The following is a 71,235-nucleotide window of genomic DNA, read 5'->3' as shown; positions in this document are numbered from 1 at the left end:
TAGAACTTGCGAACCAGATTGGCTCTCCACTGCGAACGTGTGCGACCAATCACTGCGAAGCTGTGCGACACCTCTGCTGCGATGCAAACCAGATCTTTCTCCATCATCGCGACTCCTTCACGCGAACGAAAACAAAACAACCTCGCTGTAAAAAAACCAGAAATAGAAGGGAACCCCCAGAAAAACCAGAAATGTGCCAGAGAAGAAGATGAGCCTGGTTTCTTTTTGTTTGGCCAAGGATTCAAAATCCTCAAGACAAATGAACAACAAATTGGAAATTTTGACTGAAAATTTCAATTTCTCGTCATTGGAATTTCTCATAAAATTTGGGTTTTTACTCCCTAATTCGAATTTAGGATTCACCAATTCATGCAAATGGGACCAAATTCTAATCATGCAATTAGAATCATGGACTCAATTATATCAATGATTATTAAACTCAACCCCTTAATCAGATGAACAATGAACTGTCTCTAATACCCAATGAACACTATGCAGAATAATGTAGTGATGTGATATGATAATCTATGGGTGACGAGAGTCATAAGTTAAAAGTGGGTCAAAAAAGTGGATTAAAGTATCACTATCCTATGTTTATTTAAGTCTATAATTCAACATACAAACTTGTGGTCTATCCTTGAGAAAAAATGGAATCAACAATCATGAAGACAATAGTGTATTGTTCAATGATGTAGAGATCCAAATGATTAGTTCATACGAAAATTTAGCAGAAGAATTTTTGAGCAATTGGTTCATAAGATTGGACCCATCATCTAAGTTTACGTGAGGGGAGAAATAAAATATGTGATGAACAATATTGTATTTAAGAATACAGAATGTTGTACTATTTTTCCTTCACTAGGTTTTTATCCCAAAGGGTAACGAGCCACATCCTTTTCTCTTATCAATGGACATCCAAGGGGGTAAGGGGGAGTGTTATGAATTAAAGGTTATTCATTATTCATTGATTTGATACAGTTACTCATATAATTGATATGATTGATACTGATATGATTCATTACTCTTTATATAAATATTAATATTGTATCAACTATTTGATTTGTATCATTTATGGATTACCATATTGTATCTATAAATATGACTCTTTCTATCATTAATAAGACACACCGAAAAGAAGTGGTTATCTATTCTCTCTCATTCCCTATTTTTACTTCTATTCTTTACTCTCTTATTAGCTTTATCTTATCAGAGTGATTAAGTTTTTTTTTTTTTTTTAAACAGAATGAATAATGGGTAGGAGTAGTGACTAAAATAATTATCCTTCAATCCACTACTTAACCACATTTCATGCGGCAAATTAAGAACCCGTGATTTAAAAACATAGTGTAAAACTTTCATTTCGTTTTCCTCCCAAATCATCTTAATTTTTCAAAATCTTAATTCTTACTCTTTCTCTCATCGGATGCACCTTCTCACTTTTTTGACGAGGTAATAACACCAAGTTAGCAATCTAAATTATATATATGGATAGTGATACTTTAACCCACTTTTTTTGACCCACTTTTAACCCATCACTCTCATCACCCTTAGATTATCATATCACATCATTACAAAAAATTTAAATAGATGATCTAAGGGTGATAAGAGTGGTAAGTTAAAAGTGGGTCAGAAAAAGTGAGTTAAAATATCATTATCCATAAACATATTCACGACTTACCTCATGTAATGCTCAAAAATATGCATGATTTTGACGATGTTGCTGTTATGGTCTCTTTTACATATCGTAATGAAATCATTTTGCTACCACATATGAATAAATATCTTGTTTGTGATCAATTTCGTGCGATTATTCATTCTATTTTAAAAAATAATAAATACCTCAAATTTTGTGCGATGTTGCTCTCCCATTATTCATTTTGTTTAAAAAACTAATAAATAGCATGCATCTGCATAATCCATTAGATCAATTTTAAATCATTTTGATAAAATAGTTTCATATTCGTAGTACCCATAAGTAAGAGAGTACATTTTTTACCCTAATCCATTGTCTTCTTGTAGGTGAAGAATTATATCTTGCTTAACATATTTACAACAAATCCAATATCACGTCAAATATAATTAGCAAAATACATTAATGCTTTTATAACACTAAGATATGGTACTTCTAGACCAAAAAGATCCTCATCATTCTCTTGAGATCTAAGAAGAGCATTTATCACATCTAACAACCTCACAACTATTAGAATGCATAATGGATGTAACTTATCCATTAAGAACATTTTATGCACCTTAATTATATAAGACTCTTGATGTATAAAAAAGCACCTTTGTTTAAATACTCAATTTGTAATCTCAAACATATTCACGCTCTTGAGAATAAATTGTTGGAAAAAATGCATCATCAATTAAGAACATTGCCACCTTTACCTTCAAGAATTATCCTATTAACAGAAATGAGATAAAAACAAGGAACACAAGAATATAACGTGGAAACCCTAAAATCGGAGAAAAACCATGACCACTAGAGAATAACACTATGTGAAAATTTGTACAACATATAGACTATCTTCCCATGCCCTTTGACCTCAAGTACACCCACACTCTCCAAAGGAAGAATTAAACCCAAACTCACAACACTCTACTACAAGAGTATAAGAAAAGTCAAATATTACCTTAAAGTGTATTTGACTGGGGCAAGAAATGTCATGAACTTATAGCTCATTATATAGTTACTAACCCCCACCCTTAGTTATCATAGGAAATGTAAGACTTTTTAAAGGAAATGTGAGACTTTTCAAGACATTTTATTTTCATAAGTCCAACGTAAATATATATATGTCAAAATGATATAATCTTTTATGTCAATTGAATTCCAAAATTTATTAATTTGTATCAAAGTTGGCGATAGTCATGGAGGAAAAAAAGTACGAAGTGAAAAGAAAGCAATGTCAGCTGTCAATAACGCCGCGTGGGTTTACTGTACGACAGTAGGATGTATAAACACCCTCGAAACGCAGACGTTACTCGACGGTAACTATGCACATTGCTTTATTCTTGTTAAAATCCTTCTATCTTAATTTGGCTTATCTTTAATTTTGCTTATCTTTAATCTTTAATCTATGATTAATATTTCATCTTGTTTATCTTTAATTTTTAATCTTGTTTAATTTTAATCTTTAATCTTGCTTATTTGTAGTCAATTTATTAATTTTTAGTCAATGGTGTGTTGTTTATTTTTATTTTTAAAGTTGCTTATTTTTAGTCAATTTGTCTATTATCTTTAAGCTTGCTTATTTTGTTTATGCAGTTGCGTGTTTCTATATGTCAAGAGCTCAAGACAAACATGTGTCGTTGGTGCATTCAATCTAAATCATATACATTTGAGGAGGTACATTAGCTCCAAGACACTCAAATGAAATCCCAATTGAATTCCATCTATTTTAACGAACCTTCCTCCGAAGGTGCCACATCATTGTTACTTCTAGTTATTCCCATACTATTTTTCTTTGTCATTTCTGACCTTGGGTTCATTACACATAACCTAGAAAGAATTTACTTTATGAAACTAATTAAAGATTTTTTTGGCAGGTAGGTGGTTGAAAAGATGGCAAGTGAGGAATTGGACTTTGTTGTTTCCATTGTTAGGCCTCCTAGTCATCCTACAGAATGAAATGAAGCAATGTGATTTTGTATCCTCAAGTCGTTGTAAGCTATATTCTAAATGACAGTTAGATTACACCTACTACTCATTCCAATTTTACTAAAAAATTTAGTCCTTATTGTTATGATTGTGTGATTGCCTAATGAAAAAAATTTTAATTGTTGATTGGGATGTCCATCATGGAAATGGACTTTAAAGACAATTTTATTAAAGAATTTTAGTCCTTATTTTTTTGATTGTGTGATTGTATGAAGAAGAAAATTTTAATTGTTGATTGGATGCCCATCTTGGAAGTGGACTTTTAAGAGAATGTTGCAACCTTTGACACTTCACCTCGACCGAATCTTCAGAAAATGATCCATGTTTGATAAGATAAAGAAAGGAAGTGTTGACTTCATATAGGCTTTGATGGAGGCAAATAATTATGATATTTTGTGGGCAAAAGATAACCATGGCAGAGGCATACTTTTGTGAAAAAACAGATTTACCAAATTTATGTTGTATTTAGAGATAAAATTTGAAATTTGTGTTTCTTCATAAAAGAGTTTGAGATTGTGTTGAGTTCCTCGATGTAGTGGAGTCCAAAGGTTGCACAAGGTGTTGAGGTTCTTGGATTGAGAACGAATTAGGATTATATGAGTGCAAAGTTAATTTCATCATCACAATGACATAGATTGTACAAATTAAATTTTGTACGAATAATAAATTTTTTGTACAATTTAAGTTTATAGGTTTAAATTTTGTTAAAGTCGAATTGTAATTCACATAATTATGAAATTTTAATTGATTTTAACTAGATTGATCGAAACATGTAAAAATTCAAATGTATAAAATTGATCAAATTGTTCAATCTTTTACGTTTAAATTAGGTTTTGTACACTTTGTTAAAGTTAAATTACAATCTCATAAACTAGGACATGAATTGCAATTCGAGTTTAACAAAATTTAAACCTACAAACTTGAATTATACAAAAATTTATTATTCGTACAACATTTAATTTTGTACAATTGTATAAATGGAAGAGTTAATAAGTAATGAATCATATCAGTATCAATCATATAAATTATATAAGTAATTGTATCAAATCAATGAACGGCCTTTAGTTCATAATACTGACCCTTGGATGTCCATTGATAAGAGAAGAGGATGTGGCTCGTTAAAACCTTACTAGGAAAACCCTTTGGGATAAAAACCTAGTGAAGGAAAAAGAGTACAACATTATGTATTCTTAAATACAATATTTTTCATCACATATTCTATTTCTCCCCTTCATGTAAACTTACATCATTAAGATGACGAGGTCCAATCTTGTGAACCAATTGCTCAAAGCTCAAAAGTTCTTCTTGGCAAAGACTTTGTAAGAAAGTATGCTATAGATTTTCGCATGAACGAATCGTTTGGATCCCTACATCATCTTTTCAATTGAACAATGCACTATTGTCTTCATATATGATTATTGATTCCATTTTTTTCTCAAGGATAGACCCCAAGTTTGTATGTTGAATTATAGACCTTAAATAAACATATTCACGACTTACTTCATGTAATGCTAAAAATTATGCATGATTTTGACGATGTTGTTGTTATGGTCTCTTTCGCATATCATGATGAAATATTTTTGTTACCACATGTGAATAAATATCTTGTTTGTGATCAATCATTGCGACATTATGAGAATATAATAAATAGCATGCATATGCATAATCCATTAGATCAATTTTGAATCATTTTGATAAAATAATTCCATATTCGTAGTACTCATAAGGTAAGAGAGTATATTTTTTACTCTAATCCATTGTCTTCTCTTAGGTGAAGAACTATATCTAGCTTAACAAATTTACAGCAAATCCAATAGCATGTCAAGTATAATTAGCAAAATACATTAATGCTTTTATAATACTAAGATATGGTACTTCTGAACCAAGAAGATCCTCATCATTTCCTTGAGATTTAAGAAGAGCATTTATCACATCTAACAACCTCACAACTATTAGAGTGCATAATAGATGTGACTTATCCATTTAGAACATTTTACACACCTTAATTATATAAGTCTCTTGATGTATAAAAAACACCTTTCTCAATTTGTAATCTCAAACATATTCACTCTCTTGAGAATAAATTGTTGGAAAAATGCATTATCAATTAAGAACATTACCTTCTTTACCTTCAAGAATCACCCTATTAACAAAGAAATAAGATAAAAACAAGGAACATAAGAATATAACGTGGAAACCCTAAAATCAGAGCAAAATCACGACCACTAGAGAATAACACTATGTGAAAATTTGTACAACACATTGACTGTCTTCCCATGCCCATTGACCTCAAGTACACCCACACTCTCCAAAGAAAGAATTAAACCCAAACTCACAACACTCTACTACAAGAGTATAAGAAAAGTCAAATACTAGCTTAAAGTGTGTTTGATTGGGGCAAGAAATGTCATGAACTTATAGCTCATTATATAGTTACTAACACCCACCCTTAGTTATCATACGAAATGTGAGACTTTTTAAAGGAAATGTGAGACTTTTCAAGACATATTATTTTCATCAGTCCAATATAAATATATATGTCAAAATGATATAATATTTTATGTCAATTTAATTCCAAAATTTCTTAATTTGTATCAAAGTTGGTCGTAGTCATGGAGGGAAAAAGTACGAAGGGAAAAGAAAGCGATGTCAGCTGTCAATAACGCCGCATGGGTTTACTCTACGACAGTAGGATGTATAAACACCCTCGAAACGCAGACGTTACTCAACGGTAACTATGCACATTGTTTTATTCTTGTTAAAATCCTTCTATCCTTAATTTGGCTTATCTTTAATTTTGCTTATCTTTAATCTTTAATTTATCATTAATCTTTCATCCTATTTATCTTTAATTTTTAATCTTGTTTATTTTTAATCTTTAATCTTGCTTATTTTTAGTCAATTTATTAACTTTTAGTTAATGATATGTTGTTTATTTTTATTTTTGAAGTTTCTTATTTTTAGTCAATTTGTCTATTATCTTTAATCTTGCTTATTTTGTTTATGCAGTTGCGTGTTTCTAGATGTCAAGAGCTCAAGACAGACATGTGTGGTTGGTGCATTCAATCTAAATCATATACATTTGAGGAAGTACATTAGTTTCAAGGCCCTCATATGAACTTCTAATTGAATTCAATCTATTTTAACGAACCTTCCTCTGAAGGTGCCATGTCATTGTTACCTCTAGTTGTTCCTATAGTATTTTCCTTTGTCATTTCCGGCCTTCGGTTCATTACACATAACCTAGAAAGAATTTACTTTATGAAAGTAATTAAAGATATTTTTGGTAGGTATGTTGTTGAAAAGGTGACTAGTGAGGAATTGGAATGAAGCAATGAGATTTTGTATCCTCAAATCGTTGTAAGCTATATCCTAAATGACAATTAGATTACATCTACTACTCATTCCAATTTTACTAAAAAATGTTAGTCCTTATTGTTCTGATTGTACGATTGCCTAATGAAAAAAAAATTAATTATTGATTGGGATGTCCATCATGGAAATGGACTTTAAAGACAATTTTATTAAAGAATTTTAGTCCTTATTTTTTTGATTGTGTGATTGTCAGAAGAAGAAAATTTTAATTGTTGATTGGATGTCCATCATGGAAATGGACTTTTAAGAGAGTGTTGCAACCTTTGACTCTTCACCTCGGCCGAATCTTCAGGCAATGATCCACGTTGGATAAAGTAAAAAAAGGAAATGTTGACTTCATAAAGGCTTTGATGGAGACAAATAATTATGATCTTTTGTGGGCAAAGATAACCATGGCAGAGGCATACTCTTGCAAAAGAAATAGATTTACCAAATTTATGTTGTATTTAGAGATAGAATCTAAAATTTTTGTTTCTTCATAAAAAAGTTTGAGTTTGTGTTGAGTTCCTCGATGTAGTGGAGTCCAAAGGTTGCACAAGGTGTTGAGGTTCCTGGATTGAGAACAAATTAAGAGTATATGTGTGCAATGTTAATTTCATCATCACGACAACATATATTGTAAAAATTAAATTTTGTACGAATAATAAATTTTTGTACAATTTAAGTTTGTAGGTTTAAATTTTGTTAAAGTCAAATTGTATTTCACATAATTATGAAGTTGTAATTTGATTTTAACAAGATTGATAGAAACATGTACAAAATTCAAATGTATAAAATTGATCAAATTGTTCAATCCTTTACGTTTAAATTAAATTTTGTACGTTTTGTTAATGTTAAATTACAATCTCATAAACTAGGACGTGAATTGCAATTCAATTTTAACAAAATTTAATTCTACAAACTTGAATTGTTCAAAAATTTATTTTATATTTAGTTCTTACAATATATGTCGTGATGATAAAATTGGCTCTGCAATCTTACAATCCTAACTTCTTTCAACACAGGAACATCAACAACTTGTGGAGCCTTTGGATTCTTGCTACTTCGAAGAACTCACACAAATTTCAAATTTGGGTAGCCATCTTGAAGGTGAAAAACATGTGGCATACTAATTCATAACAACTGTCACACATCACACATCTTCTATCATCCATCATGTATGCTCATCCATTTGAGCAATGTATTCATACATATTAATTAATTTCATTTATCATTATTATTATTAAAAATATTTTTTTTCTATCTCAAAATAAGTTAGAATATGAAAATATATCTAGTACTTCTACTTTCAAAATTTACTATATAATCACGTAAATCAAAACTAAGGTTAATTTGAATAAACAATTTTTACTCACATAATTGATATTTTCTATTTCATCTTTTAAACATTATTTACATTAAAACATACAATCATACTGTATGTATAAATTTGCTACTCAAGAAAAATAAATTCCACAAACATCAAGTTATATATGGTTTCTTCAAACAACTTGTTAATCAAGATGTTTTTACACCTAAAATAGTTATAAAAAGTTCTTAAATAGTTTTGTAAATATGTAAAAGGAAGCCAAGACATGTTAATTTGGGCTCAAAGTTATGGATGTCAAAAAGGGTTGAGCCTAACGGGCCAGCCTGCTGGCCCGACCCAAAAAAACACGGGTCGGGGTATGAAAATCAACCTGGGAACCCAACTCGACCCATCCAGCTCGTTGACCCGGTAGGCCAACCCGCGAGCCAAAACGGGCAAACCCATAGCCTGCCTAACTTAATTAATTCAAAATTCATGTGTAGCGCATATGTGCAATGGTTGGTAAATTAGGGGAAAAATTGAATTAGTGCAGGTGTGCATTGACGGTGGCTTCACTACACACACAAACATAATACAATCAACCATTAATCCTTGTTTTCTCTCTCACGAAAATAGAAAGAAAAGAACCCACCACCACGCTTCATCCTCGTCCCTCCTTGTCTTGGCTGCGATTGCGAATCATAGAGAACACAATCAACCACCAATCTTTCAGTCCTCCATTTGTGTGTCGTGTGGTGTTCTTCATCGTCTGTCTTCCACGAGGGACGATTTCAGCCACCAATCTTTCAGTCCACCAATCTTTCAGCAACAACCACCGCACTACGACTTGAGGGACAATTTCGACCACCACCAGACCACTGCCGACAAGTTCATAACTAATTTGCATTTTGGTTCCCTAATTTTTGATTTGTGACCCTAATTTATGAATTTCCCTAACACTAATTTTCATTTCCCTAACCCTAATTTTCATTTCCCCTAATTGGAGGTGAAGGTCTATCTTTGATTGATTTTGCTACGATTTCCACTCTTTGGTGTCGTTTTGTGATTGGTGGTGTTTCTTCAATTCTCCTCCAATCTAAATTTCGTAGTTGTTGACTATTTTTTGCATTAGAGGTAAGTTAACCATATATAGCCATTCCTTTTAGTTGAGATGAACAATTTATGGACTGCTTGTTGTGATTAACTAGTAAATTGCTGAAATATATTGATATGTATGTTGTTGTTTGAGATGTTACTTGCTTTGCTATTATTTGATGTGTATGTTTCTGGCTTTCCGTTTATTTCTGTTCGACCTCACCTTGTTGATGTTCTATGCTAAAAGTGTTGCTATTTTAGCACACACTTCTGTGCTGAAAGTGTCATTGTTTAACTACACAACAATGTTGGTGTTTCAATTACTAAAAGTGTTGCTATTTTATCACACACTTTTTTTACTGTTATGTTGTTTGTGTTTTTGTACTGAGTTATGTTGTTTATGTTTTTGTACGGAGTTATGCTATTTGTGTTTGTTTGTGTTAGGATTTAGTGAACCTGGGTTGGTTGGTTAGTAAGATATAATGGATGAGTCAAATAGTATTCCTCCTCCAAGTATTGATAATGAAACTGAGAATACTCATCATGAAGAAAATGTTGATGCGGTTGAAGAGGAAATGGATGAGAGTGTTAAACTTAGAGAATCCTCTTCTAATAAGAAAATTGATAAGTCAACAACTTCTGATTATTGGAAATATTTAACTAAGATCGGGGTTGGTGATGATGGAAAAGAGTGGGTAAAGTGTAATGGGTGCAATCAATAGTACATTATTGGGAGTAAAAAGTATGGCACATCTCATTTGAAACGTCACTTTGAGAGATGTAGTAAACTTAAATTTGAAGATGTGAGGCAAATGATAGTGGACGGGCAAGGAAAGTTAAAAGCTAGAAGAATAGATCCAATGATTTCCCGTGAGCTATGTGCCAATGTAATTATCCAGCACAGTTTACCTTTCAACTTTGTTGAGTATGAAGCACTTTGAACTTGAATTACTTATCGGAATCTTGATGCATGTTTAGTTTCTAGAAATACAATAAAAAGTGATGTTATAAAAATACATAAGAAAGAAAAAAACATGCTAAAGGAAGAGTTTAGGAAAATCATAAATATGATTTGTGGACTTTTATAACTGGTGAGGGTTACATTGCTTTGACAACACATTGTGTTGACACAAATTGAAAATTGTGCAGTAAAATAGTAAAATTTTGCCATTTCCCTCCACCTCACATGAGTTTTGAGCTTCCAAAGAAAATAAATGGATTTTTGCATGATTGGGGAATTGAGAAAAGAATATTTTCTTTGGCTTTGGATAATGCATCTACTAATGATGTTTTGATCAAAACTTTAAAAAATGCACTTGTTTTGCAAAATTCTTTAGTTTGTGATGGTGAGTTTTTGCATGTTCGTTGTTGTGCACACATTCTTAATTTGATTATACAAGAAGGACTGAAAGCTCTTGGTGATTCTTTAGATGATATTAGGGAAAGCATAAAGTATGTTAGGGGTTCTAAAGGTAGGATGATTAAGTTTAACAATGTATTGAAAAATTAGGGGACATTGATGCGAAGACTGCTTTGTCTATAAATGTTCCTATAAGGTGGAACTCTACTTTTGTTATGCTTCAAAGTGCCCTTAAATATCAACGGGTCTTTGCAAGTTTGCACTTGGTTAATGAGAATTATAAGTATTGAAAAATCTCTGTTATTTTGTTGCCCTTTTATGAGATAACAAATATGATTTTCGCCACAAGCTACCCTACATCAAACTTGTATTTTTTACAAGTGTGGAACATCGAAATCCTTTTAATGGAAAGTGTAAAAGATGAAGATCAAGTTATCAGAGATATGGTGGAAAAGATGATGGTTAAGTTTGATAAGTACTAGGATGAATATAGCAATGTCCTTGCATTTGGGGCAATTTTAGACCCAACGATGAAGTTGGAAACCTTGGGATATTGCTTTAAGAAGATAGACCCTCTCACTTAGGAAGCAAAGTTAGAAGAGATTAAAGAAAAAATGTACAAGTTGTTCTCTAAATATTGCTCCAAGAATGATACGTCCCCTCTCCTAAAGCGTAAGCATAACAACATTGATACAACATCATCCTCAATTGATTATATCAAGTCAAATGCTCTTCATGTAAGTCATATTACTTTTTGTAGTAAATTAATTACTATGCATATACATATTAATTAAACTATGATTTTGGTTTTTGTGTTAGGAATTAAAACAACACAAGCTTCAGGCTTCTATTAATATGGGAAAGAATCAACACATGGATGCTCTTGAATGGTGGAAGAGTAATAATTAACGATTCTCAGATTTGTCAATCATGGCCAGGGACTTGCTCAACATCCCAATCACTATGGTTGCATCAAAATCTGCTTTCAGTATTGGTTCAAGGATATCGAATAAGTACAGAAATCATTTATTGTCAAAACATGTTGAAGCTATAATTTGTACTTGCAACTAGAGGCATGGGTTTCATGAATATGGTAAATTTAATTTAAATTCTGACTTAAATACTCATTCAATAATAATTTTTCTATTATAACTTGTTTTCTTGCAATTCCATGTGTTTTTATAAGATGGTGATATTGATCACAAAGGAAAAGCTGAGGGGAGTAGTTCAAAGGGTGCATCTAATAACCTTGACTCTGAAAACGAAATTGATGAGAATTGAAGGTCAGTTTGTGTTGTGCAGTGCAGTAAATGCAATGCAGTTTGTATAGTGCTAAAATATGATTGTCTGATTTGATGAGAATTGAGTCACTATGTTTCTGATTTTGATTGTGAGTCACTTTTGAACTAAGTTTACTTTAATTGCGTAGAGTACCCTTCATTCTGAGGCCTTGAAACAAGTATTTTTTTTTCATTTTATCCCCATAATTGGAATACAAATAAATTGGACTTGTATAATTGGATATGTGTTCCTTGTTATATTATAAGTTTATGCTTTGAGCTAATATTAATCATACCATATTTCTACAGTTATCTTGTTCATGCTGCCAGTGCAATTAGGATATTAACAACTGACCTTCATGATTTGCAGACCAAACCATCATTTATATGTGTTTTTATTTGAATATTTTGAATTTGTTTGGACTTTGATGATTGTTTGATTTAATGGGATACATAAAATCATAGTGCACGAACTATTGTTTTGTATTTGTACTAATGTAGACTGTGAAGTAGTGGCAAATTTATGTTTCATGCTTACTTGTATATGATCATTGCCAAATCTGAATTGAACCTATTTGTTATGTATTTGTATTTGTCTCTATGGCACACAAATTTATTTGGCTTCGTGAATATCCTTATCATTGCCAAATCTGAATTGAAGTTGTTTGATTTGATTTAGCTAAATTTTTTGTGTTGTGATGATTTTTTTCCTATTTAACAGATCATTATTGTATTCTTCATTGAAGGAGAATTTTATTTGGTAATATAACATTCATATAATGATCAGTGAACTAAATATGGAATAAAAAATTTAGATATGATTTTGGGCCTCCATTAACACATTTGGGAAAAAACATGCAAGTTGACCCGCCAGCCCGCTAGCTTGTGGGCCGGGTTACTAATCTGAACCTGTTTCATCCTAATGGGCCAACCTGACCCGCCCATTTATATCAAGTCAATGTCGAGCTGAGTTGACCCGTTTTGATAATCGTACTTAAAGTAAATGAAAAATACTTTTTACATTCAACAAAAAGAGACAACTAACATCGATTTAAAATTTAGCTAATATATATACAACATTATCAACTTATCCACCATATATGAAACTAGCAACTAATTTCATGTATGCATACATCTACATGCTTTAAAATTTCATACATCTTTACACTATAAGTAAATCCTTCATTAATAACTAATTTTAGTGACTACAAATTTTAGTCATTAAAGTGAACAATTTAGATACCAATTTACAAAATAAAAAAATATTGGTTACTAAAATAGTCACTATTATGAATAAAAGATCATAATTGGTCACTAAATTTGTCACTAATTAATTAGAGACTAATTTAGAGATTCTTTTGTAGTAGAAACCTTGATAGCTAATGTTTAGTGACCAATTTTCTTTGGTAGCCAAAAAGTTGGTAGCTAAATTTTAGAAACCAAGTTAGAGACCAAATATAATTTCTTTTTCATAATAGTGACGATTTTAATAACCAATAATTTTTTATTTTGTAAATTGGAATCTAAATTGGTGACTGTAGTGACTAACATTTTTTTGTCACTAAAATGGGATTGTTACTAAGTGATTTTCTTACTGTGTTAGCTAGAATTTAATGAGTCCATTATCATTTTCTTACATGGTATCATGCTATTTTTATTGTCAATGTTCTATTACGTTATCCTTTCATTTCAATATCATTTTGTTCACATATTTTCACACTACTTATTTAAATCATAAATCATCTACAAGATTACCAAGATTCAATAAGCATATTTTCATTGCTAATGTTTAATGGTTTATGTACATGTAAATATGATGACTATATCTAAAGCAACAATGATTTTATTATTAATATGGTGACTATATAAGCCTATACAATGATATTTATGACTCCAATTTTTTTTTACTCTCATCTTTTATCCTTTACTCCCTGATGTGACTTAGTGTAGGTCATTAATTAATTTATCACTATCTATCTTTTTCTTTGAAAGAATCAATGGTCCACCTTAAGTCACATCAAGAGAGTAAATGATGAGAGTCAAAACATGGGAGTGAAAGTATAATTTTCCATATAAACCTTACTTAATATATACATGAAAGTTTTAGGAGTAAAAGTATATTATTTTTCATAAAATCATAAAGATAACTTATTTATATAGTATTCTTTTAAAAAAGTCACAATGTTGCTATTATATATCTCCTTACTACTATTATATGTTTTCTTTAAAAAGTCTGAAGTTGTATCATACGTTCATAATTGAAATCGTACAAGCATAATTTATCCATATTTGTAAAAAAAAAAAAAATTGTTGATTTTTATAAATTTTATTTAATATTGCACTAGTATGGTGAAAAAACAGCACTTTTAAGACCTTATCCAACATCTCTCACTTGTCCTTCTTCTTTGGCTTCTACCTCTGCTTCTACTTGAGCCTCACCTTGTCCTTTCCTTGCTAGCTAGTAGATGTGTCTTGATTTTATCTTTTTAGCTCAACTTCTAGATGTTTTCACTCAATTGTTTAGTATAGAGTTGTGAGATATTAATAGTTATAATTTAATTTTAATTTTTAAATATTTTTACAAATAGTTTATTTTATTTTAAATGGTTAAATTAAAGTGGCATTTAATAATTTCATTTGTAACTAGAGCTGTTAACGGGGTGGGTAGGGTATGCGTAATAGTTCCTTGTACTCTACCCGCTCTACAAAGATTCGCTAGGTACTCGTCCTCATATTCATACGAGTATTGCATATTTTTTTAATATTCATGGGTACCCGTGGATATTTACAAAATAAATAAATAAATATATATATATATATATATATATATATATATTTAACAACGTATTTGAACCATAAATTCAAATAAAATACAATACATCGTATTCATAAATTTCAAATTAAGTCTGAATAATCCATCTATATAGTGTTGAATGACATTTTACAAAGAAATGAAGAATTTTTAAAACCACATGATAAAAAACCATTCAAAATTAATGTTTTAATATTTTATTAATGTTTTTAATTTTTTTTAATTTAAATTAGGATATAGCAGGTACAAGTATCCACATGTGCAGATACTAAATACTCGTAACGATACTAAATACTCGTAACCGTTACATGTGGGTATCTACAATATTCATTCCCTACCCTTTACAAGTTTTATCTACGAGTACTCACGAATATGACATTTTTTGACATCCTTATTTGGAACATGCAAGTTCCAATAACCTAATGATTAAAAAAACAACAATTAGCGTAAATATTTATAATTAATTTATTATTTCTTAAAGATATAATTAAACATAATGTCTTGTTAATCTTCTCCTCTAGGTTCACAAGTTGAGTTTCAAAACCATGATAATCATTAATTTATGCCATCATTTAATATTCCTAAATCTATTTTATATAAAAAAAATATAAATTAATTTAATTTCATGCTAAAATAGGTAATACAAGTTTGACACTTTATGTGTAGCTAGTGAAATATATACTAACTATTAATAAATAAAAGGGTTGGTATTCTTAACTGTTTTTTGTGTACATGTTTATTATTTATTTTGCCCAAATTACTTTATTAATTATTCCACCCTTTACAATTTGTACATTTCTTTTATGATTATAAGTAGTTGTTGATAGGTTATAAATTTAATAATCATTATTATTTTAATAATAACTAGAAAAAATAATTTTTATTTATTATCATAAGATAAAAGGGACGGACACACATACGTGTGTGTATATATATATATATATATATATATATATATATCATATTTAATGATGTTAAATTTTTATAAAATAATTACTGATATTTTAGTTTTCAATAACGTTTTGTCATATTTAATAAGTCAATCTCACTCCGACCAAGTTGTTGGTTCCAAACCACAAAAATAAATCTATGACTACAAAATTGGACCAGTTTAAAACCATTGACTATACAACCATTGACTAGAGAGCTAGTCGTAAATGAATTGATGAAAAGTAATTTAAATATAAAAAAATATTAAATAAAGCAGATTTTGAACACAAAATTTATAGTAATAATATTATTGACCTACACATTTCACGCGTAGATTGTCTATTTAATCTTCTACAAAAATCACAAACTCTTGACTTATTAGTATTTAGGTGGAAACATGCATGAAGCTAAGGAGACATTTTTCTCTTCACGTTATTGACAAAAACGAAAATGACAAATACCTAAGAAGCAAAGTCACAAAAACCAGCTCCAAAATTATAAATAATTAAATTCGGAAAAAGTTGGTTAGCTAAAGAGTGCCAAAAGAGAGAGGGGCGAAATATATGAAAAATAGAAAAAAAGAAGATATGTTTGATAAAATATACATAATTAAATACTCCAAAATTTGGTTTGGTAGAAGTGAAAGAGATAAAAATAAACAATGTTTTGGCTTATAAATTAAGATGTGTTGAATTCATTGTGATGTGCACTAAACCAATGGCTTCAAACAGGATCTCTTTTCTTTGGGTTATTGTCTTCTTTCTTTGTGTGTTCATTTCTTGTGCTAGGGCAACATCACTAGTTCCACCTGGTGCTTCTGGCCATGCAAGTAAGTAAAATTCACTGTGTTTATTTCCATGGACAAATACATGGAGAAAGAGGTTAAAAATATAAGTTTTTCATTTAATAGCTTGATTATTTAAAATATATAATTAGTTAATGACATAGTGTCAAAACTTATGAGTCATACATATATATTTGTCTTCAATATTAAATCTTTTCAGAATTTTGAATGGACTCATACATATATCTTAGCTTCAACGACTATATATGTTTCTAATATTGTTTCTTTTACATAAAAGTTGAATTTTCTTATGATATTTATATTTATGGTGTTTTATATTCACTCTTCATATCTGAATGATTATAAAGCATTCATTTATAATTATTTTGCATATTTCTTGAAATTTATAGTCAATTGTGTTTTTCGTTCCTCAGATTGAAAAAATGTCACAAATTAAAAATAATTATAAAAAAATAGTTAGTATTTTATATTTGGTGTAAGAGACTAAATACGTATTTTGAAAAAAAAAAAACAAAAAGTGTTGCAAGTGACATCAGAGACCAAGTGAGACGGGTCACAATCGAATAAATCGTGGCGTTTGGACTTGTATTATACTTTTAAGTAAAAAGAGTTGTTCCTTGACTAATAGCTATAACTTCTGGTCCAGTGATAAGTGCTCGATCCTAACAATTAATATCAAAGTTAAGATCACGAGTTCGATTTTTAAATCTAACTCAATATTATAAAATCCATTTATAAATTAAAATTTATATTTATTTATATGTTATAAATTTATTTCTTTTAATCGACGTTATAAATAGTTAATTATGTTATTTTATAGGTTCATATAAACAAGTTCAGAACAGAAGGGTACTTGGTCGCGGCACAGACCCTGCAGCTCCGTGTTGTCACAACTATCATGTATGATGATGATGGTGTTGTTATGTTGCAGTTGGAATAATATAAGTGTCAAGAACTAAGCATAAATTAAATATATTATGCTTATATGTTGTGTTGCATTAATTGGTATGCAATGTGAAGTGAAATCATGTTTAAGGAGGTGTTCATGATCTCTAAACTAAACTTGCTTTTGTAAGTGAAAAATGAGATCTTACATATTCAAAAATTGTTTATTGTTGTTGTTTTGGAGTAACGTTTAATTTACTTGAAGTGAAAAAACAACTTGTAATGAGAATGTGTCTTACTAATTTTAGATAAAATTAAAGTTCGAGATAAAATTTGGAAATATTTAATCAAATTTTTAATAACTTTTTGTATTATATTAGCAATTTACAAATTTAATACTTTGCAATTGAATTAATTGGATGATGTAATATTTTATCTCGTCACTTGTTTATTGTTACATATTATTTTCTAATTTTATAACCCTATAATTTTATAATTATAATTTTTAATTTTATAACTATAATTTAAAATTTTATAATTTTATAATCATGTAATTTTATGATTTTATAATCTATAATTTTATAATCTATAATTCTATAATTTATAACTTACAACTTTATAATTTAACTATTACTTATCTAACAATTTTCATCTTCAATTTCAACTATAGTTTTTTTTCCAATTTATCATCAATAAATTTCCATCCTTTTTCGCCATATTTTCACTTAAATATTCTGACCACCTCTCCATTGTTAAAACACTGATAATGAACTTTTCATAAAGATCATGTGTCTTAAACAATGTCATTACGCAGCATTTACAAGGGTAACCATACGTGAACAATGTGATTTTCTTTAACATTTAAAATCTCTAAAACGTTGTCACATTCTCCACTTTTTGTGCAAAAACGTGTAAAGAAATTGAATCCAAGTTTCACACTTCGCGTGCACATTGCATAACACAAAGGTGGGGACCAAACCAAAAAGCTAGTTCTGCACAGAGTAATATCCTCTTTGGTGAGGTGCACCCAGAGAGGAATAATTTGATATGGCCAAAGATAGTGTTTAGTGAACGAGGTTTGAGTCCAACTAGAGATAATGTAGACTTTGCATCGTTCACATGAAATTTGGTATATATTCCTCCACAAAACTTGTATGAGAGGTTGATGATTGGAGCTAAAATTTGGATGAGAAGTTCGTTGGAATGTTACTAGAGAAAGCATTTTCGAAGAGGTTTAGGAAACGTAGAAGTAGAAGGCATTGAGGAGGTTGTGAGCAAGGTTGAGGATTTATTAATGATGAGTTGAAAAATGAAGAACAATTTTGTAATTGAAATTGGTGATGGAAATTGTGAAATAAGTGATGGTTATAAAATTACGAAATAACATGTGGCAATAATTAATTAAGGTGACTAGGCAAAATAACATTCATGTCACCTAGGTAACAAAAAGATTAAATGGCATTGACTAATCTAATTTTTATATGATCTTAGAATGTGTTTTGTTTCGATTCTAAGTCTTCTAAGATAATATTGTTAGGATCGGTCACTACATTTGTAAACTGTCCGCTTTGGAGTTTGAAATTCTTGTCATGATTTTGTCCTTATAAGATGCAATGAAAGTTTAAAAGAAAAATGTGTATTTAAATTGACCTTGCTTTCGACTCTTAAGTGATATGAGACGGTTGGATGTTAAGAGAGTTTTCGTCCCTTAGATGTTGCATATGCTCTAACTTTAAGTCCTTAAATAACATTGTTAATGTGTAAATCATCGTACCTAAGGTATTATTTGTTTTGAAACTTAAAACTTCTACTAAGTTTTGTTTTTAAAAGACATTCTTTTAGTGTTGGAAAGGAAAATGTATTTAAATTATTCTTAACATCGACTTTTAAGCAATGTAATAGAACTTTTGAGATATATCCAAACAAATACTGGCTAAAATTTAAACCTTAAAGTTCATTCATACGACATGTTCTGAGAAAAATGATGATTACATCTACAATGTAACGTCCCATTTAATTATTAAACGAAATTAAAGGAAACGTCACGCAAACGATAATGCAGTAGCGTAGCCTTGGGGTCCTTAACCCAACCCCTACAACCTGGGCACACCACGATTGCCAACGGAAACCAGATACAAGTCTAACAAAAGTGTAGGGTAGAAATGCATAAAGCGATACATGGGTCATAGCCCTAAAGAAAACATGAAGAAAATAACTCCAGCCCAGATGCCTAAGCAGGGGAATCACCATTGCCTTGTTGGCCACGAGAACCTCGCCAATCTGCTCCCATCAATCAAATTGATGATCATCGCAAGAAAGAACAACCACATACAATACAACCATACAACAAAATGGGTAAGTTAGAGCCAATAACATATTCTTTATACAGTCAATTATATTTTCACCATCCCATATCCATACAACAACCAAGCATGTCATGACTCTTCATTCAATACACTACGACTCGACTCGACTCATCCGGATACGTATAACCTGATCAGATTCAGCGGACGCTTGCACTTGTGGTGGATACCTCTACTCACCCCCGAGCTATGTGTTACAAGTGTTACGATGAATCAAATTTCCCTCACCACAAGGTTAGCCCTTAATGAATTTCAGGTCTCCTGCTACTTTCACCACAGGAGTCAGTCCGCTCTAAGTGAGACTAACTGGCCCCTTAGAGTGTCAGGATGCAGTCCTTACCTTGAATCCTTACCCAGTTATACAGATGGGGCACCACCATGGGCACCCACTGACAGGGGCCATGGAATTACGTCCCGACCACTGAAGCGCAACCCCGGAGGTCCCACCTAGAGACCCTAAGGAATTACACGCTGACACGGACCAATATTCATAAAGCAGCAGTAAGAGAACATCAAAATCATATTTACAATTCCATACCAATCCCTGAGATTAATTCCTCATACGCATCACATTTTGAATCCATACATCTGATCATCACCACCCCATGAGTCTAGGGCCTCATCTCATATCAATACCATGTTCCTTTAGTTCCAAAACACTCATTCATCTCACATGCCAAGTTCCCACAACACCCATCATTCATCATTTATGAATCATGTCACGCATACATAGCAATCCATTAGGCATATATCCATACATATATACATGTATCTCATCATGACAGTCATACCCATACAATTCCAATCATAAGAGTGTAAACACACAACCAAACACAAAACAGTCTCGCCCAATCCCTCGCTCAGGCTGAAGGGTCTCGCTCAGGCGAGACATTCTCGCTCAAGCGAGTCCCCTTCGCCTAGGCGAGGGCTCGAAAAAGGCATCATGAAGCAACGCGGGATCTCGCTTAGGCGAGACCCCTCTCGCCTGGGCGAGATGCTCGCTCGCTCAAAATAAGGAGCGGGTCGCCTGGGCGACCACTCGCGTAAACTGGTCTAGGCGAGCCACTGTTTGTCTCGCCTAGGCAAGACTGGCTCGCCTGAGCGAGATTAACAGGTCTCACCACTGTTTCACCTGCAGCAACCAAGGCGAGACTGGCTCGCCTGAGCGAGATTAACAGGTCTCACCACTGTTTCACCTGCAACAACCATGTTTTCCAACCAAACAACTCATGCAAGATACTCTCACGCATCAAAACGAAAGATCAAACCATAAAATCAACAACCAACTCATACACAGTTCAAAAGACTGACTCGAAACTAGAAACCCTAACTTCCCGTACCTGGAAGAGGGCTAACGGAGCTTCGACACGGGACCTCGGGGCGCAACAACTCAAGGATGGCTCGCAGAACTGGCGGGACAGCGGAACAGAACCAGGGAAACCGAGTTAACGGAGGCCTTTAATCGAAAATACAAAACAAGATAGCAAAAGGGAACTAGCACGGTTGGGAGAGACACTTACATGGAGTAGAAGTTCCTTTAGCTTACGTGACAGTGGAACAAAACCCTAGCGGAGGGGGTGACGGCTGCAGCTCAAATTCTCTGAAAATGGAGTGAAAATGTGACTTAGGACAACTGGAAAGGACTTTATCTACTGGGCCAGCCCCTTAGGCCCACTTACAAGGGCAGCCTTTTAGTGTAAGGTAGAAATAGTAAAGCGAATTTTTATGGGCCTTACATACAATATATTCATGAGTTTATACTACCAACAAAATAATTCTTCTCACGTGTACCTACGTAATAAGAAAATTATGTTATTACTGACTTTTCTTAAGTGTAAGAAAGTTGATTTTTATTTATTTCATGTATGGAAGCACGGAGGAAGAAGATGAACAATTTCCCATCATTGCTCATTTTAGAAAAATAAGCAAAAGACAAAACCAGTGTGCATCAAAGTCAGACATGATGACATGGTTGAAGGGAAAGCACACCAACCATGTTTGGCCTACAAATTAGGATATATATTATGTTGAATACATTGTGGTGTGCACAAAACTAATGGCTTCTAATAAATTCTCTTCTATTTGGGTTTTCTTTCTTTGTGTGTTTGCTTTATCATGTGCTAGGGCAACATCAATGAATATACCTGTTGCTTCTGCCTTTCATGCAAGTAAGTGAATTTTAAAAGAAAAGTTATTATTTTTAAAAGTTTAAATTTGTTATGTGGTAAATCTATATATGAATATCATTCTTCAAATCCAAATGATCACCCTTACTCAGACATTTTAGATATTAAACAACTTCTTTATTGTTGGAATAAACAGTTTATACCAAAATGAAAATAAGTCTTTGATTATGTTAAGGCGACTATTTTTTGCATCCATGATTTCCTTTTGCGCCTAAAATTATATAATTTATATCTTTTTAATTATAAAAATTGGAAACATATAAATTGTATAACTTTTAAATGTATTTTGCATTACATAATATATAATATAATTTTAAACTATATTTTGAATTACATATGTTATAAATTACATATTATATATATATATATATATATATATATATATATATATATATATATATATATTTGCATGTATATTATGTTAAGGCAATTATTTTTCTCATCAATGATTTCTTTTTACACCTTTAGAGGCTGTAGGAAAGATCTAAAATGCTTATAATTTATATATTTTTTATTATGGATTTTGGATACATGTGTGATCTAGAAATGTATTTTAAATTAGATAATGCATAATTTAATTTTAAATTTCTGGATAATATAGTTGAAAAATATATTCCAATTATATAATTCGAAATATATTTTTAAATTTTTAGATTACGTACCTTAAAGATATATTCTAAATTATCTGATATATAAGATAAGTTTGAATTTTTGTAATGCGTAATTCATAAATACATTTCAAAATGTGAAATAGATTTTTGAATTACATAATCTATATATATGCATTTCAAATTATGTAGTCAAAAATAATTTTTTGAACTTCTGAATTTATTAATTTAAATGTATTTTTGTATTTCATAATTTTAAAATACATTTCAGATTGTGTAATATAAAAATTATTATGAAATATACAATATAAAAACATATTTTAAATTTTGCAATTTAAACTAAATTTACATATTACACACTTCAAAATGTTTTCAACTCAAGAATAATTTTAGTTTTGATCCGCAGAATCTAAAATAAACTTTAAGATTACGCAGTTCAAAATATTTTCAACTCATGAATAATTTAATCTTTTGTTACGAAGAGGTTAAAAGAAAAACCCTTGTACTACTCTACAGGTTCATATGAGAAGGACGCGGGCCGAAGGTCACTAGCCCAACAACGAAAGGTGGGCCCAAATAATGCAGATCCTTGTTGTCACCATTATCGCAAATGATATATAAATATATATTAGATGTCAAAATTAATAGCCATGTTTAGCATGTCTTTTTTTAAATATATATATATATATATATATATATATATATATATATATATATATATATATATATATATATATATATATATTATCTGGTCTAAGTTTGTATTAGAGTGTAAAATCAAGTTCAATGGAGTCTTCATGACCTCCAAACTTGTTTTTGTAATCTAACTTATCTTATCGGATTCTGGTCAAAGTGGCGAACTTGCTTTTCTTTTAATTAAAGTCTAAAACAAAAATAATTTAAATATATGAACCTTTTTATTATATTATTTATAATATAAGTATATAATTATAACTTTAATCATTAATACGGATTAAGTTATAGCTTTTAATATGGATTAATATATATATATATATATATATATATATATATATATATATATATATATATATATATATATATATATATATATAAAAGTAGTTTTGATCCATAAGATAAATAATAGAAGGTATTTGCATATTACAATTTTTTTATAAAAAAATAAATAATCAATATCTTATATAAATTAATGTCAATATTATTATACATTAAAATTATTGTTAACAAAAAATGTATTTATTGAAATAGAAGTGAACAAAACAATATTTAAGTTTTATAATATAGAGTATGATTGATTCATTTTCAATTTTGCATTTATTTTCTTATCCTAGTAAGTCTTTTTATTGTTTTGGAACAAATCAACACTTGATTCACAATATCTTTTAAATTATAAGCTCAATTAGTAGACTGCATATTGTTAGTGTATTGTTAGCATAATAATTATTTATACCAAAACAATGGATTAACCAAACACTATAACACAAATGCAACAATCATAAATTAAGCAGTAGGTTAAAAGTTGAACAACTATAATACTCATAGGATTAATTTAGAAATGATATTTGTGTACTAAGATAAATTTAGCAATAATACATTAAGATAGTTAATTTCTTAAAAGCATACATAATTTATTAAAAAAAATATTACTAATCAATATGAGAAGTGCAGAAGAATTAATGAAAGTTAATCTATAGGAAAAATCGTCCTAGATATCTTGATTTCTTTTTTAAAAGTGAACTGTAGAAATCTTTTCCAGGATGTTAAAAAAAAAACAGTTTGCATAATACAACAGAAAATTTGATCATTTTCAGTTTTTTTGGTTATTCCTATCACTTCATATTCACTTTAGTGTTATTTGGATTTAACTCTACATATTATTTTGTTACTAATGGATTCAAATTGACGGCTGTTTTGTAATTGGGGGTCTATTGTAATTTGAATTTGTAAAATAGGGTCTCTCGAATTTTTTTTTTGCGAAACAGGGTCAAGTCGTCATGGACGACATTAAAGGTGAAGTCGTCCTTCCCCCAGCCGGTTTCATTTTTGTTTTTTAAAAAACGATGTCGTTATGGTAGAAACCGGTTTTTGCACATCTAAAATTAAAGTCGTGATGATGGATGTCGGTTTCACTTTTGATGATAATCCATTCCGATCTTTAATTAATATTTAATAGTAAATGATGTATGATGAGTCAGTGGCAGACTTAAAGTACAATACGTCCAACTCAATTCATCAAATAACAAGTTTTTTTAAATAGTTACTGACAACGATACAAACTCTGCACAAGCATCACTAACGTAGAATTTCACCATCTTCGATCTTAATAGAACCGGGTTTAGGATAACAAACTGACATCCCAACTAGGTAGCCCTTTTCATTTCCTGCTTCTTTTCCAGTCCCGTATTTTGGATTTGAAGTGCATAAAACCCTTCCATCCTAAGTTAAGCATAATCATAAATATAGAGATGATTCACTGAACCTTTTAATTCCTTATAAAGATATAAAAGTACCACCAAAATGTATTCCTAATGAATATATGAATTACACAAAATTTAACGTAAGTTTATCTACATGATACAACTTATATGGGAACAAAAAATATCAAATATTACCTGTCCATATAGAGTAACATTGACAACACCGGTGTGCATATGAGCAGTGCCATATATAAGATAACCACCTTTTGTCATTGGGATGTTTGCTTTCTTAACATGAGGGAAGTCATTGTCATGATTTCTCGGGATCTTGTACTCTGCCTATAACAAATTGAGAAACTTATTTTACTCACATATCGACGAAAAAAGTAATTAATAGCCTAATACTTTTGTTTGGAAAAGAAATGAATTTCAAAAGTTTGCTTATGATTTGTAAAGTCTTGTGTGTATTGAACAAATGATCTACCTGACAATCATGAATTGTTGTAGAACCATTTGATCTTACACGATCAGTTGAATCAAGTATATAGAACTTAAGAGGCACTTGGTGTTCATCCCAATCAATCCACTTTATTTTGTATCTTAGGGCAAGTTTTCTCGTTGGGCCACGAAAACCATCTCTTAATTTGCATTGTACGTTATCTTGACAACAAAAGAGCCCTCCTTTATAATTTCTAGACAACAATTGACCATTGATGCCCGTTGTGACATTGTAAAAGTCCTTTGGGAGATTCATAAGCTTGCACCTACACTCTGTACACCCTTTTCTATCTTGTGTTCCACGTGTATCAATAACCATGATGCTAAACAACCATTTTTCTTTAAACCCATGCTTTATTTTTGTAGGATTGCCTAATTCAACTGCAAAAGGATCTGGAAGATTTGAAGATGTTCCTCGTGATTCTCCTCCCAAGCCCCAATAATGTGGAAGCAAAAAACCTTGGCATGCACCATCATTTCTTTCGAATTCGATACCATTGCTAAGGTCGTGAGATTGTTTAATGTACTGTGACATGGTAATGTTTTCAATATATTTTACAGCAAACCAATGATGAAGGTAAGTTTCATACAAAGGTACTGAATTACCATCTTCATCAACTACTTCAACATCAAAACTCTTGACCCCAATGTGACCCCTTGGAAATTCAATGTCTAGTAATGTTTTCACCACAACTTTCCCTGGTCCCACTTCAAAATTTTCAGACAAAAAGGTAGCTGACTTTATATGATTTTCACCAGACTCTAATACAACGGAGTCAGTTGTGTCAAAGAGCAACGCCATTATTGATAATAAAATTATTGCTCCTTTAGAGATAGTCCTCATATCAACCTACACAAAAATTGTTGCCATTAGCCATGAAAATATGCATATAGGGTCATTCATTTGATAATCTTGTAGATGATTTAAGATGTAGTGAAAACTTGTGAATTGGATAAGATGGAAAAGAAAAGGTAAAGTAATAGAAAATTGACGATAAAAAGTTCATACCATATAAGAAAAAGATAATGTGTTGATCATGGTGGTGATTTGTTCTTGGATGAAGATGTGTGATCGTTCAAATTTTAAAGTAGGTAAATTTATAGGTAGATGAAATTAATTGCTAGTTTTATATATGGCGGATCACTATATGACGATTAATCTGGCGTAACTAAATTTTAAATTGATGTTGGTTGTCTCTTCTTTGTTGGTTGTATAAGGTGTTTTGTAGTGTATTTAAACCTAAATTAACGTGTATTGACATAGTTTTACAGATCTACCAAACTATTTTGAAACTTTGTAACTATTTGTAGATGTAAAAACAACTTGATTAATGATTTGTTTGGACAAACTTGACATGGTTTCACTTATATAGGTGTTTTTTTCCTAGATAGCAAAGTTCCAATATTATATGACAGTAAGTTTTGAGTTAAATTATGCTTAAAAGATGAAAATTAAAAATATCAATCATATATTTAACCAAAAGAAGTTTATTCAAACAAACAACTATGGAAGAGAAAAATAATAGTTTTAATAACATTAATTAACATACACTTAAGATATAACATATATATAAAAGCAATTGTGCATGGTAACAATTATAATATATTGTGTTTATTAAGTATGCCGGATATTTCTTTTATCATTATCCAAGAAACTTATTTTAATATTTTTATTTTTATAAAATATGAACATGCATAAAATCAAAATCATCGGCATTTACTTGTTAAGAAAAAATGTTAATCAAAGAAAAGTTCTAATCATCATCATTGTTACTTTAATGGCTAAATTGAATAATTATTCTTTTACTCATGGTGACAAAAGTAATTTAAAATAAATTATAATTGGTGTAAATTATGTCAAACTGAAATAGGACTTAATACTTAAAATTAAGAAAGTTAAAATCAACAAAAATCATATTAAAATAAAATGAGATAGGTAAAAATTAAAATGGAAAGAAAAATAACTGTGATTAGTTAAAATAAATTTAAATAATAATTTTTTGTAATTTAAAATCATTATGATTATTATTAATTATATTATTATAAGTAATAAAATTAGTTGGTGATGCTGATAAAATTAGGGCATATAAGCAATACTCTCATGTCATGTTGACTTTATTTTATTTTTATGTTATTAATGAAGGAAATACAAAATGTAAAAATCTTCACAAATTCATCTTGGCAATTCTTCTCTCATTCATTAAAACAATCACATATCTTTTTCGCTTTCTTTCCTTTACTAATGCAACAACATAAATATGCAACCAAAATCTTATTAAGTAATTTGATAGTTTGAAATTTTCTAATAAATAAAAAGGTTAAAATACACATTGGGTTCCTATTTTTGTTTAGTTGTGTCAATTCAGTCCTAATATATATTTTTTATTCAATCAAGTCCCAATTTTTGTTAATTTTGTTTAATTTGGTCTTTTTTTTGCTAACGTCGTTTAAATAATTAACGTCAACGAACAGTGACTCTCCCACGTGTCACTTCGTGATTTATTTTTTTATTTATTTTTTTCTTTTTCGAAAAAATTTCCACATGTCAATGCATCAGCGTGCCACATATCAGAGTTAATGTTTTATTTTCAATTTGGACCCATCTTCGTTATTTTTGTTCAATTTAGTCCTAGTTTTTTTTAAAGAATGGAGCAATCTTGTCCCTCTTCAAATTGAGACCAAATTTAATTTTTATATAAATGTTATAATGATGTTTTTATTAAAAAAAATTTAAGGCTACAATTATTTCGCTTTCATGATATAGAGGATGATTGGTTCATATTCAATTTTGCATTTATTTCTTTTTTCAAATGTTCATTTTGGTGTGATTTGCACCTCACCCTACACAAGTCTTTTTATTGTTCTCAGACTCAAATTGGCACATGATTCACAACATCTTTGTAATTGTAAGCTCAACTAGTAGACCGCGTTTTCTTAGCATATTGTTAGCATAAAAATATTTATACATACCAAACAATTCATCAAACAAACACTATAGCACAAATAAAGTCATCATAAACAAAGCCGTGGGTTAAAAGTAAAATAACAATAATAATTTTGAAATGATATTTATGTAATAAAACCTATTTTTTCAAATTAAGTATGCAAAAACATAAACTTAGCAATGATGCAGTAAGATAGTTAATTTCTTTAAAGGATGTAGAATTTATTAAAACTTTTATTACTAATTAATATAAGAAGTGCAGAAGACTTAATGTAAGTTTATCTATAGGAATAATCATCCTAGATATTTTGATTTTCCTTCTACAAAAGTGAATTGTAAGGATCTCTACATGGATGTAATAAAAACAAGCTTGCATAATACGAGAGAAAATTTATTATTTTTCGGTTTTTGTGTTTATTTCTTTCACTTCATCTACACTTTGGTGTGATTTGTAATTAACTCTACACATTCTTTTGTTATTAATGGATTCAAATTGACACTTGGTTCACAAAATTCTTTATTTTTAATTTATAAACTCTATATGCACAAAAAATGATTGTATACCATATAACCCACCAAGAGAACACAATCATAAACCAAATAGTGGATTAAAGGTAAGACAACATCGTTTTTGTTTGGTTAGACGATGTAGGTTAACGGTTTTCATTGAAGTAAATTTTATCTATAGGAAAAATCATCCTAGATATTTTTGATTTACCTTTTACGAAAGTGAATTGTAGAGATCTTTACGTGGATGTAAGAAAAATGTTTGCATAATACAAGAGAAAATTTATTCATTTCCAGTTTTTCTAGTTATTCCTATCACTTCATCTTCACTTTAGTGTGATTTGGATTTAACTCTACATATTATTTTGTTACTAATGGATTCAAATTGACACATGCTTCACAAAAATCTTTATTTTTAATTTATAAGCTCAATCAGCCTAAAAAACATTGTATGCCATATAGCCCACCAAGAGAACACAATCATAAACCAAGTAGTGGATTAAAATAAGACAACAGTAATACACATAATGATGATCTAGAATTGGTGTTGATGTATTACAATTGTTATACTACAAATTGTATAAGTCATTACAGAAAGATAAGTCACTAGTTTCACATCAAATTTCCTTCAAATACTTGTTTTGGTATTTGTTCTGCTAAGTAAATGTAGAAATGCCCCATAGCTCCGGTACGAAACTTGTTTTCATATACGGATTCCAGTGTTAGAATTTCACCATCCTCGATCTTGATAGAACCGGGTTTAGGATAACAAACTGACATCCCAACTAGGTAGCCCTTTTCATTTCCTGCTTCTTTTCCAGTCCCGTATTTTGGATTTGAAGTGCATAAAACCCTTCCATCCTAAGTTAAGCATAATCATAAATATAGAGATGATTTACTAAACCTTTTAATTCCTTATAAAGATATAAAAGTACCACCAAAGTTTATTCCTAATGAATATATGAATTACACAAAATTTAACGTAAGTTTATCTACATGATACAACTTATATGGGAACAAAAAGTATCAAATATTACCTGTCCATATAGAGTAACGTTGACAACACCGGTGTGCATATGAGCAGTGCCATATATAAGATAACCACCTTTTGTCATTGGGATGTTTGCTTTCTTAACATGAGGGAAGTCATTGTCATGATTTCTCGGGATCTTGTACTCTGCCTATAACAAATTGAGAAACTTATTTTACTCACATATCGACGAAAAAAGTAATTAATAGCCTAATACTTTTGTTTGGAAAAGAAATGAATTTCAAAAGTTTGCTTATGATTTGTAAAGTCTTGTGTGTATTGAACAAATGATCTACCTGACAATCATGAATTGTTGTAGAACCATTTGATCTTACACGATCAGTTGAATCAAGTATATAGAACTTAAGAGGCACTTGGTGTTCATCCCAATCAATCCACTTTATTTTGTATCTTAGGGCAAGTTTTCTCGTTGGGCCACGAAAACCATCTCTTAATTTGCATTGTACGTTATCTTGACAACAAAAGAGCCCTCCTTTATAATTTCTAGACAACAATTGACCATTGATGCCCGTTGTGACATTGTAAAAGTCCTTTGGGAGATTCATAAGCTTGCACCTACACTCTGTACACCCTTTTCTATCTTGTGTTCCACGTGTATCAATAACCATGATGCTAAACAACCATTTTTCTTTAAACCCATGCTTTATTTTTGTAGGATTGCCTAATTCAACTGCAAAAGGATCTGGAAGATTTGAAGATGTTCCTCGTGATTCTCCTCCCAAGCCCCAATAATGTGGAAGCAAAAAACCTTGGCATGCACCATCATTTCTTTCGAATTCGATACCATTGCTAAGGTCGTGAGATTGTTTAATGTACTGTGACATGGTAATGTTTTCAATATATTTTACAGCAAACCAATGATGAAGGTAAGTTTCATACAAAGGTACTGAATTACCATCTTCATCAACTACTTCAACATCAAAACTCTTGACCCCAATGTGACCCCTTGGAAATTCAATGTCTAGTAATGTTTTCACCACAACTTTCCCTGGTCCCACTTCAAAATTTTCAGACAAAAAGGTAGCTGACTTTATATGATTTTCACCAGACTCTAATACAACGGAGTCAGTTGTGTCAAAGAGCAACGCCATTATTGATAATAAAATTATTGCTCCTTTAGAGATAGTCCTCATATCAACCTACACAAAAATTGTTGCCATTAGCCATGAAAATATGCATATAGGGTCATTCATTTGATAATCTTGTAGATGATTTAAGATGTAGTGAAAACTTGTGAATTGGATAAGATGGAAAAGAAAAGGTAAAGTAATAGAAAATTGACGATAAAAAGTTCATACCATATAAGAAAAAGATAATGTGTTGATCATGGTGGTGATTTGTTCTTGGATGAAGATGTGTGATCGTTCAAATTTTAAAGTAGGTAAATTTATAGGTAGATGAAATTAATTGCTAGTTTTATATATGGCGGATCACTATATGACGATTAATCTGGCGTAACTAAATTTTAAATTGATGTTGGTTGTCTCTTCTTTGTTGGTTGTATAAGGTGTTTTGTAGTGTATTTAAACCTAAATTAACGTGTATTGACATAGTTTTACAGATCTACCAAACTATTTTGAAACTTTGTAACTATTTGTAGATGTAAAAACAACTTGATTAATGATTTGTTTGGACAAACTTGACATGGTTTCACTTATATAGGTGTTTTTTTCCTAGATAGCAAAGTTCCAATATTATATGACAGTAAGTTTTGAGTTAAATTATGCTTAAAAGATGAAAATTAAAAATATCAATCATATATTTAACCAAAAGAAGTTTATTCAAACAAACAACTATGGAAGAGAAAAATAATAGTTTTAATAACATTAATTAACATACACTTAAGATATAACATATATATAAAAGCAATTGTGCATGGTAACAATTATAATATATTGTGTTTATTAAGTATGCCAGATATTTCTTTTATCATTATCCAAGAAACTTATTTTAATATTTTTATTTTTATAAAATATGAACATGCATAAAATCAAAATCATCGGCATTTACTTGTTAAGAAAAAATGTTAATCAAAGAAAAGTTCTAATCATCATCATTGTTACTTTAATGGCTAAATTGAATAATTATTCTTTTACTCATGGTGACAAAAGTAATTTAAAATAAATTATAATTGGTGTAAATTATGTCAAACTGAAATAGGACTTAATACTTAAAATTAAGAAAGTTAAAATCAACAAAAATCATATTAAAATAAAATGAGATAGGTAAAAATTAAAATGGAAAGAAAAATAACTGTGATTAGTTAAAATAAATTTAAATAATAATTTTTTGTAATTTAAAATCATTATGATTATTATTAATTATATTATTATAAGTAATAAAATTAGTGGGTGATGCTGATAAAATTAGGGCATATAAGCAATACTCTCATGTCATGTTGACTTTATTTTATTTTTATGTTATTAATGAAGGAAATACAAAATGTAAAAATCTTCACAAATTCATCTTGGCAATTCTTCTCTCATTCATTAAAACAATCACATATCTTTTTCGCTTTCTTTCCTTTACTAATGCAACAACATAAATATGCAACCAAAATCTTATTAAGTAATTTGATAGTTTGAAATTTTCTAATAAATAAAAAGGTTAAAATACACATTGGGTTCCTATTTTTGTTTAGTTGTGTCAATTCAGTCCTAATATATATTTTTTATTCAATCAAGTCCCAATTTTTGTTAATTTTGTTTAATTTGGTCTTTTTTTTGCTAACGTCGTTTAAATAATTTACGTCAACGAACAGTGACTCTCCCACGTGTCACTTCGTGATTTATTTTTTTATTTATTTTTTTCTTTTTCGAAAAAATTTCCACATGTCAATGCATCAGCGTGCCACATATCAGAGTTAATGTTTTATTTTCAATTTGGACCCATCTTCGTTATTTTTGTTCAATTTAGTCCTAGTTTTTTTTAAAGAATGGAGCAATCTTGTCCCTCTTCAAATTGAGACCAAATTTACTTTTTATATAAATGTTATAATGATGTTTTTATTAAAAAAAATTTAAGGCTACAATTATTTCGCTTTCATGATATAGAGGATGATTGGTTCATATTCAATTTTGCATTTATTTCTTTTTTCAAATGTTCATTTTGGTGTGATTTGCACCTCACCCTACACAAGTCTTTTTATTGTTCTCAGACTCAAATTGGCACATGATTCACAACATCTTTGTAATTGTAAGCTCAACTAGTAGACCGCGTTTTCTTAGCATATTGTTAGCATAAAAATATTTATACATACCAAACAATTCATCAAACAAACACTATAGCACAAATAAAGTCATCATAAACAAAGCCGTGGGTTAAAAGTAAAATAACAATAATAATTTTGAAATGATATTTATGTAATAAAACCTATTTTTTCAAATTAAGTATGCAAAAACATAAACTTAGCAATGATGCAGTAAGATAGTTAATTTCTTTAAAGGATGTAGAATTTATTAAAACTTTTATTACTAATTAATATAAGAAGTGCAGAAGACTTAATGTAAGTTTATCTATAGGAATAATCATCCTAGATATTTTGATTTTCCTTCTACAAAAGTGAATTGTAAGGATCTCTACATGGATGTAATAAAAACAAGCTTGCATAATACGAGAGAAAATTTATTATTTTTCGGTTTTTGTGTTTATTTCTTTCACTTCATCTACACTTTGGTGTGATTTGTAATTAACTCTACACATTCTTTTGTTATTAATGGATTCAAATTGACACTTGGTTCACAAAATTCTTTATTTTTAATTTATAAACTCTATATGCACAAAAAATGATTGTATACCATATAACCCACCAAGAGAACACAATCATAAACCAAATAGTGGATTAAAGGTAAGACAACATCGTTTTTGTTTGGTTAGACGATGTAGGTTAACGGTTTTCATTGAAGTAAATTTTATCTATAGGAAAAATCATCCTAGATATTTTTGATTTACCTTTTACGAAAGTGAATTGTAGAGATCTTTACGTGGATGTAAGAAAAATGTTTGCATAATACAAGAGAAAATTTATTCATTTCCAGTTTTTCTAGTTATTCCTATCACTTCATCTTCACTTTAGTGTGATTTGGATTTAACTCTACATATTATTTTGTTACTAATGGATTCAAATTGACACATGCTTCACAATAATCTTTATTTTTAATTTATAAGCTCAATCAGCCTAAAAAACATTGTATGCCATATAGCCCACCAAGAGAACACAATCATAAACCAAGTAGTGGATTAAAATAAGACAACAGTAATACACATAATGATGATCTAGAATTGGTGTTGATGTATTACAATTGTTATACTACAAATTGTATAAGTCATTACAGAAAGATAAGTCACTAGTTTCACATCAAATTTCCTTCAAATACTTGTTTTGGTATTTGTTCTGCTAAGTAAATGTAGAAATGCCCCATAGCTCCGGTACGAAACTTGTTTTCATATACGGATTCCAGTGTTAGAATTTCACCATCCTCGATCTTGATAGAACCGGGTTTAGGATAACAAACTGACATCCCAACTAGGTAGCCCTTTTCATTTCCTGCTTCTTTTCCAGTCCCGTATTTTGGATTTGAAGTGCATAAAACCCTTCCATCCTAAGTTAAGCATAATCATAAATATAGAGATGATTTACTAAACCTTTTAATTCCTTATAAAGATATAAAAGTACCACCAAAGTTTATTCCTAATGAATATATGAATTACACAAAATTTAACGTAAGTTTATCTACATGATACAACTTATATGGGAACAAAAAGTATCAAATATTACCTGTCCATATAGAGTAACGTTGACAACACCGGTGTGCATATGAGCAGTGCCATATATAAGATAACCACCTTTTGTCATTGGGATGTTTGCTTTCTTAACATGAGGGAAGTCATTGTCATGATTTCTCGGGATCTTGTACTCTGCCTATAACAAATTGAGAAACTTATTTTACTCACATATCGACGAAAAAAGTAATTAATAGCCTAATACTTTTGTTTGGAAAAGAAATGAATTTCAAAAGTTTGCTTATGATTTGTAAAGTCTTGTGTGTATTGAACAAATGATCTACCTGACAATCATGAATTGTTGTAGAACCATTTGATCTTACACGATCAGTTGAATCAAGTATATAGAACTTAAGAGGCACTTGGTGTTCATCCCAATCAATCCACTTTATTTTGTATCTTAGGGCAAGTTTTCTCGTTGGGCCACGAAAACCATCTCTTAATTTGCATTGTACGTTATCTTGACAACAAAAGAGCCCTCCTTTATAATTTCTAGACAACAATTGACCATTGATGCCCGTTGTGACATTGTAAAAGTCCTTTGGGAGATTCATAAGCTTGCACCTACACTCTGTACACCCTTTTCTATCTTGTGTTCCACGTGTATCAATAACCATGATGCTAAACAACCATTTTTCTTTAAACCCATGCTTTATTTTTGTAGGATTGCCTAATTCAACTGCAAAAGGATCTGGAAGATTTGAAGATGTTCCTCGTGATTCTCCTCCCAAGCCCCAATAATGTGGAAGCAAAAAACCTTGGCATGCACCATCATTTCTTTCGAATTCGATACCATTGCTAAGGTCGTGAGATTGTTTAATGTACTGTGACATGGTAATGTTTTCAATATATTTTACAGCAAACCAATGATGAAGGTAAGTTTCATACAAAGGTACTGAATTACCATCTTCATCAACTACTTCAACATCAAAACTCTTGACCCCAATGTGACCCCTTGGAAATTCAATGTCTAGTAATGTTTTCACCACAACTTTCCCTGGTCCCACTTCAAAATTTTCAGACAAAAAGGTAGCTGACTTTATATGATTTTCACCAGACTCTAATACAACGGAGTCAGTTGTGTCAAAGAGCAACGCCATTATTGATAATAAAATTATTGCTCCTTTAGAGATAGTCCTCATATCAACCTACACAAAAATTGTTGCCATTAGCCATGAAAATATGCATATAGGGTCATTCATTTGATAATCTTGTAGATGATTTAAGATGTAGTGAAAACTTGTGAATTGGATAAGATGGAAAAGAAAAGGTAAAGTAATAGAAAATTGACGATAAAAAGTTCATACCATATAAGAAAAAGATAATGTGTTGATCATGGTGGTGATTTGTTCTTGGATGAAGATGTGTGATCGTTCAAATTTTAAAGTAGGTAAATTTATAGGTAGATGAAATTAATTGCTAGTTTTATATATGGCGGATCACTATATGACGATTAATCTGGCGTAACTAAATTTTAAATTGATGTTGGTTGTCTCTTCTTTGTTGGTTGTATAAGGTGTTTTGTAGTGTATTTAAACCTAAATTAACGTGTATTGACATAGTTTTACAGATCTACCAAACTATTTTGAAACTTTGTAACTATTTGTAGATGTAAAAACAACTTGATTAATGATTTGTTTGGACAAACTTGACATGGTTTCACTTATATAGGTGTTTTTTTCCTAGATAGCAAAGTTCCAATATTATATGACAGTAAGTTTTGAGTTAAATTATGCTTAAAAGATGAAAATTAAAAATATCAATCATATATTTAACCAAAAGAAGTTTATTCAAACAAACAACTATGGAAGAGAAAAATAATAGTTTTAATAACATTAATTAACATACACTTAAGATATAACATATATATAAAAGCAATTGTGCATGGTAACAATTATAATATATTGTGTTTATTAAGTATGCCAGATATTTCTTTTATCATTATCCAAGAAACTTATTTTAATATTTTTATTTTTATAAAATATGAACATGCATAAAATCAAAATCATCGGCATTTACTTGTTAAGAAAAAATGTTAATCAAAGAAAAGTTCTAATCATCATCATTGTTACTTTAATGGCTAAATTGAATAATTATTCTTTTACTCATGGTGACAAAAGTAATTTAAAATAAATTATAATTGGTGTAAATTATGTCAAACTGAAATAGGACTTAATACTTAAAATTAAGAAAGTTAAAATCAACAAAAATCATATTAAAATAAAATGAGATAGGTAAAAATTAAAATGGAAAGAAAAATAACTGTGATTAGTTAAAATAAATTTAAATAATAATTTTTTGTAATTTAAAATCATTATGATTATTATTAATTATATTATTATAAGTAATAAAATTAGTGGGTGATGCTGATAAAATTAGGGCATATAAGCAATACTCTCATGTCATGTTGACTTTATTTTATTTTTATGTTATTAATGAAGGAAATACAAAATGTAAAAATCTTCACAAATTCATCTTGGCAATTCTTCTCTCATTCATTAAAACAATCACATATCTTTTTCGCTTTCTTTCCTTTACTAATGCAACAACATAAATATGCAACCAAAATCTTATTAAGTAATTTGATAGTTTGAAATTTTCTAATAAATAAAAAGGTTAAAATACACATTGGGTTCCTATTTTTGTTTAGTTGTGTCAATTCAGTCCTAATATATATTTTTTATTCAATCAAGTCCCAATTTTTGTTAATTTTGTTTAATTTGGTCTTTTTTTTGCTAACGTCGTTTAAATAATTTACGTCAACGAACAGTGACTCTCCCACGTGTCACTTCGTGATTTATTTTTTTATTTATTTTTTTCTTTTTCGAAAAAATTTCCACATGTCAATGCATCAGCGTGCCACATATCAGAGTTAATGTTTTATTTTCAATTTGGACCCATCTTCGTTATTTTTGTTCAATTTAGTCCTAGTTTTTTTTAAAGAATGGAGCAATCTTGTCCCTCTTCAAATTGAGACCAAATTTACTTTTTATATAAATGTTATAATGATGTTTTTATTAAAAAAAATTTAAGGCTACAATTATTTCGCTTTCATGATATAGAGGATGATTGGTTCATATTCAATTTTGCATTTATTTCTTTTTTCAAATGTTCATTTTGGTGTGATTTGCACCTCACCCTACACAAGTCTTTTTATTGTTCTCAGACTCAAATTGGCACATGATTCACAACATCTTTGTAATTGTAAGCTCAACTAGTAGACCGCGTTTTCTTAGCATATTGTTAGCATAAAAATATTTATACATACCAAACAATTCATCAAACAAACACTATAGCACAAATAAAGTCATCATAAACAAAGTCGTGGGTTAAAAGTAAAATAACAATAATAATTTTGAAATGATATTTATGTAATAAAACCTATTTTTTCAAATTAAGTATGCAAAAACATAAACTTAGCAATGATGCAGTAAGATAGTTAATTTCTTTAAAGGATGTAGAATTTATTAAAACTTTTATTACTAATTAATATAAGAAGTGCAGAAGACTTAATGTAAGTTTATCTATAGGAATAATCATCCTAGATATTTTGATTTTCCTTCTACAAAAGTGAATTGTAAGGATCTCTACATGGATGTAATAAAAACAAGCTTGCATAATACGAGAGAAAATTTATTATTTTTCGGTTTTTGTGTTTATTTCTTTCACTTCATCTACACTTTGGTGTGATTTGTAATTAACTCTACACATTCTTTTGTTATTAATGGATTCAAATTGACACTTGGTTCACAAAATTCTTTATTTTTAATTTATAAACTCTATATGCACAAAAAATGATTGTATACCATATAACCCACCAAGAGAACACAATCATAAACCAAATAGTGGATTAAAGGTAAGACAACATCGTTTTTGTTTGGTTAGACGATGTAGGTTAACGGTTTTCATTGAAGTAAATTTTATCTATAGGAAAAATCATCCTAGATATTTTTGATTTACCTTTTACGAAAGTGAATTGTAGAGATCTTTACGTGGATGTAAGAAAAATGTTTGCATAATACAAGAGAAAATTTATTCATTTCCAGTTTTTCTAGTTATTCCTATCACTTCATCTTCACTTTAGTGTGATTTGGATTTAACTCTACATATTATTTTGTTACTAATGGATTCAAATTGACACATGCTTCACAATAATCTTTATTTTTAATTTATAAGCTCAATCAGCCTAAAAAACATTGTATGCCATATAGCCCACCAAGAGAACACAATCATAAACCAAGTAGTGGATTAAAATAAGACAACAGTAATACACATAATGATGATCTAGAATTGGTGTTGATGTATTACAATTGTTATACTACAAATTGTATAAGTCATTACAGAAAGATAAGTCACTAGTTTCACATCAAATTTCCTTCAAATACTTGTTTTGGTATTTGTTCTGCTAAGTAAATGTAGAAATGCCCCATAGCTCCGGTACGAAACTTGTTTTCATATACGGATTCCAGTGTTAGAATTTCACCATCCTCGATCTTGATAGAACCGGGTTTAGGATAACAAACTGACATCCCAACTAGGTAGCCCTTTTCATTTCCTGCTTCTTTTCCAGTCCCGTATTTTGGATTTGAAGTGCATAAAACCCTTCCATCCTAAGTTAAGCATAATCATAAATATAGAGATGATTTACTAAACCTTTTAATTCCTTATAAAGATATAAAAGTACCACCAAAGTTTATTCCTAATGAATATATGAATTACACAAAATTTAACGTAAGTTTATCTACATGATACAACTTATATGGGAACAAAAAGTATCAAATATTACCTGTCCATATAGAGTAACGTTGACAACACCGGTGTGCATATGAGCAGTGCCATATATAAGATAACCACCTTTTGTCATTGGGATGTTTGCTTTCTTAACATGAGGGAAGTCATTGTCATGATTTCTCGGGATCTTGTACTCTGCCTATAACAAATTGAGAAACTTATTTTACTCACATATCGACGAAAAAAGTAATTAATAGCCTAATACTTTTGTTTGGAAAAGAAATGAATTTCAAAAGTTTGCTTATGATTTGTAAAGTCTTGTGTGTATTGAACAAATGATCTACCTGACAATCATGAATTGTTGTAGAACCATTTGATCTTACACGATCAGTTGAATCAAGTATATAGAACTTAAGAGGCACTTGGTGTTCATCCCAATCAATCCACTTTATTTTGTATCTTAGGGCAAGTTTTCTCGTTGGGCCACGAAAACCATCTCTTAATTTGCATTGTACGTTATCTTGACAACAAAAGAGCCCTCCTTTATAATTTCTAGACAACAATTGACCATTGATGCCCGTTGTGACATTGTAAAAGTCCTTTGGGAGATTCATAAGCTTGCACCTACACTCTGTACACCCTTTTCTATCTTGTGTTCCACGTGTATCAATAACCATGATGCTAAACAACCATTTTTCTTTAAACCCATGCTTTATTTTTGTAGGATTGCCTAATTCAACTGCAAAAGGATCTGGAAGATTTGAAGATGTTCCTCGTGATTCTCCTCCCAAGCCCCAATAATGTGGAAGCAAAAAACCTTGGCATGCACCATCATTTCTTTCGAATTCGATACCATTGCTAAGGTCGTGAGATTGTTTAATGTACTGTGACATGGTAATGTTTTCAATATATTTTACAGCAAACCAATGATGAAGGTAAGTTTCATACAAAGGTACTGAATTACCATCTTCATCAACTACTTCAACATCAAAACTCTTGACCCCAATGTGACCCCTTGGAAATTCAATGTCTAGTAATGTTTTCACCACAACTTTCCCTGGTCCCACTTCAAAATTTTCAGACAAAAAGGTAGCTGACTTTATATGATTTTCACCAGACTCTAATACAACGGAGTCAGTTGTGTCAAAGAGCAACGCCATTATTGATAATAAAATTATTGCTCCTTTAGAGATAGTCCTCATATCAACCTACACAAAAATTGTTGCCATTAGCCATGAAAATATGCATATAGGGTCATTCATTTGATAATCTTGTAGATGATTTAAGATGTAGTGAAAACTTGTGAATTGGATAAGATGGAAAAGAAAAGGTAAAGTAATAGAAAATTGACGATAAAAAGTTCATACCATATAAGAAAAAGATAATGTGTTGATCATGGTGGTGATTTGTTCTTGGATGAAGATGTGTGATCGTTCAAATTTTAAAGTAGGTAAATTTATAGGTAGATGAAATTAATTGCTAGTTTTATATATGGCGGATCACTATATGACGATTAATCTGGCGTAACTAAATTTTAAATTGATGTTGGTTGTCTCTTCTTTGTTGGTTGTATAAGGTGTTTTGTAGTGTATTTAAACCTAAATTAACGTGTATTGACATAGTTTTACAGATCTACCAAACTATTTTGAAACTTTGTAACTATTTGTAGATGTAAAAACAACTTGATTAATGATTTGTTTGGACAAACTTGACATGGTTTCACTTATATAGGTGTTTTTTTCCTAGATAGCAAAGTTCCAATATTATATGACAGTAAGTTTTGAGTTAAATTATGCTTAAAAGATGAAAATTAAAAATATCAATCATATATTTAACCAAAAGAAGTTTATTCAAACAAACAACTATGGAAGAGAAAAATAATAGTTTTAATAACATTAATTAACATACACTTAAGATATAACATATATATAAAAGCAATTGTGCATGGTAACAATTATAATATATTGTGTTTATTAAGTATGCCGGATATTTCTTTTATCATTATCCAAGAAACTTATTTTAATATTTTTATTTTTATAAAATATGAACATGCATAAAATCAAAATCATCGGCATTTACTTGTTAAGAAAAAATGTTAATCAAAGAAAAGTTCTAATCATCATCATTGTTACTTTAATGGCTAAATTGAATAATTATTCTTTTACTCATGGTGACAAAAGTAATTTAAAATAAATTATAATTGGTGTAAATTATGTCAAACTGAAATAGGACTTAATACTTAAAATTAAGAAAGTTAAAATCAACAAAAATCATATTAAAATAAAATGAGATAGGTAAAAATTAAAATGGAAAGAAAAATAACTGTGATTAGTTAAAATAAATTTAAATAATAATTTTTTGTAATTTAAAATCATTATGATTATTATTAATTATATTATTATAAGTAATAAAATTAGTGGGTGATGCTGATAAAATTAGGGCATATAAGCAATACTCTCATGTCATGTTGACTTTATTTTATTTTTATGTTATTAATGAAGGAAATACAAAATGTAAAAATCTTCACAAATTCATCTTGGCAATTCTTCTCTCATTCATTAAAACAATCACATATCTTTTTCGCTTTCTTTCCTTTACTAATGCAACAACATAAATATGCAACCAAAATCTTATTAAGTAATTTGATAGTTTGAAATTTTCTAATAAATAAAAAGGTTAAAATACACATTGGGTTCCTATTTTTGTTTAGTTGTGTCAATTCAGTCCTAATATATATTTTTTATTCAATCAAGTCCCAATTTTTGTTAATTTTGTTTAATTTGGTCTTTTTTTTGCTAACGTCGTTTAAATAATTTACGTCAACGAACAGTGACTCTCCCACGTGTCACTTCGTGATTTATTTTTTTATTTATTTTTTTCTTTTTCGAAAAAATTTCCACATGTCAATGCATCAGCGTGCCACATATCAGAGTTAATGTTTTATTTTCAATTTGGACCCATCTTCGTTATTTTTGTTCAATTTAGTCCTAGTTTTTTTTAAAGAATGGAGCAATCTTGTCCCTCTTCAAATTGAGACCAAATTTACTTTTTATATAAATGTTATAATGATGTTTTTATTAAAAAAAATTTAAGGCTACAATTATTTCGCTTTCATGATATAGAGGATGATTGGTTCATATTCAATTTTGCATTTATTTCTTTTTTCAAATGTTCATTTTGGTGTGATTTGCACCTCACCCTACACAAGTCTTTTTATTGTTCTCAGACTCAAATTGGCACATGATTCACAACATCTTTGTAATTGTAAGCTCAACTAGTAGACCGCGTTTTCTTAGCATATTGTTAGCATAAAAATATTTATACATACCAAACAATTCATCAAACAAACACTATAGCACAAATAAAGTCATCATAAACAAAGCCGTGGGTTAAAAGTAAAATAACAATAATAATTTTGAAATGATATTTATGTAATAAAACCTATTTTTTCAAATTAAGTATGCAAAAACATAAACTTAGCAATGATGCAGTAAGATAGTTAATTTCTTTAAAGGATGTAGAATTTATTAAAACTTTTATTACTAATTAATATAAGAAGTGCAGAAGACTTAATGTAAGTTTATCTATAGGAATAATCATCCTAGATATTTTGATTTTCCTTCTACAAAAGTGAATTGTAAGGATCTCTACATGGATGTAATAAAAACAAGCTTGCATAATACGAGAGAAAATTTATTATTTTTCGGTTTTTGTGTTTATTTCTTTCACTTCATCTACACTTTGGTGTGATTTGTAATTAACTCTACACATTCTTTTGTTATTAATGGATTCAAATTGACACTTGGTTCACAAAATTCTTTATTTTTAATTTATAAACTCTATATGCACAAAAAATGATTGTATACCATATAACCCACCAAGAGAACACAATCATAAACCAAATAGTGGATTAAAGGTAAGACAACATCGTTTTTGTTTGGTTAGACGATGTAGGTTAACGGTTTTCATTGAAGTAAATTTTATCTATAGGAAAAATCATCCTAGATATTTTTGATTTACCTTTTACGAAAGTGAATTGTAGAGATCTTTACGTGGATGTAAGAAAAATGTTTGCATAATACAAGAGAAAATTTATTCATTTCCAGTTTTTCTAGTTATTCCTATCACTTCATCTTCACTTTAGTGTGATTTGGATTTAACTCTACATATTATTTTGTTACTAATGGATTCAAATTGACACATGCTTCACAATAATCTTTATTTTTAATTTATAAGCTCAATCAGCCTAAAAAACATTGTATGCCATATAGCCCACCAAGAGAACACAATCATAAACCAAGTAGTGGATTAAAATAAGACAACAGTAATACACATAATGATGATCTAGAATTGGTGTTGATGTATTACAATTGTTATACTACAAATTGTATAAGTCATTACAGAAAGATAAGTCACTAGTTTCACATCAAATTTCCTTCAAATACTTGTTTTGGTATTTGTTCTGCTAAGTAAATGTAGAAATGCCCCATAGCTCCGGTACGAAACTTGTTTTCATATACGGATTCCAGTGTTAGAATTTCACCATCCTCGATCTTGATAGAACCGGGTTTAGGATAACAAACTGACATCCCAACTAGGTAGCCCTTTTCATTTCCTGCTTCTTTTCCAGTCCCGTATTTTGGATTTGAAGTGCATAAAACCCTTCCATCCTAAGTTAAGCATAATCATAAATATAGAGATGATTTACTAAACCTTTTAATTCCTTATAAAGATATAAAAGTACCACCAAAGTTTATTCCTAATGAATATATGAATTACACAAAATTTAACGTAAGTTTATCTACATGATACAACTTATATGGGAACAAAAAGTATCAAATATTACCTGTCCATATAGAGTAACGTTGACAACACCGGTGTGCATATGAGCAGTGCCATATATAAGATAACCACCTTTTGTCATTGGGATGTTTGCTTTCTTAACATGAGGGAAGTCATTGTCATGATTTCTCGGGATCTTGTACTCTGCCTATAACAAATTGAGAAACTTATTTTACTCACATATCGACGAAAAAAGTAATTAATAGCCTAATACTTTTGTTTGGAAAAGAAATGAATTTCAAAAGTTTGCTTATGATTTGTAAAGTCTTGTGTGTATTGAACAAATGATCTACCTGACAATCATGAATTGTTGTAGAACCATTTGATCTTACACGATCAGTTGAATCAAGTATATAGAACTTAAGAGGCACTTGGTGTTCATCCCAATCAATCCACTTTATTTTGTATCTTAGGGCAAGTTTTCTCGTTGGGCCACGAAAACCATCTCTTAATTTGCATTGTACGTTATCTTGACAACAAAAGAGCCCTCCTTTATAATTTCTAGACAACAATTGACCATTGATGCCCGTTGTGACATTGTAAAAGTCCTTTGGGAGATTCATAAGCTTGCACCTACACTCTGTACACCCTTTTCTATCTTGTGTTCCACGTGTATCAATAACCATGATGCTAAACAACCATTTTTCTTTAAACCCATGCTTTATTTTTGTAGGATTGCCTAATTCAACTGCAAAAGGATCTGGAAGATTTGAAGATGTTCCTCGTGATTCTCCTCCCAAGCCCCAATAATGTGGAAGCAAAAAACCTTGGCATGCACCATCATTTCTTTCGAATTCGATACCATTGCTAAGGTCGTGAGATTGTTTAATGTACTGTGACATGGTAATGTTTTCAATATATTTTACAGCAAACCAATGATGAAGGTAAGTTTCATACAAAGGTACTGAATTACCATCTTCATCAACTACTTCAACATCAAAACTCTTGACCCCAATGTGACCCCTTGGAAATTCAATGTCTAGTAATGTTTTCACCACAACTTTCCCTGGTCCCACTTCAAAATTTTCAGACAAAAAGGTAGCTGACTTTATATGATTTTCACCAGACTCTAATACAACGGAGTCAGTTGTGTCAAAGAGCAACGCCATTATTGATAATAAAATTATTGCTCCTTTAGAGATAGTCCTCATATCAACCTACACAAAAATTGTTGCCATTAGCCATGAAAATATGCATATAGGGTCATTCATTTGATAATCTTGTAGATGATTTAAGATGTAGTGAAAACTTGTGAATTGGATAAGATGGAAAAGAAAAGGTAAAGTAATAGAAAATTGACGATAAAAAGTTCATACCATATAAGAAAAAGATAATGTGTTGATCATGGTGGTGATTTGTTCTTGGATGAAGATGTGTGATCGTTCAAATTTTAAAGTAGGTAAATTTATAGGTAGATGAAATTAATTGCTAGTTTTATATATGGCGGATCACTATATGACGATTAATCTGGCGTAACTAAATTTTAAATTGATGTTGGTTGTCTCTTCTTTGTTGGTTGTATAAGGTGTTTTGTAGTGTATTTAAACCTACATTAACGTGTATTGACATAGTTTTACAGATCTACCAAACTATTTGGAAACTTTGTAACTATTTGTAGATGTAAAAACAACTTGATTAATGATTTGTTTGGGCAAACTTGACATGGTTTCACTGATATAGGTGTTTTTTTCCTAGATAGCAAAGTTCTAATATTATATGACAATATGTTTTGGGTTAAATTATGCTTAAAAGATGAAAATAAAAAATATCAATCATATATTTAACCAAAAGAAGTTTATTCAAACAAACAACTATGGAAGAGAAAAATAATAGTTTTAATAACATTAATTAACATACACTTAAGATATAACATATATATAAAAGCAATTGTGCATGGTAACAATTATAATATATTGTGTTTATTAAGTATGCCGGATATTTCTTTTATCATTATCCAAGAAACTTATTTTAATATTTTTATTTTTATAAAATATGAACATGCATAAAATCAAAATCATCGGCATTTACTTGTTAAGAAAAAATGTTAATCAAAGAAAAGTTCTAATCATCATCATTGTTACTTTAATGGCTAAATTGAATAATTATTCTTTTACTCATGGTGACAAAAGTAATTTAAAATAAATTATAATTGGTGTAAATTATGTCAAACTGAAATAGGACTTAATACTTAAAATTAAGAAAGTTAAAATCAACAAAAATCATATTAAAATAAAATGAGATAGGTAAAAATTAAAATGGAAAGAAAAATAACTGTGATTAGTTAAAATAAATTTAAATAATAATTTTTTGTAATTTAAAATCATTATGATTATTATTAATTATATTATTATAAGTAATAAAATTAGTGGGTGATGCTGATAAAATTAGGGCATATAAGCAATACTCTCATGTCATGTTGACTTTATTTTATTTTTATGTTATTAATGAAGGAAATACAAAATGTAAAAATCTTCACAAATTCATCTTGGCAATTCTTCTCTCATTCATTAAAACAATCACATATCTTTTTCGCTTTCTTTCCTTTACTAATGCAACAACATAAATATGCAACCAAAATCTTATTAAGTAATTTGATAGTTTGAAATTTTCTAATAAATAAAAAGGTTAAAATACACATTGGGTTCCTATTTTTGTTTAGTTGTGTCAATTCAGTCCTAATATATATTTTTTATTCAATCAAGTCCCAATTTTTGTTAATTTTGTTTAATTTGGTCTTTTTTTTTGCTAACGTCGTTTAAATAATTAACGTCAACGAACAGTGACTCTCCCACGTGTCACTTCGTGATTTATTTTTTTATTTATTTTTTTCTTTTTCGAAAAAATTTCCACATGTCAATGCATCAGCATGCCACATATCAGAGTTAATGTTTTATTTTCAATTTGGACCCATCTTCGTTATTTTTGTTCAATTTAGTCCTAGTTTTTTTTAAAGAATGGAACAATCTTGTCCCTCTTCAAATTGAGACCAAATTTACTTTTTATATAAATGTTATAATGATGTTTTTATTAAAAAAAATTTAAGGCTACAATTATTTCGCTTTCATGATATAGAGGATGATTGGTTCATATTCAATTTTGCATTTATTTCTTTTTTCAAATGTTCATTTTGGTGTGATTTGCACCTCACCCTACACAAGTCTTTTTATTGTTCTCAGACTCAAATTGGCACATGATTCACAACATCTTTGTAATTGTAAGCTCAACTAGTAGACCGCGTTTTCTTAGCATATTGTTAGCATAAAAATATTTATACATACCAAACAATTCATCAAACAAACACTATAGCACAAATAAAGTCATCATAAACAAAGCCGTGGGTTAAAAGTAAAATAACAATAATAATTTTGAAATGATATTTATGTAATAAAACCTATTTTTTCAAATTAAGTATGCAAAAACATAAACTTAGCAATGATGCAGTAAGATAGTTAATTTCTTTAAAGGATGTAGAATTTATTAAAACTTTTATTACTAATTAATATAAGAAGTGCAGAAGACTTAATGTAAGTTTATCTATAAGAATAATCATCCTAGATATTTTGATTTTCCTTCTACAAAAGTGAATTGTAAGGATCTCTACATGGATGTAATAAAAACAAGCTTGCATAATACGAGAGAAAATTTATTATTTTTCGGTTTTTGTGTTTATTTCTTTCACTTCATCTACACTTTGGTGTGATTTGTAATTAACTCTACACATTCTTTTGTTATTAATGGATTCAAATTGACACTTGGTTCACAAAATTCTTTATTTTTAATTTATAAACTCTATATGCACAAAAAATGATTGTATACCATATAACCCACCAAGAGAACACAATCATAAACCAAATAGTGGATTAAAGGTAAGACAACATCATTTTTGTTTGGTTAGACGATGTAGGTTAACGGTTTTCATTGAAGTAAATTTTATCTATAGGAAAAATCATCCTAGATATTTTTGATTTACCTTTTACGAAAGTGAATTGTAGAGATCTTTACGTGGATGTAAGAAAAATGTTTGCATAATACAAGAGAAAATTTATTCATTTCCAGTTTTTCTAGTTATTCCTATCACTTCATCTTCACTTTAGTGTGATTTGGATTTAACTCTACATATTATTTTGTTACTAATGGATTCAAATTGACACATGCTTCACAAAAATCTTTATTTTTAATTTATAAGCTCAATCAGCCTAAAAAACATTGTATGCCATATAGCCCACCAAGAGAACACAATCATAAACCAAGTAGTGGATTAAAATAAGACAACAGTAATACACATAATGATGATCTAGAATTGGTGTTGATGTATTACAATTGTTATACTACAAATTATATAAGTCATTACAGAAAGATAAGTCACTAGTTTCACATCAAATTTCCTTCAAATACTTGTTTTGGTATTTGTTCTGCTAAGTAAATGTAGAAATGCCCCATAGCTCCGGTACGAAACTTGTTTTCATATACGGATTCCAGTGTTAGAATTTCACCATCCTCGATCTTGATAGAACCGGGTTTAGGATAACAAACTGACATCCCAACTAGGTAGCCCTTTTCATTTCCTGCTTCTTTTCCAGTCCCGTATTTTGGATTTGAAGTGCATAAAACCCTTCCATCCTAAGTTAAGCATAATCATAAATATAGAGATGATTTACTAAACCTTTTAATTCCTTATAAAGATATAAAAGTACCACCAAAGTTTATTCCTAATGAATATATGAATTACACAAAATTTAACGTAAGTTTATCTACATGATACAACTTATATGGGAACAAAAAGTATCAAATATTACCTGTCCATATAGAGTAACGTTGACAACACCGGTGTGCATATGAGCAGTGCCATATATAAGATAACCACCTTTTGTCATTGGGATGTTTGCTTTCTTAACATGAGGGAAGTCATTGTCATGATTTCTCGGGATCTTATACTCTGCCTATAACAAATTGAGAAACTTATTTTACTCACATATCGACGAAAAAAGTAATTAATAGCCTAATACTTTTGTTTGGAAAAGAAATGAATTTCAAAAGTTTGCTTATGATTTGTAAAGTCTTGTGTGTATTGAACAAATGATCTACCTGACAATCATGAATTGTTGTAGAACCATTTGATCTTACACGATCAGTTGAATCAAGTATATAGAACTTAAGAGGCACTTGGTGTTCATCCCAATCAATCCACTTTATTTTGTATCTTAGGGCAAGTTTTCTCGTTGGGCCACGAAAACCATCTCTTAATTTGCATTGTACGTTATCTTGACAACAAAAGAGCCCTCCTTTATAATTTCTAGACAACAATTGACCATTGATGCCCGTTGTGACATTGTAAAAGTCCTTTGGGAGATTCATAAGCTTGCACCTACACTCTGTACACCCTTTTCTATCTTGTGTTCCACGTGTATCAATAACCATGATGCTAAACAACCATTTTTCTTTAAACCCATGCTTTATTTTTGTAGGATTGCCTAATTCAACTGCAAAAGGATCTGGAAGATTTGAAGATGTTCCTCGTGATTCTCCTCCCAAGCCCCAATAATGTGGAAGCAAAAAACCTTGGCATGCACCATCATTTCTTTCGAATTCGATACCATTGCTAAGGTCGTGAGATTGTTTAATGTACTGTGACATGGTAATGTTTTCAATATATTTTACAGCAAACCAATGATGAAGGTAAGTTTCATACAAAGGTACTGAATTACCATCTTCATCAACTACTTCAACATCAAAACTCTTGACCCCAATGTGACCCCTTGGAAATTCAATGTCTAGTAATGTTTTCACCACAACTTTCCCTGGTCCCACTTCAAAATTTTCAGACAAAAAGGTAGCTGACTTTATATGATTTTCACCAGACTCTAATACAACGGAGTCAGTTGTGTCAAAGAGCAACGCCATTATTGATAATAAAATTATTGCTCCTTTAGAGATAGTCCTCATATCAACCTACACAAAAATTGTTGCCATTAGCCATGAAAATATGCATATAGGGTCATTCATTTGATAATCTTGTAGATGATTTAAGATGTAGTGAAAACTTGTGAATTGGATAAGATGGAAAAGAAAAGGTAAAGTAATAGAAAATTGACGATAAAAAGTTCATACCATATAAGAAAAAGATAATGTGTTGATCATGGTGGTGATTTGTTCTTGGATGAAGATGTGTGATCGTTCAAATTTTAAAGTAGGTAAATTTATAGGTAGATGAAATTAATTGCTAGTTTTATATATGGCGGATCACTATATGACGATTAATCTGGCGTAACTAAATTTTAAATTGATGTTGGTTGTCTCTTCTTTGTTGGTTGTATAAGGTGTTTTGTAGTGTATTTAAACCTACATTAACGTGTATTGACATAGTTTTACAGATCTACCAAACTATTTGGAAACTTTGTAACTATTTGTAGATGTAAAAACAACTTGATTAATGATTTGTTTGGGCAAACTTGACATGGTTTCACTGATATAGGTGTTTTTTTCCTAGATAGCAAAGTTCTAATATTATATGACAATATGTTTTGGGTTAAATTATGCTTAAAAGATGAAAATAAAAAATATCAATCATATATTTAACCAAAAGAAGTTTATTCAAACAAACAACTATGGAAGAGAAAAATAATAGTTTTAATAACATTAATTAACATACACTTAAGATATAACATATATATAAAAGCAATTGTGCATGGTAACAATTATAATATATTGTGTTTATTAAGTATGCCGGATATTTCTTTTATCATTATCCAAGAAACTTATTTTAATATTTTTATTTTTATAAAATATGAACATGCATAAAATCAAAATCATCGGCATTTACTTGTTAAGAAAAAATGTTAATCAAAGAAAAGTTCTAATCATCATCATTGTTACTTTAATGGCTAAATTGAATAATTATTCTTTTACTCATGGTGACAAAAGTAATTTAAAATAAATTATAATTGGTGTAAATTATGTCAAACTGAAATAGGACTTAATACTTAAAATTAAGAAAGTTAAAATCAACAAAAATCATATTAAAATAAAATGAGATAGGTAAAAATTAAAATGGAAAGAAAAATAACTGTGATTAGTTAAAATAAATTTAAATAATAATTTTTTGTAATTTAAAATCATTATGATTATTATTAATTATATTATTATAAGTAATAAAATTAGTGGGTGATGCTGATAAAATTAGGGCATATAAGCAATACTCTCATGTCATGTTGACTTTATTTTATTTTTATGTTATTAATGAAGGAAATACAAAATGTAAAAATCTTCACAAATTCATCTTGGCAATTCTTCTCTCATTCATTAAAACAATCACATATCTTTTTCGCTTTCTTTCCTTTACTAATGCAACAACATAAATATGCAACCAAAATCTTATTAAGTAATTTGATAGTTTGAAATTTTCTAATAAATAAAAAGGTTAAAATACACATTGGGTTCCTATTTTTGTTTAGTTGTGTCAATTCAGTCCTAATATATATTTTTTATTCAATCAAGTCCCAATTTTTGTTAATTTTGTTTAATTTGGTCTTTTTTTTTGCTAACGTCGTTTAAATAATTAACGTCAACGAACAGTGACTCTCCCACGTGTCACTTCGTGATTTATTTTTTTATTTATTTTTTTCTTTTTCGAAAAAATTTCCACATGTCAATGCATCAGCATGCCACATATCAGAGTTAATGTTTTATTTTCAATTTGGACCCATCTTCGTTATTTTTGTTCAATTTAGTCCTAGTTTTTTTTAAAGAATGGAACAATCTTGTCCCTCTTCAAATTGAGACCAAATTTACTTTTTATATAAATGTTATAATGATGTTTTTATTAAAAAAAATTTAAGGCTACAATTATTTCGCTTTCATGATATAGAGGATGATTGGTTCATATTCAATTTTGCATTTATTTCTTTTTTCAAATGTTCATTTTGGTGTGATTTGCACCTCACCCTACACAAGTCTTTTTATTGTTCTCAGACTCAAATTGGCACATGATTCACAACATCTTTGTAATTGTAAGCTCAACTAGTAGACCACGTTTTCTTAGCATATTGTTAGCATAAAAATATTTATACATACCAAACAATTCATCAAACAAACACTATAGCACAAATAAAGTCATCATAAACAAAGCCGTGGGTTAAAAGTAAAATAACAATAATAATTTTGAAATGATATTTATGTAATAAAACCTATTTTTTCAAATTAAGTATGCAAAAACATAAACTTAGCAATGATGCAGTAAGATAGTTAATTTCTTTAAAGGATGTAGAATTTATTAAAACTTTTATTACTAATTAATATAAGAAGTGCAGAAGACTTAATGTAAGTTTATCTATAAGAATAATCATCCTAGATATTTTGATTTTCCTTCTACAAAAGTGAATTGTAAGGATCTCTACATGGATGTAATAAAAACAAGCTTGCATAATACGAGAGAAAATTTATTATTTTTCGGTTTTTGTGTTTATTTCTTTCACTTCATCTACACTTTGGTGTGATTTGTAATTAACTCTACACATTCTTTTGTTATTAATGGATTCAAATTGACACTTGGTTCACAAAATTCTTTATTTTTAATTTATAAACTCTATATGCACAAAAAATGATTGTATACCTTATAACCCACCAAGAGAACACAATCATAAACCAAATAGTGGATTAAAGGTAAGACAACATCGTTTTTGTTTGGTTAGACGATGTAGGTTAACGGTTTTCATTGAAGTAAATTTTATCTATAGGAAAAATCATCCTAGATATTTTTGATTTACCTTTTACGAAAGTGAATTGTAGAGATCTTTACGTGGATGTAAGAAAAATGTTTGCATAATACAAGAGAAAATTTATTCATTTCCAGTTTTTCTAGTTATTCCTATCACTTCATCTTCACTTTAGTGTGATTTGGATTTAACTCTACATATTATTTTGTTACTAATGGATTCAAATTGACACATGCTTCACAAAAATCTTTATTTTTAATTTATAAGCTCAATCAGCCTAAAAAACATTGTATGCCATATAGCCCACCAAGAGAACACAATCATAAACCAAGTAGTGGATTAAAATAAGACAACAGTAATACACATAATGATGATCTAGAATTGGTGTTGATGTATTACAATTGTTATACTACAAATTATATAAGTCATTACAGAAAGATAAGTCACTAGTTTCACATCAAATTTCCTTCAAATACTTGTTTTGGTATTTGTTCTGCTAAGTAAATGTAGAAATGCCCCATAGCTCCGGTACGAAACTTGTTTTCATATACGGATTCCAGTGTTAGAATTTCACCATCCTCGATCTTGATAGAACCGGGTTTAGGATAACAAACTGACATCCCAACTAGGTAGCCCTTTTCATTTCCTGCTTCTTTTCCAGTCCCGTATTTTGGATTTGAAGTGCATAAAACCCTTCCATCCTAAGTTAAGCATAATCATAAATATAGAGATGATTTACTAAACCTTTTAATTCCTTATAAAGATATAAAAGTACCACCAAAGTTTATTCCTAATGAATATATGAATTACACAAAATTTAACGTAAGTTTATCTACATGATACAACTTATATGGGAACAAAAAGTATCAAATATTACCTGTCCATATAGAGTAACGTTGACAACACCGGTGTGCATATGAGCAGTGCCATATATAAGATAACCACCTTTTGTCATTGGGATGTTTGCTTTCTTAACATGAGGGAAGTCATTGTCATGATTTCTCGGGATCTTATACTCTGCCTATAACAAATTGAGAAACTTATTTTACTCACATATCGACGAAAAAAGTAATTAATAGCCTAATACTTTTGTTTGGAAAAGAAATGAATTTCAAAAGTTTGCTTATGATTTGTAAAGTCTTGTGTGTATTGAACAAATGATCTACCTGACAATCATGAATTGTTGTAGAACCATTTGATCTTACACGATCAGTTGAATCAAGTATATAGAACTTAAGAGGCACTTGGTGTTCATCCCAATCAATCCACTTTATTTTGTATCTTAGGGCAAGTTTTCTCGTTGGGCCACGAAAACCATCTCTTAATTTGCATTGTACGTTATCTTGACAACAAAAGAGCCCTCCTTTATAATTTCTAGACAACAATTGACCATTGATGCCCGTTGTGACATTGTAAAAGTCCTTTGGGAGATTCATAAGCTTGCACCTACACTCTGTACACCCTTTTCTATCTTGTGTTCCACGTGTATCAATAACCATGATGCTAAACAACCATTTTTCTTTAAACCCATGCTTTATTTTTGTAGGATTGCCTAATTCAACTGCAAAAGGATCTGGAAGATTTGAAGATGTTCCTCGTGATTCTCCTCCCAAGCCCCAATAATGTGGAAGCAAAAAACCTTGGCATGCACCATCATTTCTTTCGAATTCGATACCATTGCTAAGGTCGTGAGATTGTTTAATGTACTGTGACATGGTAATGTTTTCAATATATTTTACAGCAAACCAATGATGAAGGTAAGTTTCATACAAAGGTACTGAATTACCATCTTCATCAACTACTTCAACATCAAAACTCTTGACCCCAATGTGACCCCTTGGAAATTCAATGTCTAGTAATGTTTTCACCACAACTTTCCCTGGTCCCACTTCAAAATTTTCAGACAAAAAGGTAGCTGACTTTATATGATTTTCACCAGACTCTAATACAACGGAGTCAGTTGTGTCAAAGAGCAACGCCATTATTGATAATAAAATTATTGCTCCTTTAGAGATAGTCCTCATATCAACCTACACAAAAATTGTTGCCATTAGCCATGAAAATATGCATATAGGGTCATTCATTTGATAATCTTGTAGATGATTTAAGATGTAGTGAAAACTTGTGAATTGGATAAGATGGAAAAGAAAAGGTAAAGTAATAGAAAATTGACGATAAAAAGTTCATACCATATAAGAAAAAGATAATGTGTTGATCATGGTGGTGATTTGTTCTTGGATGAAGATGTGTGATCGTTCAAATTTTAAAGTAGGTAAATTTATAGGTAGATGAAATTAATTGCTAGTTTTATATATGGCGGATCACTATATGACGATTAATCTGGCGTAACTAAATTTTAAATTGATGTTGGTTGTCTCTTCTTTGTTGGTTGTATAAGGTGTTTTGTAGTGTATTTAAACCTAAATTAACGTGTATTGACATAGTTTTACAGATCTACCAAACTATTTTGAAACTTTGTAACTATTTGTAGATGTAAAAACAACTTGATTAATGATTTGTTTGGACAAACTTGACATGGTTTCACTTATATAGGTGTTTTTTTCCTAGATAGCAAAGTTCCAATATTATATGACAGTAAGTTTTGAGTTAAATTATGCTTAAAAGATGAAAATTAAAAATATCAATCATATATTTAACCAAAAGAAGTTTATTCAAACAAACAACTATGGAAGAGAAAAATAATAGTTTTAATAACATTAATTAACATACACTTAAGATATAACATATATATAAAAGCAATTGTGCATGGTAACAATTATAATATTTTTATTTTTATCATTATCCAACAAACTTATTTTAATATTTTTGTTTTTATAAAATATGAACATGCATAAAAACGAAATCATTGGCATTAGTTAAGAAAAAATGGTTAATCAAAGAGACGTTCTTATCTTCATCATTGTTACTTTAATGGCTAAATTGAATAATTATTCTTTTACTTTTGGTCACAAAGATAATTTAAAATAAAATATAATTGGTGTAAGTTATGTCAAACTGAAATATGACTTATTATTTAAAATTAAGAAAGTTAAAATTAACAAAAAATCATATTAAAATAAAATGAAATAGGTAAAAATTAAATTGAAAAGAAAAATAAGGGTGATTTGTTAAAATACATTTAAGTAATAACTTTTGTATTTAAAATTATTATGATTATTATTAATTATATTATTTGTTAAAACATACTTAACTCTTATTTTTATGTCATTAAACGAAGGAAATTCAAAATGTAAAATCTTCACAAATTCATCTTGACATTTTTTCTCTCATTCATTAAAACAATCACAAATCTTTTTCGCTTTCTTTCCTTTACTAATGCAATAACATAAATATCCAATCAAAATCTTATTAAGTAAATTGATAGTTTGAACTTTTCTAATAAATAAAAAGGTTAAAATACATATTTGGTTCCTGTTTTTGTTTAGTTGTGTCGATTCAGTCCTAATATTTTTTTTATTCAATCAAATTTTAATTTTCGTTAATTTTGTTTTATTTAGCCCATTTTTCTAACATCTTTTAAATAATGAATGTCAATAAATAATGACTGTCATTTGTCCCTTCCTAAGTTTTTTTTATTCCAAAAAATACTCAAGTGTCACCCCAACAATGTGCACCTATCAGAGTTAATGTTTTATATTCAAAATTTAGTTTCATATGTTATTTTTATTCAATTTAATCCCAATATTTTTAAATGATGCAATTTTGTCCCCCCTCCAATTTGAGATCAAATTTATTAAATATTTTTTAAGGTTACAATTAATTTAAAATTAGATTGAAAATGTTAAGAATGAAGACTACTATAATTAATCTAAAATTTTAAGAGGTTACAAATCAAATGTGATTTTTAAACTTTTATATCATTATGTGATTTTTAAAAATCACATTGTTACTTCATGTGATTATGTAATTTTTAACCTTTTCAAATTTTAAATCAATTATATTAGCCTTCATCATTAAATTTTTTGATCTAATTTTAAACTAATTGTAACCCCTAAACCCAAATATTTAATAAATTTTGAATTTTAATAAAAGCATCATTATAACATTTATAGAAAAAGTAAATTTGGTCTCAAGTTGAATAGGAACAAATTGAATATAAAACATTGACTCTAACATGTGGCACGTTGCTAGATTGACATATGGATATTTTTTCAAAAATTAAAAAAAAAAATTAACAAAAAATTAACAAAAATTAAAAAAAAAAAACTAAAAAAATCATGAAGTCACATGTGACAATCAATATTATTGTCAATTATCTAAACTGTGTTAGATAAAAAGAACCAAATTGAACAAAATTTATTAAAATTAAAACCTAATTTAAAAAAAAAACTAGCGTATCGTGCTTGTGTGTATTATTTTTTAAATATGTGTGATTTTCTATTAGTAGGTAATAATATTGTAATATTATTAAATTAATATATAAAGTAAAAATATATTTATTAAAAATAAAGTAAAATATGTTAGAACAGATGAAAGAATAACCATTGATAAATAAAGAAGAAGAGAAAAAGCAGAGATAGTCGATTTTATAAAAAACTTGTAAAAGTAACGGTCAATTTTTAAAAATTTAATAAATTATTATATTTAAAGGGTAAAATTGGTATTTTAAAATGTGGGAAAAAAAAGAAGAATCATTTTTATATATTGTTATAAATATTCAAATTAAATTGACAAAACTGAAAAAAAAAATATTTTATTCTTATAAAAATATAAGAAGATACTATGAAGTGTTAGGTCAGTTTTCTTTTCTTTTTTTCTCAAATTTCGTTAAGGGTTACCCAAAAATCATTTTTTAAATCTATTACTTTTAGTAAGTGTTATTCAAAATGTAGAAAAAAGTGTCTGGTTATATATTCTAAAGAAGAAAAGTATTTTGAAAATGCAGATTTCAAAATCATTCCAAAATATAAATTTGAAATTGATATCTAATTATTCATTTTGTTCATTCCAGAACTTCTCATAAAAAGATTTATTCTCGTAAAATGAATATTTTAGAATGTTCTTCCACAAATGTGACATATTAAAATTTTATCATTTTATTGAGAAGGATTTCGATACAAATTTGAAACTGATATTTAATTATTCATTTTGTTCATTCCAGAACTTCTCATAACAAGATTTATTCTCGTAAAATGAATATTTTAGAATCCGTGTGACCTGCACTGAACCTCAGTGTTTGGAAATGTCGACTTTTGATACACGTGGTGCACACGCGCAGGAGTTCCACTTACGTGTTTATTTTTATTTTATGTTCATATTTTGATTATAGAAATGCTAAATTTTTCTTAATTTGTTTATATTTTAAAAAATTTCAAAAATATGTTGAGGTATCGATTGATTTGAATCCACTCCATCTCAAACCAAAATTAAATTAATTAAACTTGATGACAATTGATTCAGTTATTGAATTTGTGAGTTACATATTTAATGAACTAAAATCAAACTAAAGGTATAAATTTTCCATTATTTTTATGCCTAATTTGATGGTATAATAATATTTTTTGTCATTTAGATTTTACAAGATACTTACAACCAAATATGCTACTTTTACATCTTTTAATAATATATTTATGTGTGTATTTTTCACAAAATAAAGCATTTTTTTTCTTTTTGTAAATAGAATTTTACGTGTTTACCTGATATGGAAATAAAAATGCAAGTACACTCTTTATAAATATTTTCAATATGAAAAGAAAAACATCAAGAAAAATCTAGGTAACATTACATGGGACTTTAGGCATCTTGTAACACCTTGCTTATAACACAATTTGAATTAATTTCTCAAAAAATATTTAGAGAAGAAAATAAGTGATTTTTCATGATAGTAGAAGTGCATGAGTTGATTTAACAAAAAAAACTAATTAATTTTACTTTTTTTTTGATAAGTTTATCCAAATTGGCTCTATGCCATGTTGGTTTTCAAGTAGAGAAAAATATATGGATAGACTGATTTTTATGTTTTAAAACATATTAAAAATCTTTTTAATATACAAATATCAATGTAATTTGAAGACTCGGAACAATATAAAAATACTAATAGAAAATTTGAACTCATTATAAAACATAAATACTTTATTTCTTAGCAACCATTTTGTCCCCATAATTATGAAACACTTCAAAGGAGGACCTTTGTCAATTATTAATTTCATTTCTTAAACTTGTTTTACCACACAACATGAATTTACTCAATAAATGTAAAGAAAAATGTTACATAGGGTAGGGTAGAAGGGATTATACAGCTTATACCAAACATGCATGCATAGCACCAAGTGTAGAAATCATTGTTGTAAAGTTAAAGATTCCATGTACTCTGATACGTGTGATGGAAACTACTTAGTTTCCATAGTTTCCATCACATCACATACATCAGTGTACATTGAAAAACAAAGAAATCAGATTAAGATAGAAAGAAGTAACTCAACTTTATCTACACCATGATTGATGATCTTATACTGATTTTTCAATATCAATAGCACACAACTGAATCTAGATCCTCAGACCTACATACACCGCTAACATTTATTTTAGGACAACAAAGTAAGAGATATATAATTACATAGTAAAATATAATACCAATGACAAATACTATACCTTTCAATAACTTCATTCCCGAGCTACAATAAGTTCCTGCATGTTATCAGCCTCACCATTATCAGTAGGTACCAATATCTCATCTTCAGTTGTGAAATTGTATCTAGCACCAATGGCTCTTAAAAACTGATACACTTCAAACATGGTTGGCCTCTCCTTTGGAGTTGGCAGAACACAGTTGCATGCAATCTTCAGAAATTGGAAAAGCTCACTGTCAACATCCTTGTTGACCAATGATTCATCAATGGCATCATGGAGTTTTGCATTGTTTGTTAGCTCTGTGATCCATTCCACCAGATTTCCTTTGAAAGTTTCTGGTGCTTTAGCCACATTGGTGGGTCTTTCACCAGTCACCAACTCAAGAAGAACAGTGCCAAAGCTATAAACATCCCCCTTGGGTGTAGCAACCAAAGTTCTTGTGTACTCAGGAGCAACATAGCCCAAATCACCAAACTCCCCATTTACAAAAGTACTCAGATGAGTATCAATTGGGTTCATCATTCTTGCAAGGCCAAAATCAGAAATTTTCGGCTCAAAATCTGCATCCAACAAGATGCACTTTGAGCTTATGTTTCGGTGGATGATTCGGGGGTTGCAGCTATGATGAAGCCATGCTAACCCTTTGGCTGCTCCAATTGCAATTTTGAGTCTTGTAGTCCAGTCAAGGGTGCTCACACCATCTGCAGGATGGAGTTGGTCATGGAGATTTCCATTTGGCATGTTTTTATAGACCAAAAGCCTTTCCTTTTTGGCCATGCAAAAACCTAAAAGAGGAACAAGATTGCGATGTTTGACAGTCCCTAGTGTACCCATCTCAGACATGAATTCCTTTTCAGTGTACTGAGATTCCTGTAATCTCTTAACCATAAGTGTTGTGCCATCACCAAGCACAGCTTTGTAAACAGTTCCTGTTCTTCCTGAACCAATGATATTGGTATTGCTGAAGTTGTTAGTAGCCTTCATGAGATCAATCAACTTCATTTTTGAGATTGATTTCTCAAACATAGAAACCTGATATCCAATTCAGTATAGTTAGACTTAGGCACATTCTCACAAGAGTTCAGCAGTATGTAAATCATATGAACAGAGCTCTGTAAATCTTACACAGTCAAATTTTCAGAAAGTACATTCCACATTTTCTGGAGCAAATGTATCATTTATCATTTTGATTTAGAAAAAAACAAAGATATATGTTTCTCTGTTTGGCACTGCAGTATGCAAAACATGTTTTGCTAATTAATATAAACAAAGTAGTTAAGGAAATATAATGTTTATTAAGAAAATATTTCACTTGAAACTTGAAAGAATTTAACAGAAAAGGGATTTTTTTTTCTAACAATATGGTTCCTGCAGAAAACATTTGAAACTAATATCTAGTGCTACAAAAACACAACTGTATCTACAAGAAAAATGAATAGCTGTGTGCAATGCAAACAATTTAGCTTGCCTTAATTTGTTTAGTTCCTTTTAGACTTCTTGCCCATTTGTTTCCTTCAGGATCCTCCTCCTTCTTGAAAGAAACGCGTCGCACGAAGAAGAACATTCCAACTGCCAATCCTAATGCTGCAAGAGTCACCCCACCTGCAGCAGCTCCAGCAATAACAGCCATGTTACTCTTAGAACTCTTGGCTTGGCAAGACCCCAATCCATTACCTCCACACAGGCCTTGATTATTTGCATAATTCACTGAAACTTGAGAGCCAAAGCTTGGAACTTGCCCCGTCAAAAGATTGTTGGACACAGAAAAGATCTTGAGCCGTGAGAGAATACCAAATTGTAGAGGAATCTGACCAGTGAGTCTGTTCTGATCAAGTTTAAGGCTATTGAGAAAGGTGCAATTTGAAAGAGTCACCGGAATCGCCCCGGAAAATTCATTTGAAGAAAGGTCAAGAGAGGTTACAAATGGTACAAGAGTAGATATATCTCCCGGAATGGTTCCAGAGAGTTTGTTAATTGAAAGGTCTAACCCAGTTAAGCTGGAGCAATTTTGAATGGTACGAGGAAACTGGCCCTTGAGTCCCATATTGGACAGTCTGAGATTCAGGACCTTGTTCTCATCAGGGTGCCAACACTCAACCCCAATAAACTTGCATATAAACCCTTCAGTTCTGTTGTTGAAATCCCAAGAAAACTTCAAATAGTTATTGGGGTCTTCAAGGGCATCTTTGATAGTTTTTAAGCAGAAGATATCTGTATCAGTTCCATAGGTCATGCCACAACTAATCAGCAACAAGAAACTAACAACATGGTGGCTGAAAATCCTGCTATGCAGCACCATCTTCACCAAGATCCTAAACGCAAGCTAAGAGAAAGTAATGCAGACACCTCACCGAGATGGCTATCCAATCTAAGCAACAGCAAAACATACAAACCCCATAGCACTACAACCCTTCCATGAACAGCCTGAAAAAAGCAGAAAACACAGTTCAGCATCTCACACAAACCAAGTCAAATATCAAAAAGTAAACAAAATCATAAATAAGGCCAAAACCTGGATTTTTGTCGTAATAGGTATCAACTCTCTAATTATCGATTTGTTTAATCCTTTGGAGGGAGTTTGCTTTTGTATACTTTCTTGCATAGGTTTGATTAGGTCCCCATGTTTAGGTATTTGTTTTTCTTCTTTATGTGTAGTTTTTTATGTGATAACATATGATTGATGAACTTTGAGTGTTATTTTGCAGAGATGTCAAAATTCATGATGATGTCTAACATAAGTTTTTTTTTTTAAAATAAGGACGAAACCTGGATTCAGTTCTTTATAAACCGGTGTTGTTCTTCAATCAAAATTGGAATGTTTACAATGCAATCCACATGATAACAGATTTGCACTAGAGATCAACATAGATATTCGGGGAAAACCAGCAATTACGATTGAAAAGCATCACCAGAAACACCGTATAACTGACTACAAGCCACTTAGATTGTTATCCAATCCAAGCCACATCGCCACATAAAAATTACATAGCACTACAACCCTCTCAAGAACACTTACTGAAAACCAATTGAAAAGTAAACAAAAGAACACACTTCAGCAGTGCACACAAACCAAGTCAACCATCCAAAGTAAACATAAGCAATACCAACAAGAAAAAGAAAAAAGAAAAGAAAAACATATACAAGTCTTAGACCAAAACTCACACTCCAGCAAAGTAAGAATAATTGACAGAGGAAGAAACCCAGAATAGTTCATTCAACATACTAACGGGAAAAAACAAATTTTGCACAAGTGCTCAAATACCCACCTGGGTTTTCCGACAACCCAATTCAGGAAACCCCAAGAAGCTTTCCGAAAACTCTACTCTGCCCAAGAAACCACACACACTAAGTAAACAGCAGAAAATGAAAAGAAGCAAAATTTGCACATAAAAGTGAACAAAGAAGTTACCTTTGAGAGGTTTTCAGATGATAGTGTGGAAGTGAATGGGAGAGAGAGAAAAAAACAGAGTGGAACGGGTCAAAGAAGGGAAAGCCAACAATTTCCAAGCTAAAGAGGTGAAGACTTGGACCATACAAACGCGAAGACTTGTGAAAAGTGCTTCACTCAGTTGCTGTAACTCCTCGTTGTGGAAAATTAAGGGTCTTGCTATTATTGGACAAAAGAAAGAAAAGAAATTCAGACAACTCAGGAAAGAGAGAAAAGAAATTCAGACATCTCAGGAAAGAAAGAACAGATTTTTTTTCATTCTTTAATATTTCAGTTCTAAAAAGGTAAGTTTCTAACTGAAAATAATTTTTTTATTAAGATGCAGGAAGGAACATGTTTGTTTATGTTTCTAAATTTGTTTTAATATAATTTCTGATAACAATTCTATTTTTAATTCTTTAAACAGCATTCCGAGAATTCTGCTGATTAACAAGATACTTTATAAAATTTATAAAATGCAATTAATCTAATAATATTATTTACATTTTTCCACGTATAGTTTTACATGTGACAATAATAAAAAGTAAAAAAGTGTGTCATAAATTTTTGTATACATAATTGAATGTGTCATAAATTTATTGGTTGATAAATTTATTATTTTTCTCTATTATGTTTTTCAGGTCTTAATATGTCGAAAGTATCTATCAAACATTTTCCATGATATTTTATGGTCTTTAAGATCAATCAAGATGTCAAAAATTTTATATAATAAAGTGGTGTAACATTGATGCCAACTTTTTGTTTGAACATTGATGGCAACAGCTATACATGAAATTTCATTTAGTTTCTATTCATGGAGGATATATACAAATATCCTACTACATTATTTATTATTTGATCGTGTTTTACTTATTAATATGATGTGATAATATATAAATTTATTAAAGTGTATATATAGTAATAATTTATATGATAATATTAAAATTGAGCTCATAAAAATATTCAATAAATAAAGTATTTATTACAAATTTTTTAATTGCAAAAAAAAAATTAAGAAAATGCCAATTAGTTGTTTTAAAGCATTGCTTGGTTAAAAACTAAAATTAAAAATTGCATGACTCGATCTATTCCATTTTTGTTAATGTCATTTAAGTATCTTTCAGAAAAATGTAATCTAACACTAATATGATTATCCTAACAGATTAATTTGTAATTTATTTAAAATATTTAAATATTGGAATTGAGGATAAAAACCAAGTCATTCAGATAAGATTTGCACCAAGAAATTTTTGGGTAAAAAGTGGTTCTGTGGTTCATGCTGGTGAGGTTTTGGTTTGGTTATTATGTGGTTGTGAGGAACACCCTTTTGGATTTTCATGCTAAATGTGAAGACTTTAAGGATGCAACTGAAACCTTTTATGATTCAGATAAATGGGTCTGGTTGCTTGGTCAGCACTCATTGCTGAGTATGCTCAAAAAAGGGACTTGAGAGTGTTGCACAAGAACTGTTTGATGAAATGTCGAATAAAGAGTTGGTACCACAGAATGTGATGATCGCAGATACACAAAAGCATGTGGAGATGCAGTGTGCTAGGAGACATATTTTTTATGAGGATCCTATGAGGGATGTTAGTTGGAATAGAAAATGCATTGATCGGTGGTTATATGCTTGGTGGCTTGAACTAGGAGGTGTTGGAGTTGGGAAGTGTTTGATTTCATTGCCTCCATGAACATTGAACTTAATGCAATTGTTTGAAGATTCTGTTTGGTGCTTGCAAAGTTCATGCAGATGTTGAATTGGCAAAATGAGCAGCTGCATAGAATGAGAGCGATCAGAGTGGAAACTGTGTTGTTTTCAAAGATATAAAATAAAAACTTTAAGAAGAAGAGTAACTCACAAAAATCCTTGGATATAATACTAGGATTTTAGGGTTTATGGTTTAGAAATTTTCACTGAAATTTCTAAATGTCAATGATATGGATCAAGATATCATCACTTTTCATACGTGTAGCTACCTGATTTTCACCATAAAGAAACCCTTTTCTCGTATTTTGTTTTAATTAATTTGACTATTTAGATCTTCAAAATAATACTAGAATAGGGATAATTTAGTAAAGACAAAAATGTTTAAATTGTAATGAAATTTTTTTACATAAAACTTATGGTAATTATCACTATATATTATCAGATATCAGTTAAACTGATGTCTCAAAACAAATCTATTATTTATCATCACAGAAAAAAATTATTTTAAAGAAATTAAGACCCATATAATTTTTATTGCAAAGATTATATACTTCTATTGTTTTATTTTGTACCAAACCCTAAATCATAAATCTAACTGATGGTTATATCATATGCCTTTTTTGATTCTCTGTTATGAATTACAAACTTTAAATTTGGTCTTGCTAATCCCAAACAAATAGTTAGTAATTTAGTGGGTGTAGTTAGTAATTTAGTGGGACAAATAATTATCATTAAGAAAACATTGATTTCAAATTCAAATCTACTCTAAGCGTCGGTATTAGATAAAAATAAGTAAGTTAACTATTATATAAAAAATAAATTCATAAATTCATTATTTTAAAATTTGTAGATTTAAGATATGTTAATATCTTATAGATCGAATTAATATCACATTTATATACCAAATAAATTATCGGAAAGGAAAAAAAAAAAAAACTCATTAACAACGAGAAATACAAATTTAAAAATACCATCACAAATGTTAGAAACCAAAGGAGGTTTTAGTTAATAGCAAGTACAAAATCAGACAACGACATTATGAAACAAAAACAACATTCTATTATAGAGGAGTTTAGATAGCAGGTCAAAAAAAGAAAAATTTGTCAAAACATTATTTCTGTATATTCTTATTTCTCCATCTTACACATACTCAGAGGTATGTTTGAAGAAATTTCTTGACAACTTTTTGAAGAACAAGTTTTGAACATGTAAATATATGGATTTATCTTGAATGAGCAGTTTCAATTGTTGGGGCAAGGCTTCAACGAAGGTCCACACAACCCTTCATTGTTTGAATAATTGACCACAACACGACCATCGGTAAAGTTCGGAACAGGCCCAGTCAAAGAATTGTTGGAAACAGTAAAAATCTTGAGGCGTGGCAGAAGGGCCAGTTCCTGAGGAATTTCACCACTGAGATGATTCTGATCAAGTTTAATGGTGTTGATGTAGGTGCAATTTGCAAGACTCAAAGGAATAGGTCCAGAAAACTGATTTGAAGACAGATCAAGAGATGTCACAAATGGTAGAAGAGTGGCAATGTTTTCTGGAATGCTTCCACTGAGATTGTTACCTGAAAAGTCTAATCCTGTTAAGCTTGTGCAGTTTTCAATGCCTGGAGGTAAAACACCACTCAGACTCATGTGTGAGAGTTTGAGATTCAAGACCCTGTTCTCATCAGGGTGCCAACATTCAACACCATTGAAGTTGCAGATAAAGCCTTCAGTTTTGCTGCTGAAGTTCCATGATTGGAGATGCTTGTGAGGGTCTTGTAAGGAATCTTTGATGCTTTTCAAGCAGAATATGTCAGTGTCTGTTCCATGGGTGTTTCCACAGATAATCAGAAACAAGAGGGTCACAGAAAAAGTGAAACTTTGGCTACTTTTAACCATCTTCACCAAGAGTGTGCACCTGAGGAAATTTGACAAGAAACAAAAATGGTGACAAATTTCAACAGTGTTGTGTTGTGTGCAATGGCATAAGTTTTTAAAATCACCCAATGAAAAAGAAGTATGCTTTTAGTGAATTTGGTTATGGGTTCCTCTAAATTTTTAAGTTTGGTTTTAGTTTCTCTAAAAAAGTTCTCTTTTTTTTTTATCTTGCTATGCAATTTAACCCTAACCAAAAAACAAAGGCACCCAAAAACTTACGATGCAACGAACACTGCTTCACATAAGGAAAAGAAAGCATCAATAAAGTTGATGTGAAAGAGAGGCAATAACTTTTGCACTTATATACATGATGGTTTTGAATATTATAGGAGAGAGCATTGAAATTAAGGACAAGATTATAACATCTTGGAAAGGATCAAACGAGGAAAACCAAAACAAAACTCTGAAGTTTGAGAGAAGACTTGGACTGCAGAAAACGCGTTAGTAAAAAGTGCTTATTTAGTTGCCGTGATTGACCTGCTGTAAGGATACGGAGCCATATTAAAAGAGCCAAAGAAAATAGAGACACAAAAAGAAAGAGTCCAAGTTTAAGTCTTTGAAAACAGAGTATTGTATATATACATTGAAAGGTATGTTTTCTTACTTTTACACATAATAGGTTTAATTAAGTTTCAATTTTTTTTATAAATTTAAATATTTTTAATTGAATTTTTATTAAAAATATATTGAGTATTCAAATTTTTTTACACTTTTTAATTAAATATCTCTCATTTAATTTTTTTTGTTTTTGTTTTATAACTTGTTATATTACTATGTCATTTAGCTTAGTTGTCCTCATAGGTCAATAAATACGAGAATTTATAATTATATAAAACAAATAAATTTGGATTTTTTTTTGTTTATTTTTCTGGTGTGGTTTCTTTGACCTTCCTTTAAAATATATTGATTTCTCATTTTTAATGTTTTTTATGTTTGAAATCAATATATTTTTAATGTTCAACAAATGACAATCTTATAAACTTTAAAAGAGAATCTAGATTAAGACTACTACAAATCAATATGTAGTTGATATAAAACTGCTACAAATCAACACATAGTTGAGATAAAATGACAATCAATGTTGTTCATATGTGAGGTTAAATGAGTTGTTTGATCCTAATTTTGGTTGTATTACTTCATGTAGGTCTTTTACTCTTTTTTTTTTTTTGTTTCAATTAAGTTCAGTATATTAAAAAATTGATTCAACTAGGTCTTTTATATTAGATCCATACCAATGATGTTTCACTTGTTAATTCATAATTTTTTTAAAACCTTTTTAATTTCTTTTCAATTATTTTTTAATTTTTTTATTAAATATCTCTCATTTAATTTTTTTTATAACTTTGTATTTGTACTTATATAAACAATGTGTAGTTAATATAAAAAATAAATTATTTTTATTTAAAATAAACATGTTGATAATGAGATCATTATGTTTCTTTAATACTTTTCATGTCATCACTTACAGTGATCAAAGGACTGTCACACTGCCTGTGTCATTAATGTACATAGACTATGATTCTTTCTTGTTATTCAATTCGACACATTTTCAATGAAAACAATTAGAGTCACCATTAACTGTAATATATGTTTATGTTAATCACAAAAATCTCATATTTCTTAACACGTGGAAACAAAAGTAAGTAACATCACCAAGTAAGATATCAACCACGTTATTTAACTCCTCCGCTTACACTTGGAAATTATAAGGTTGACTTGATGGATTGGAAGCGAATGTAAAGAAAATTGTGGGTTCAATTTTTTCCACTAACATAATATTAACAACTAATATTACCGATAAAAAAATAACAATCACACTATCCCGTTAACAAAAAAAATGAATAATCAAGACTCAATTAAAAGATATAAAAATTTAGAGTAAAAAAAATTAATAGAAATTCAATTAAAAATACCCAAAAATATTTAAGACAAAAAATTTAATTAAACTTATATAATACCATTTAAAACAACTAAACAATATCGATAGGAGTCATCTTAACTGTTGCTATTACTATTTATTGGGAAGTGAAGATTCTTAGTAAACAAATATATTTTTAATTTCAATCTCATAAATCAAAATATGTAATTCAAAATATGTAATGTAAGATTTATACCCAAGTTCTTTGTTATTATATGATCATATTCTTTTTTCGATGTGTGAGTGAGATCGTCAAGAAATTAACATTATTTCAAAACCCACAATTTCTATAAGATATATCACCTTTTCACTAGAAAGCTTATTAAATAAATCACAGAGGCTACTATCACTATGATTACTGATTGAAAGCTAGAAACTGTGATAAATGCAGACACAAGTAAGCATCATGGAGAGGCACAAAGTACAGTTTTTGTTCCCTAAAGTTTCCTACTCATAATCACACATAAAAAGCCATGCACCAATATGGACTCTTTTCTAAGTTTAACACTTTCCCTTTTCAAACCAAGAACACATAATAACCTAATCAGCAATCAAACACAGAGAAAAGCCTCAAAGAACACTTCAAACCAATGATCCAACAAATCAAGAATCATCACAATCCCAAACTTCATTAGTTACTACATGTTTGAATAAACAACTTTAAAAAGAAAGAAAAAGAAGTTTATTTTTTCTATAAACTATAAAATTAGTCTACACACGTAAAATGATTCATAAAACTTACATCATATAATACTTTTTTATTGTAAACATTTATGAAGATCTAAATAACTCCAAGATCATGTGGGGTTCCACCTGAAATTACAATTGTTTTTGAGAAAAAAATAGTGACAAATTATAATTGACCTTTATTCCAAAACAAAAGTAAGGTTCAAGAAGAATTTGTGTGCAAGCAAGGAAGAGTTGTCATCATAAGTCAACACAATGTAAATCTAAGGGTAGAAATATATATATATATATATATATATATATATATATATATATATATATATATATATATTTACGAGAGTATGTTTGTGGGAGACATGATTTTATCTCATGGTGTCTCACTCTACAATAGTTTATTTATGAGATTGGTCTTATAGACTAGGTTTTTTTCCCAAATTGGTGCAATTTTTTTCCCAATTTCTTAAAATGGTGTAGATTTTTTTTTAATTCCCGGCAGAGGTAAGTCGTGAGAAAATGGAACGACTTCATCTTAAAGAAGTCGTGCCAAATTAAGGCGACTTTGATTAATTTGAGCTGAAGTCGTCTCAAGTTGAAGAGACTTTAATATTTTTCATGAAGTCGTACCAAACGGAGACGACTTCACTTAAATTAATTACGAGAATAATCAAAGTCGTCCTATAATGGGACGACTTCATAACAAGGAAAGTCTTGCCATATTGGCACAACTTCAGTAATGGGTTTTAAGGAAGTCTTTCCATATGGCACGACTTCAATATTAGGGTTTTAAGAAAGTCTTGTCATATTGGCACGACTTCAATATTGGGTTATTAAGAAAGTCTTGCCATAATGGCACGACTTCAGTATTAGGTTTTCATGAAAGTCTTGTCATTATGGCACGACTTTAGTGTTTTCGGTATAAAGGAAGTCTGGTCATAATGGCACGACTTCATAGTTGTAAGTGAATAACAAAGAAAAAGTTAAATTGAAAAGAGAAAAAATATTGAATTATGATAAAATTAAATTGAATAAAAAAGTTAAAATTTGTATTGTACCGAGATATAAAAAAGTAAAGAAAAGAAAAAAAAGAGTTTTTTAATAACAAATATATAAGATCCAATAATTTTTTAGTTGATATATATTAAAATAAAAGTGAACAACAAAGTTGGTAAACCAAAGATACGAGAGTTACATAAAATAAAATTTCACTATTTATTTGGGCAGTTGCTTCTATTATGACCAATACTTCTGCAAAAAGAACATTTCTTTGGTTTATTTGGCAACGAATGGTCCATTTCGTTGTGGATACGAGTTGTAGTTCGTCTTCCTGGTTTGTTGTGTCGCATGTGAGGGTCAGGCATTAAACTTGGACCAGTATAAGTAGACCAATAATCTTCATTTTGAACAGGCTGAAATTGCACCTCATAGGCCTTGAAAATATTTTGGAGACTATAGACAGGGTCCACGAATGTCGAAGGCTGTAAATGGAAGGATGAGCAAATAGCCATTACATGAGTACAAGGTAGGTGAAGAGCTTGAAACTCCCCGCAGTCACACCACCACTCAGATAACTTAACAATGTATGACATTGGATAACTTAACAATGTATGACATTCGCCTTTGCAATCAGCATCCAACGATGATGTAAGTCACCTCACTTGAACAATTTAGTTGAAATTTTTTATCATCTTAACTTAATATTTTAATTTTATATTACAGTACGATATGCCACAAGAGTCTACCCAACCTTCACCACACACTCCTTATCAGCATGTTGGGTCTTCTTCATATGTTCAACAACCTCAATACCAGTCGTTTGGTCAACCGGGTTTTCAACCACTTCCTTTTCCACCATACTTGGATGCA

At 29.7% G+C, this 71,235-nt stretch overlaps 9 protein-coding genes and 2 long non-coding RNA genes across 12 annotated transcripts; 2 read left to right on the top strand and 9 right to left on the bottom strand.

Annotated features, from left to right (window-relative positions):
• Positions 1–16,498: 16,498 nt before the first annotated feature.
• Positions 16,499–17,726, top strand: LOC114167614 (uncharacterized). Its single transcript, XR_003600280.2, has 2 exons — positions 16,499–16,630; positions 17,427–17,726. It is a non-coding gene; the product is annotated as an uncharacterized LOC114167614 (long non-coding RNA).
• A 4,176-nt stretch (positions 17,727–21,902) lies between these two features.
• Positions 21,903–23,293, top strand: LOC146882003 (uncharacterized). The gene is made up of 2 exons (XR_014985192.1): positions 21,903–22,022; positions 23,165–23,293. It is a non-coding gene; the product is annotated as an uncharacterized LOC146882003 (long non-coding RNA).
• Positions 23,294–24,919: 1,626 nt separating this feature from the next.
• Positions 24,920–26,626, bottom strand: LOC114165701 (uncharacterized). The gene is made up of 4 exons (XM_028050266.2): positions 26,552–26,626; positions 25,529–26,392; positions 25,240–25,383; positions 24,920–25,063 (listed from the first exon to the last, which is right to left on the bottom strand). The coding sequence occupies exons 1-4, from the start codon at positions 26,579–26,581 to the stop codon at positions 24,920–24,922; spliced, it is 1,182 nt and encodes a 393-aa protein (XP_027906067.1). The 5' UTR covers positions 26,582–26,626.
• A 2,957-nt stretch (positions 26,627–29,583) lies between these two features.
• Positions 29,584–31,417, bottom strand: LOC114165073 (uncharacterized). Its single transcript, XM_028049726.2, has 4 exons — positions 31,343–31,417; positions 30,320–31,183; positions 30,031–30,174; positions 29,584–29,854 (listed from the first exon to the last, which is right to left on the bottom strand). The coding sequence occupies exons 1-4, from the start codon at positions 31,370–31,372 to the stop codon at positions 29,606–29,608; spliced, it is 1,287 nt and encodes a 428-aa protein (XP_027905527.1). The 5' UTR covers positions 31,373–31,417; the 3' UTR covers positions 29,584–29,605.
• A 2,957-nt stretch (positions 31,418–34,374) lies between these two features.
• On the bottom strand, positions 34,375–36,208 carry LOC114165071 (uncharacterized). Its single transcript, XM_028049725.2, has 4 exons — positions 36,134–36,208; positions 35,111–35,974; positions 34,822–34,965; positions 34,375–34,645 (listed from the first exon to the last, which is right to left on the bottom strand). Exons 1-4 carry the CDS (start codon positions 36,161–36,163, stop codon positions 34,397–34,399), a joined length of 1,287 nt encoding a protein of 428 aa, XP_027905526.1. The 5' UTR covers positions 36,164–36,208; the 3' UTR covers positions 34,375–34,396.
• Positions 36,209–39,165: 2,957 nt separating this feature from the next.
• LOC146882002 (uncharacterized) lies at positions 39,166–40,999 on the bottom strand. The gene is made up of 4 exons (XM_085667559.1): positions 40,925–40,999; positions 39,902–40,765; positions 39,613–39,756; positions 39,166–39,436 (listed from the first exon to the last, which is right to left on the bottom strand). Exons 1-4 carry the CDS (start codon positions 40,952–40,954, stop codon positions 39,188–39,190), a joined length of 1,287 nt encoding a protein of 428 aa, XP_085523685.1. The 5' UTR covers positions 40,955–40,999; the 3' UTR covers positions 39,166–39,187.
• Positions 41,000–43,956: 2,957 nt separating this feature from the next.
• On the bottom strand, positions 43,957–45,790 carry LOC146882001 (uncharacterized). The gene is made up of 4 exons (XM_085667558.1): positions 45,716–45,790; positions 44,693–45,556; positions 44,404–44,547; positions 43,957–44,227 (listed from the first exon to the last, which is right to left on the bottom strand). The coding sequence occupies exons 1-4, from the start codon at positions 45,743–45,745 to the stop codon at positions 43,979–43,981; spliced, it is 1,287 nt and encodes a 428-aa protein (XP_085523684.1). The 5' UTR covers positions 45,746–45,790; the 3' UTR covers positions 43,957–43,978.
• A 2,947-nt stretch (positions 45,791–48,737) lies between these two features.
• LOC146882000 (uncharacterized) lies at positions 48,738–50,582 on the bottom strand. The gene is made up of 4 exons (XM_085667563.1): positions 50,508–50,582; positions 49,485–50,348; positions 49,196–49,339; positions 48,738–49,019 (listed from the first exon to the last, which is right to left on the bottom strand). Exons 1-4 carry the CDS (start codon positions 50,535–50,537, stop codon positions 48,771–48,773), a joined length of 1,287 nt encoding a protein of 428 aa, XP_085523689.1. The 5' UTR covers positions 50,538–50,582; the 3' UTR covers positions 48,738–48,770.
• Positions 50,583–53,529: 2,947 nt separating this feature from the next.
• LOC114165074 (uncharacterized) lies at positions 53,530–55,374 on the bottom strand. Its single transcript, XM_028049727.2, has 4 exons — positions 55,300–55,374; positions 54,277–55,140; positions 53,988–54,131; positions 53,530–53,811 (listed from the first exon to the last, which is right to left on the bottom strand). Exons 1-4 carry the CDS (start codon positions 55,327–55,329, stop codon positions 53,563–53,565), a joined length of 1,287 nt encoding a protein of 428 aa, XP_027905528.1. The 5' UTR covers positions 55,330–55,374; the 3' UTR covers positions 53,530–53,562.
• A 4,160-nt stretch (positions 55,375–59,534) lies between these two features.
• Positions 59,535–63,369, bottom strand: LOC114166875 (probably inactive leucine-rich repeat receptor-like protein kinase At5g48380). Of its 2 annotated transcripts, XM_085668292.1 has the most exons (5): positions 63,111–63,369; positions 62,968–63,025; positions 61,170–62,125; positions 59,723–60,733; positions 59,535–59,631 (listed from the first exon to the last, which is right to left on the bottom strand). In XM_085668292.1, the coding sequence occupies exons 3-4, from the start codon at positions 61,998–62,000 to the stop codon at positions 59,735–59,737; spliced, it is 1,830 nt and encodes a 609-aa protein (XP_085524418.1). In that variant the 5' UTR covers positions 62,001–62,125; positions 62,968–63,025; positions 63,111–63,369; the 3' UTR covers positions 59,535–59,631; positions 59,723–59,734. The 2 variants fall into 2 exon arrangements, with proteins under 2 accessions (XP_085524418.1, XP_027907553.1); XM_028051752.2 differs by having other exon boundaries at positions 59,535–60,733.
• A 2,566-nt stretch (positions 63,370–65,935) lies between these two features.
• LOC114166429 (probably inactive leucine-rich repeat receptor-like protein kinase At5g48380) lies at positions 65,936–67,143 on the bottom strand. The gene is made up of 2 exons (XM_028051164.2): positions 66,987–67,143; positions 65,936–66,747 (listed from the first exon to the last, which is right to left on the bottom strand). Exon 2 carries the CDS (start codon positions 66,726–66,728, stop codon positions 66,078–66,080), a length of 651 nt encoding a protein of 216 aa, XP_027906965.1. The 5' UTR covers positions 66,729–66,747; positions 66,987–67,143; the 3' UTR covers positions 65,936–66,077.
• Positions 67,144–71,235: the final 4,092 nt, after the last annotated feature.

Source organism: Vigna unguiculata, chromosome 10, assembly GCF_037176805.1.
Source record: "Vigna unguiculata cultivar grain cowpea cultivar isolate G323 ecotype 2 chromosome 10, ASM3717680v1, whole genome shotgun sequence".
NCBI lineage: Eukaryota > Viridiplantae > Streptophyta > Magnoliopsida > Fabales > Fabaceae > Vigna > Vigna unguiculata.
Note: the sequence above shows the minus strand (reverse complement) of the source record. Positions and strands in the feature narration are given on the sequence as shown.

Excerpts from the sequence above, each read along its gene's own strand:
- LOC114165701 (XM_028050266.2), bottom strand. The coding sequence starts at position 26,581 with ATGATCAACACATTATCTTTTTCTTATATG. Across the intron at positions 26,393-26,551 it reads CATTATCTTTTTCTTATATG|GTTGATATGAGGACTATCTC; the intron begins GTATGAACTTTT and ends ATTTTTGTGTAG. Across the intron at positions 25,064-25,239 it reads ATGTTACTCTATATGGACAG|GATGGAAGGGTTTTATGCAC; the intron begins GTAATATTTGAT and ends TGCTTAACTTAG.
- LOC114165073 (XM_028049726.2), bottom strand. The coding sequence starts at position 31,372 with ATGATCAACACATTATCTTTTTCTTATATG. Across the intron at positions 31,184-31,342 it reads CATTATCTTTTTCTTATATG|GTTGATATGAGGACTATCTC; the intron begins GTATGAACTTTT and ends ATTTTTGTGTAG. Across the intron at positions 30,175-30,319 it reads CAACAATTCATGATTGTCAG|GCAGAGTACAAGATCCCGAG; the intron begins GTAGATCATTTG and ends AATTTGTTATAG.
- LOC114165071 (XM_028049725.2), bottom strand. The coding sequence starts at position 36,163 with ATGATCAACACATTATCTTTTTCTTATATG. Across the intron at positions 35,975-36,133 it reads CATTATCTTTTTCTTATATG|GTTGATATGAGGACTATCTC; the intron begins GTATGAACTTTT and ends ATTTTTGTGTAG. Across the intron at positions 34,966-35,110 it reads CAACAATTCATGATTGTCAG|GCAGAGTACAAGATCCCGAG; the intron begins GTAGATCATTTG and ends AATTTGTTATAG.
- LOC146882002 (XM_085667559.1), bottom strand. The coding sequence starts at position 40,954 with ATGATCAACACATTATCTTTTTCTTATATG. Across the intron at positions 39,757-39,901 it reads CAACAATTCATGATTGTCAG|GCAGAGTACAAGATCCCGAG; the intron begins GTAGATCATTTG and ends AATTTGTTATAG. Across the intron at positions 39,437-39,612 it reads ACGTTACTCTATATGGACAG|GATGGAAGGGTTTTATGCAC; the intron begins GTAATATTTGAT and ends TGCTTAACTTAG.
- LOC146882001 (XM_085667558.1), bottom strand. The coding sequence starts at position 45,745 with ATGATCAACACATTATCTTTTTCTTATATG. Across the intron at positions 45,557-45,715 it reads CATTATCTTTTTCTTATATG|GTTGATATGAGGACTATCTC; the intron begins GTATGAACTTTT and ends ATTTTTGTGTAG. Across the intron at positions 44,228-44,403 it reads ACGTTACTCTATATGGACAG|GATGGAAGGGTTTTATGCAC; the intron begins GTAATATTTGAT and ends TGCTTAACTTAG.
- LOC146882000 (XM_085667563.1), bottom strand. The coding sequence starts at position 50,537 with ATGATCAACACATTATCTTTTTCTTATATG. Across the intron at positions 49,340-49,484 it reads CAACAATTCATGATTGTCAG|GCAGAGTATAAGATCCCGAG; the intron begins GTAGATCATTTG and ends AATTTGTTATAG. Across the intron at positions 49,020-49,195 it reads ACGTTACTCTATATGGACAG|GATGGAAGGGTTTTATGCAC; the intron begins GTAATATTTGAT and ends TGCTTAACTTAG.
- LOC114165074 (XM_028049727.2), bottom strand. The coding sequence starts at position 55,329 with ATGATCAACACATTATCTTTTTCTTATATG. Across the intron at positions 55,141-55,299 it reads CATTATCTTTTTCTTATATG|GTTGATATGAGGACTATCTC; the intron begins GTATGAACTTTT and ends ATTTTTGTGTAG. Across the intron at positions 54,132-54,276 it reads CAACAATTCATGATTGTCAG|GCAGAGTATAAGATCCCGAG; the intron begins GTAGATCATTTG and ends AATTTGTTATAG.
- LOC114166875 (XM_028051752.2), bottom strand. The coding sequence starts at position 62,000 with ATGGTGCTGCATAGCAGGATTTTCAGCCACCATGTTGTTAGTTTCTTG. Across the intron at positions 60,734-61,169 it reads AAGGAACTAAACAAATTAAG|GTTTCTATGTTTGAGAAATC; the intron begins GCAAGCTAAATT and ends ATTGGATATCAG.
- LOC114166429 (XM_028051164.2), bottom strand. The coding sequence starts at position 66,728 with ATGGTTAAAAGTAGCCAAAGTTTCACTTTTTCTGTGACCCTCTTGTTT.